General features: G+C 39.4%; 1 protein-coding gene and 1 long non-coding RNA gene across 2 annotated transcripts; one reads left to right on the forward strand and one right to left on the reverse strand.

Annotated features, from left to right (window-relative positions):
• Window positions 1-21,945: 21,945 nt before the first annotated feature.
• On the reverse strand, window positions 21,946-30,273 carry LOC108641948. Its single transcript, XR_001922347.1, has 3 exons — window positions 30,187-30,273; window positions 29,744-29,994; window positions 21,946-22,079 (listed from the first exon to the last, which is right to left on the reverse strand). It is a non-coding gene; the product is annotated as an uncharacterized LOC108641948 (long non-coding RNA).
• Window positions 30,274-30,340: 67 nt separating this feature from the next.
• Window positions 30,341-57,066, forward strand: PTAR1 (protein prenyltransferase alpha subunit repeat containing 1). The gene is made up of 7 exons (XM_018086062.1): window positions 30,341-30,450; window positions 37,585-37,754; window positions 44,023-44,089; window positions 48,809-48,913; window positions 52,653-52,866; window positions 55,120-55,421; window positions 55,976-57,066. The coding sequence occupies exons 1-7, from the start codon at window positions 30,365-30,367 to the stop codon at window positions 56,322-56,324; spliced, it is 1,293 nt and encodes a 430-aa protein (XP_017941551.1). The 5' UTR covers window positions 30,341-30,364; the 3' UTR covers window positions 56,325-57,066.
• Window positions 57,067-72,089: the final 15,023 nt, after the last annotated feature.

Consider the following 72,089-nt stretch of genomic DNA (forward strand, 5'->3'; position numbering starts at 1 on the left):
ATTTGCTGAGAGTTGATGATTGATTTTAAGGGGCACCTGAGTTTATTAATGGAAATTGCAGCCAGTCTAGTGCTGATTCACATGCTGAGATTCAGCAAAGGGAACCATGCTGTGCCCGAGCTTGGTAAGATCAGTTGTTGCTGAGGGTTGTCATACAGAGCCACGACAGCAGACCTGTTTTATATGTGAAATTCAGTACTACTGTACTTCCAGATAAGAATTTAGTTAGTGGCTGAACTGAGCAATCTTAAAAAAAAATAAAATTTAACAATTCTGCAATATGCAGGCAACTCATAGGGAAAAGACCAAGAGGCCAATCTCAGAAAAGTTAATGCTGGGCATGAAGTCATGTCTCAGTAAAGCTGACTCTGATAGTGGCAACAAAAAGACTCCAGGATACCTCTCTTACATTAGAAGTATGAGGATACTTTTTATTACAATTCTATGGTAAGTTTTTCAGGCCTTGTTTAATTCCCTTTAAAGGAAAGCCAGCTGCTTGAAGGAAGAGGGGTCTTGCTGCATATCATTATTTCATGAAGAAGAGTAAAAGAAATAGTAAAGAATTACTCTCGCATGTAAAGTTACTAAACAAGTTAAATCTCAGTGATCTGCTGCTTTGTTTATAAAAACTCTGTTGGCAGCAGCAAACTGCAACTTCTTCTTTAAAAAAAAAAGTTCAGGTGCCAGAAAAATAACTAGGACAAAATGCTCAGTTTTACAGCTAATGAATGTTTTATAACAGCTATCAGGTCTGGTTTCTGTAACTTTTTAAAAAACAGACAGTTAGCAGATTACTGGAAATGGTTGTGCCACCATCCCTTGAGAAATTTAAAAGACATATAGATGTGGCTCTTACGGATGTGGTTTTAGTCAAGGACCTGGAAGTGTCAAGCTAATAGTTGAATAAAGGTCTTTTCCAACCTAAATGATTCTATGATTCTATGATTCTGTGATTGGACTGTAAGGTACCTAAATTTTGGCTACCAGGCTGAGTATGGGCTTGCTGGCAAGCTATGCTGGCTCTGAAGGCCACTAGATATTTTAGCTGCAAACTCCATCTTTTCCAGTTAAGAGAAAGAGAGGATGAGACACTATGATTTCATAGTTGGTGTAAATGATCAGGTGGAAGAGTCTGAAGAGGATACCCGTGCTTGATCTAGACTAGGAAATGCAGCTCTACAAGAATCCCTTCTCCATCCTCATGCCACAGGCTGGTCAACCTTGTGGCAAAAAGCAAGCTCCACACATGCTGTGCTAGGTATGAAATGAACTCAGAGAAGAAGAAGGAAATATTAATATTCCATACTTTGGCCTTGGGGATTAGTATTCAAAGAGGTTTTGATTCCTGGACAAAAACATAGAATTACTTTAAGGTTCATGCATTTTACTGAATATTTCTGCTACTCAGGTGAGAACAATAATAAATGCTTCAATTATTGTGAGTGTTCAGTTATTGAAGGTTAGTTGTATCTAGATGAAAAAACCCAACACTTTCTGTTGTACATGAAGATACAAGTTCAAATAAATACATTCATTTCACCCATTACCAACTGCGTGGGTTTGATATCCACGCTAGTGAAGCATAATATTAAGGTTAGAGACTGGGAAGCAAGGATCCTCAGGGTAGGAGTAACACTAAAATCCTGCTCTACCCAGGGAGGCAGATGAAAGTGGGCTCAGGATGGAGTAAAAGGTTATCATACATTTTGAACTGGAGAGGTTTGTCATCTATTCTGCAGAAGGCTAGAATTAAGATTTGGTTTAGGGCTAGGGAAATCAAAGACCTCAGAGCTGAGATTGCTCAGCCCAAAGACCTGGGATGGCAGCTGTGTTGGGGCAAAGCTGTAACTCAGTGCATATCTGGAATTACAAAACCGTCTTATCCTTTGCAAGGATATCTGAGTTGTAAAGTTAGGGTCTGGGTTAGTTATCTGCGTGCCACATTGGAGCAGTGGGTAATTGATAAAAGGAAACTGTTCTTTCCAATATAGGCTACCTGTATTCTGCTATAAATTTTAGCTCTAAAAACAGTTTTCTTATGTTTGAACAATTATCCATCAAATGCCATTATCCTCCTTGATCATTACAGAATGAACAAGGTAAGAGAAGAATTTGTAAAAGCATTTGTAATAATCCAGAAATAACAAAATGCTGTGGACGGTAATTGGTACCAGATGCTACAGTATAGTTATAAAAGTAAATATAATTAGGCCTATTAGGAGCAAAATAGCATCACTGATCATTTTAAAATAAGTACCATTTACTGTCATGAACAAAAGCTATTGACAATTGCAAAACACTTTTTCTACGGATGGTGCCCTTTTTCCTTATTGGTTTTGTGCCTATATCTATCTATTTTTAAGATTTCTTTGAGATACCAGCTGCAGACGAAGCAAGGGAACGTCCAGCTGTTCAAAAGCATTTCATCATCCAAAGGACTGCATAATGAAAAAAATTAGAGTTGCCATGGTAAAATATTTTTTGTGTACAAATAAATGCCCTGAGACAATTTCTTCCTCAGATGATATTATTTTTGCAGAACTTGGAAAAAAACAGAGGAAAAAGGCAAATATGACAAGATGTGCAGAGATGGAAAATGGGGGAAAAAGGGAAGTGAGACAAGAAAAGGAAGATTTGTTCAGTTCTGTTTAAAACTATTAGTGTCTATTTTTTAGAATTGAGTAAAGTGGACCTGCATGTGCCTTATCTTGCTGTAAAGTAGCTTTCCGGGTACTTCTTCATTAGACTGGAAATAGTGTAATTAATCCCACTGGCAGGGGCAAAATTTCTGCCCAAAAAGTGCAGAGGAGGTTTGCCCTCTTGAAGAGAGGCCCCATGTCACAAGCCTGGGGCTTGTCAGCTGTGTCAGCAGCAGTTCCAGTTGCAACAGTAAGTGTATAAAATTTAAGAAAAAAAAAAAAACAACAACAACAAACAAACTGCAAACAACCCACCACCACAAAAACAAGAGAGCTGACATACATACAGCACTTTGGCCTGAAGAGGCTATGGCTGAAGTTTTACAAATTCATAACAAAGTGAAGAACACTCTTTATCTCACCACAACTGCAAAGGAAATCAGGACACTCACTCAACCACTCAACTACAGATTGCTGAGTACCACAAAAAGTACAGCTTCACTTTTGTAATCCTCCAAAGAGGCAGCTCCAGCTGCTCCTTGTTTTTCAGTTTAACACATAGCATAAATATATGGGTAATGAGATAAATATATATTTAAAGCTGTCAACAACCCAGGTGTTGACACAGGGTTCCCCCCAGCCTGTTCATGTTAAATGCCAGCATTTCAAGAGATTGCATGCAACAAAGAAAGATCTCTGTAATATATTGCTTACTTTGATTACAGGTCATAACTTGTTACCTACCTGATGAAAAACCTGAATGGCAACTCCACAGTGCTTCTGCATAGCCAATTGATCCTGATTTTCACCTTGTTTCACAGGGAAAACTGGCCTTTTGTTTCCATGTTACGCCAATTTGTTTTAATCTGTGAATTTTGTGACACTCAAGCAGTTGTTGAAAATCTTTAATGCAGCATTTATTGCAATGATATGAGAAAGGAAGTCACTGGGAGAAGAAAGGAAAGAGATAAATGTGGTGCTTGTTTGTTGTTTAGAATCATACATTTCATCCCTCAGCAAGAAGAAAGCATGCTAATAAGCTCAGATGTTTATATATTCAGTGCTGTTTAAACCTCTCCCAATCGGCACTTCTGATCCCAATTTTATAATCTCTGTTTTACCCTGTGGTTGACATGAGAAGAGTGAGGCTTCCCAAACTGAAACATTATTTAGCCCAAGTTAAGGGACATAAGGGACATAATAATGGACATAAGTATCTCAAACCTGGGATGTACAGAAAAATCCCTGCATATTCTGTTTTTCAGAAGCCAATTTTCACTGAAGAGATGGCATCACTTTTTTATTCCCAATTTGCTTTCTAACCAAAAAGCTTTGTCAGTCTGAAAATCTGCAAGGACAAAAAAAATATTTGTTCCTTAGGAATTATTAGGGACAACTGTTGGACAAAATGAATGCTTTCTGCTTGGAAGAAGGAATGACTGACTCACACTGATCATCTCTAAACAAGAAATGAGAGTCCACAAAAAAAAGTAAATGTAGAAACTTCAGAGGTTCTTCCTGTTTTTAAAGCTAGCAAACAGATGAGGCTATTTCTTCTAAAGTTTTTCACTTAGACAAAAAAAGAAAAGCCAAAATTACATCCCTTCTCATGGCTGTGTTTTTGCCCTGTCAGCTGGTTTGATCAGTGCCTGCAATCTGTGTATGCACCCTGGGCATCTCACACCAGGCCAAAACTGTCAGATGTGCAAATAGTGGTCTTTGCACCAAAAGCTGCACATTATGGTAAAGAAACAAATTTTTGTTGGCAACCGAAATTTGACACTGGGTACAAGGTTGTCACAACAATGTGCTGTCATGGACTGACTTACACAATACATATGTATCTCTTTAGTAGTGTTCTTATCTGGTAGAAGTATTCAGTTTTTTGCTCTAGCATTATGACAGGATGGGTTCAGTAACTAGGAAGGTGCAGATCCTCTATTTCTATCAGTTTCTAGACATTGGTTGTTAATTATTCTTCTGAGACATACTGTGAGTCTCGCTACACTTCATGCCTCATCCAGCAGTCACAAGAGTACCTTAACAACCTCTTTCTGTTGTTTGCCCAAGGCAAAAGCTCACAGACAGATTTATGGTTATGTTGTGCCAATTTCTGTAGCCAGCTTGGGAACAAAACAGAATAAGGGTTGAGGTACTCAGTTATGGGTGGGTCAACAAGAACTGGTTTTCTGCAGAACTCCAGAGTGGGCCTGTCACACAGATCTTACAACTGCCACCATGACATAGCAACAACTTCATCAGCTTCCTCAGACCGACTCTGAGCCACCTACTGCTCATCAGTGGTCCATCTTTCTCCAGGGGCGCTTACTTCTTTGTCCAGACCTAGACTTATGAAAAGGGAGAGTTGGGCTCTGTCAACACAGCAACCTTCATCTCCTAATAACCTTCCTATTGATCTCCTTTACACTTGGCTGACAGTCTGGAAATCATTACACACACATCCTCCCATCAACTGACAAGTTTTGAATAATAATATTAATTGTTGGTGTCCATCAGTCCAAGATATATGAAGCTTACTTTGTCACTTGGCTCACCCTTTGCAGAGCAGTGAAGCTGTGGGCTGAAAGGGTCATGGAAGTGCATGGGAGAGTAAACAGGAGCATGTACTGCTGCTATTTGTATGGCACTGTGCGCAACAGAAAAAAGAAAGCTGATGCTGCTATAATATTAAATAAAGCACCCTTTCGAATTTGTTAGTCAGCTGGAGTTCCTCCCTGTAATTTCTTTATTTGTTAAGTATGCTGGTTTAAAAGTAAATCCACGGAAGAAATTAATCCAGCTCAAGAGAGATTACAAATCATGAGTTAAAATTTACTGAAAAGACTACAATAATGCAATGATACAGAGAAAACTGGTTTTAACCCCCAAAGACAGATGCGTAACCCAGCACCCTGGGACACAAACAGAACAGTGTTCATTGGTCCCTGTGCTGAGCACCAAGTGGTCCAAAGTAAAAGGAAAGGAAAACTGTTGTTCTGGATGATGTTCACAGTTCTGTTGAAGCAATCATTGCAGTCTTGTCAAGAGTAGCAGTGGCAGTCCTGTTGGAGTTCTGGGCCTCCTCTGGATCCCATGAGTGGGACCAGAAGTCCCAAAACCTGAAGATTATATATGCTCAGGTTCAGGTGGGAATGTCCAGTATCTCCCTCAGGGAGTGGAGTTTCACAATGGGTGATTTAACTCTGTGAGTCATGGGATATTTTTGAAATCTTTGACAGTCTGGGTCATTGCAGCTGCCTATTATGCCAGTCCAGTATGGCCCATTAGCAGAGATGGCCCCTCAGGCTGGGTGTGAAGGTGCAATGCCTCCCCAGAGGGGAATTATCACAGCTGAGGTGGCTTTAACACCCAGCTTGTAGCCTGAGGTGTCAGGTGTGCCCTGGGCAGCTGCTACAAATGATCCATTATTAACAGTCCATCCGAAATGACACAGGGTGTAAAATACACAGTTTCGGGTTATACCCACATAGTGATATTCTGGTCCCAGTTCCTATAACTAGGACAGTAAGCTTTTCTAAATCCTATCATGAAGTTTGCTTTGGAATGTATTTTTATCACAAATGCATATCGCAGAGGTTGGCAGGCAGCTCTGAAAATCACCTAGTCCAAACTCCTGCTCAAGCAGTGTCAGCTACAGCAAGTTTACCAGGATGATTCTCCAGTTGGATTTTTAATATCTCCAAGAACTGAGACTCCAACATCTGCCTAAGAAACTTGCTTCACTAACTGTCCAAACATTAAAATGTTTTTTCTTCTGTTTAAATGGAATTTCTCACAGAATCATAGAATCAGCCAGGTTGGAAAGGACCTCTGAGATCATCAAGTCCGACCCTTGATCCAGTACCACCGCGGTTGGTGCCACATCCACTCTCATCTTAAAAACCTCCAAGGATGGAGAATCCACCACCACCCTGGGCAGCCCATTCCAATGCCTGATTACTCTCTCTGTAAAGAATTTCTTCCTAATATCTAACCTAAACTTGCCCTGACAGAGCTTAAGACCATGCCCTCTTGTCTTACTGATAGCTGCCTGGGAGAAGAGACCAACCCCCATCTGGCTACAACCTCCTTTCAGGGAGTTGGAGAGAGTGATGAGGTCTCCCCTGAGCCTCCTCTTCTCCAGGCTGAACAACCCCAGCTCCCTCAGCCTCTCCTCACAAGACTTGTGTTCCAGTCCCTTCACCAGCCTTGTTGCTCTTTCTCTGGACCTGCTCCAGCACCTCAATATCCTTCCCGAACTGAGGGGCCCAGAACTGGACCCAGTACTCCAGGTGTGGTCTCACCAGTGCTGAGTACAGGAGCAGAATCACTTCCCTGGTCCTGCTGGCCACACTGTTCCTGATCCAGGCCAGGATGCCATTGGCCTTCTTGGCCACTTGGGCACACTGCTGGCTCATGATCAGCTTCCTGTCAATCCAAATTCCCACGTCCCTTTCTGTCTGGCTGCTCTCCAGCCACTCTGTGCCCACCTTGTAGTGCTGCAGGGGGTTGTTGTGACCAAAGTGCAGGACCTGGCACTTGGCCTTGTTGAACCTCATTCCATTGGAATCAGCTCGGTCTGTCCAGGTCCCTCTGCAGAGCCCTCCTGCCTTCCAGCTGATCGACACTCTCCCCCAGCTCACTGTCTACTGCAAATTTCCTAATGGTGGACTCAATCCCCTCATCTAAATCATCAATAAAGATATTAAACAGAACTGAGCCCAACATGTTTCAGTTTGTGCTTGCTGCCCTTGTCCTGTCGCTGGGCACCACTAAAAGAGTCTGGCTTCATCTTCTTTATTCCCCTCAGCGGGTATTTGTACACATTGAACTCCACTGTCTCACGGTCACTGCAGCTGTAGTTGCTCCTAACATTCACATTTTCTGTGGAAGCATCAGGAACAACAGAGCTTCTTTGGCTTCTCAGTCACCCATGTTAGGAAATCATCATCAGAGCAGTCCAGAAGACTCCTGAATTACTTGTGCTCTACTGCATTAATTCTGCAGTAGATTCCAGGGTGGCTAAAGACCCCAAAGATATGAAAGCAAAGTTTCTTCCAGCGGTCTGAAGGCAACCTTATCTACTTCTTTTTCCTGAGCATGTGTTCTTTATAAGACATCTTTCTCAACACCACTCATTTGTGTCTACCATCACAAAGTAGTGCTCCATGCACTCCTGCTGCTCTCTTGTACGAAGGGGAGTTCCATCTCCTCACTTTCCCAGTCTGTCCTTCCTAATGACCCTGTTTCCATCCACCACAGCACTCCAGCCATGTGAGCTATTCCAGTTTATCACTGTGAGTACAGTGAGACTGTAACCCTGCAAATGCACAGGGATCTCTAATTCCTCCTGTTTGTGCTCCATTCTGCAATAGATAATTAAATGATAATTGGTGCTTGCAACTGAAATTATGAATTCCAAAAGAGAGGGTGAAAAAAATAATCTCATTTTAACCTCTATTTCATCCTCTTGTTTACAGTCCCTTGGGAATAAAAATACCATAACAAAGAGACAAGGAGTTGTGATTTTTCTTCCAGCTTAATCCAAAAGCCTGTGGAAGCACGAGGCATTAGACGGAAACAACAAAGAATAGAAGGGAATAATTGAGCACTACAGTCAATTATTTCCTTAATTTTGCCTAATAATTCCTTTTGTGGAAATCATTTCATTTCAGTTTTAAGTTACCTTAAAAGAATACATTATGTCTGACTTCTATTTTGGTGCCAGTCAGAAAAAGCAAGTAGAAAGGAAACTCCACGCTTGTTTATGAGACTGCTGTAAGCCCAGGGAGAACTGCAGGACCTGAAGAACTTATCCAAATACAGCAAGCTGAGGTGCCCCAAAGGGATGGTGAGATACAGACACTGACACTGGGTTGTGTCACAGACCCTTTCCCGTGTGGAGTAGAGAGTTAGTCACTTAGGGTAAAGGGATATGGTGTGTTGCTCTTGGGAGGTCAAGGAAACTGCAAACATTTGTGTCCATCAGGCATTTTTATGAGGCGTTTTGAACACCTGTGTGCTTTAACCATATATTGGTCAATGATGTCATAAGATTGCAAGGAACAGCCAGAGTGAAGGAAAACTTTTACAAAAACAGAGGAATATAAAGTAGGAGGATGGGCACAGAGATCTAACCTGCCCAGGACAGCAAAGGGGCCAGAAGAAGAAGGTGAGAATGGTTGCAAGAGCAAAGAAATCTGAGCATGTACTGCGTTTAATTTTCATTAGGTAGAATCACAGGTAGCAGCCTCATTTCCCCTTTTTATACCAATGGGCTCATTGTGATGTTTGCAAGAAGAGACTGGCTTTTGAATAAATATGAAAATCAGGATATTTCTGCTGTGATGGAAAATTTGCAGCTTGCAAGAGAAATTTGTGCCACAACAGTAGGAACTGTGAATAAAAGCAGATGGATAATAATCCTGGATAGCATTTTTCCTTCATACAACCAACAAAAGTTAAACTTTCTTAAATGACGAGAGAGGCCATTTAACAGTGCCAAGTTTTAAAAATAACAGACCCTGGTTATTTTTGTAGTTCAATAACTTGATGTTTACAACTGCTTAATATATGTAAGATTTGCAATCAACTCACCTGAGAATTCTTTTTATTTGCTATTGTGTTGCACTGTTGCCTTTTCTGCTACACTGTTAATTTTAAATTTTGTACCTCTATGCTTTTCACTTGAAAACATGTCTTATATATTTCATAATACCACATCAAATTTTTAAATGACAGTTAAAGATACCTATGTAATGTAAAATTCAATCTATAAAACAAAATGTGAGTTATTTGAGCTCTGTTTACTTGAAGACCCTCATGAGCCTAAATCATGGGTCATCTACCACCACCACCTGCGTCTCCTAGAACGCTTCCATCAACGCTGTCTCCGCACAATCCTAAACATCCACTGGTCAGATTATGTGGCCAATACATCTGTTCTAGAACAAGCAGCAGTCACAAGTATTGAGGCCATGTTGCTGAGAACACAGCTGTGCTGGGCAGGGCACGTCTCCAGGATGAAGGACCACCACCTCCCTTAGATCTTGCTTTATGGTGAACTTGCCACCGGCTGCCACAAGAAAGGAGCCCCAAAGAGAAAATACAAGGACTCCCTGAAACGACTCTGGTTCTCCTCCCTGGGGTACCAGTTCTGGTTCCATTTCCATCTGAGGGGCCATTTCCGACGGTTGAGGGTGGATAGGGAAGGGGAAACTCCAGCACCAGGGGTTTCTTCAGGTCCTGAGCCTGGAGGGGAGAGGTGCTCTCCCCTCCCCCCACCCACGAGGTCCCATGGCAGCCACAGAGACAGCACACAGGACGTGGAGAGGAGGCAAGAGAGAGAGTTTATTGATGAGTTGGTTACATATATAGGTTTAGGAGGATTCACAGGGTAACCAATTACAAGTCTCAAGGGGCTTACAGGAACACCAATTGCAGGAAGGGGTTAAAAACCAATAGGAAGGGGTTAACAAGGTCCAATGAGAAGTGTCTCAGGACACTTTTGCATGGGAGACAAGAGTCCTTCACAGAGGGTGTCGGGAAGAAGGAGCAGTGACTTTGCAGAAATACAAAAAGCAATTTTGAAACATGTTTAAACCATGTTTTCTCATATAATGCAGATTTACTGCCACAAACAACATCTCAGCCTTGGCCATATTGATCAACATAACTGGTCTACTCTGGCCTCCAACCGGGAGGCCTGGAGACACACCATCTATAACGCTGCTGATGCTTTTGAGAACACACGCAGGATCACCCTTGAGGAGAAAAGACAATGCAGAAAGAATCGTGTCTTGCAGAATATACCACCTAAGGAGTCTTTCTGCTGTGCATTTTGCAACTGGACGTGCCTGTCTCGTATTGGCCTTTTTAGCCACCAACGCGCTTGTAACAAACGTGGGTAGAGCCCTTCCCAAATCTTCGTTCACGAAGCCTAGCCACGAGATTACTTGAAGACCCTAGGAAAGAGGTATACACAGAATGAGAGTCATAGGCTGACTGAGGCTGAAAGGGACTTCTGTAAGTCAGTTGGTCCAACTGTCTTCTCAGCCAGGGCCACCTAGAGCCAGTTACCCAGGACTTTTTAATATCTTCAGGGTTGGAGATTCCAGAGCCTCTCTGGGCAATCTGTGCTAGTGCTCATTCACCGTTATAGTGAAAAAGTGTCTCCTGATGTTTCTGGGGAATTGCCTGTGTTTCAATTTGTGCCCATCGCCTCTGGCCTTGTCACCAGCACATCTGTAAAGAGTCTGGCTCCATCTGCTGTGTGCCTTCCCTTCGGGTATTTGTGCACATTAATAAGATCTGAACCTTTGCTTCTCCAGGGTGAACAGTCACAGCTCTCTCAGACTCTCCTCAGAGGAGAAATGCACTGGTTCCTTCATCATCTCTGCATCCCTTTCATAGACTCTCTCTGGTATGTCCATGTTTCCTGTGTACTGGGGAGCCCAGAACTGGACACAGCACTCCAGTGTGGCCTCAGCAGTGCAGAGCAGGAGCAGGATCACATCACATGCTGGCAGTGCTCCTCCTAATGCAGCCCAGGATGCTGTTGGTGCTTTTTTTTGCCACAAAGGCACTGGGTGGCTCATGGTGAACTTGGTGTCTACTAGGATCCCCAAGCCCTTTCTGTGAAGCTGCTTTCCAGCTGTGCAGCCTCCAGATTGTACAGGTGGTGTCTGGGTCTGTTCCTCCCCTGATGATGTTGCTTCTGTTTGTTGAGCTTCATGAGGCTAAACACCACAAAATACACCATGAGACAAAATATATTTTGTTAATTCCTGTTCAGAAGACCTCCCAAGGCAGTCAGAGTACTTTCACATACTGTTATCTCCTTGCTAAAGGTTACCTATTCAACCAGATGGGAATCATACAGCACATTCCTGCTGTGAATACAGGAATAGAAAATTTGACACATGGCCTGTTTTTGTATCAAGTTCTGAAGACACTGCATTTTCCTTTCCAAAAATGAGACATGTTCCATTCATGGCCTGATCATGCATTCTGATTTCCTATTATGCTAATACGAGAAAGTCTACTAAAGGAGAGACAGTGGTGATTATTCACCACAGCAGTAGGCATTGTAAAAAGTTTTGGTCATAATATGTGCAGAATCTGTAGAAATTGAGATAAAATCTCAGTACCCCAAAGTAAGGAGCAAGTTAAAATAAAAAGGAACCATGGTTAAAGGTATAATGCCATATAAAGATGCTGACAAGTCTGAGCTCAGCTGAAAAGATCACAGCCAACTTAGTACCTGGCATGGATGTGGCAGTAATAAAGTAAAATCATTATTAGAAGCTACAGTGCATATGCACAGTGAGTGTATTTCTACTGACACAATCTGTCTCATTTTGAAGAAGCCAGAAATTTGATGGAAAAGACATGTGAATATCTATGCCAGAAAGGTACGCCATGATCAACAAAGTCTTCCTACTTGGAATCCCCTGATTCTGTCCTGCCAGGAGGTTTTCATAATTGCTGCAGGCAGCTTCACAGAAAACATGAGTGTGAAAGCAGAAGCTATTCCTTTCTGCAGACATGTAGGGAAACATGGTACCCATCAGAAAGTAATAATGTTTTTGTATGAAAGACGTAATTCAGACAACATTGCAAAATTCTTCATTGAAATAATTTGTGCTTAAAAACTACCTGTGCTGGTTTTCCTTAAAAAGAGAAATTCCCAAATACCACAGAAGCAGAGAATTCTGTAAGCAGAAGTACTGAAAGCATCTGGTTTTAAAGATTTACTCATACAGTAAATGGGTTTTCAAGTGTTTTTATAAATGTAAATCACATATAGATCCTAATTCTGATCTCCACTATATTCACGAAAACCAGGAGAAAGCCTTCCCAAGCCAGTGGAGCTACATTTCAGAGGAGGTCCAATTTAAGATGAAAATACAAGTTTGATGCTGTTAAACAGCTGGTGACCATCAGACCTGTTGAAATCAGACCACAAACTCATTAAGGCAGGAATAGCTTCTATGTTTGTGGCTAGTGTCTTATTTCTTAATTGCAAGTGTTATTACAAAATGAGAGCAGAAAGGAAAGCTCTGATTTTTGCTAATTCAAAGCAGAACTAGAACGACATCAGTTTGTTAGGGCTGGACGCTGAATTTTGACATTTGTAAATAACAGAAACCCTATTACACTGTCAAGCACTAGAAAGTTAAATCACATTTGACTTTGCTATGGTCACACACTCTGTTCAGTACTAACATTTTACGCAACCTCTTGCTTTCAGACACAGAATTAGTAATTCATGTTCAACGAAGATTCAAAATGTCTTGATGAAAATAGAAAAGAAAAACATCAATGCTGGAAAAAAAAGTACTTCTGAAAATGTTGGCACAGGCAAAATTAAATATTCCACTTACTTCAGCCTGCCTCATAGTGATGTGTTTCCCTGTTTTTTTTGTCATATTCTCTAAATATTATCAACTAAGTCTTCCCATTGATAGTTCCTGTGTGCCAAAACAACAAATTGAATTTCGAAAAGAGTGTAGTAAAAGGCTAGAGAATAATACAATACTAATACTCAATTGATTTCTATAATAGACATAGGGAGGAACAAGTAAAAAGAGAAAAAAACTAGGATCAGACACTGCTTTCAATAAACTGCATTTAATGACTCACCTGTAAAGACCCTTCTCACTAAAGGAAGAAAAAGACTTTCTCTTTATATTAATGGCAATAAGTGAGGGTCTTCAGTCACCTACAGATGTTGCAACCTGAAAAGATATGTATCCTTGAAGACTCTTTTGGATATAATGAGAACATTTATTTTATTTTATTTTCTCCACTGTTATTTGGTGCTAGAAATAGAAAGGTAGTCTCAATAGCAGCAAAGAGCTTTAGTCAGCCACTAGAACACCCAAACATGTAATAAAGATAACAATTTTTTTCTCTGGCATCCAGTGGAGGTAATATTAAGAACTTGGGTCATGACCCCATGCAGTGCTACAGGATGGGGAAAGAGTGGCTGGAAAGCTGCCCAGCACGAAAAGGCCTGGGGGTGCCAGCTGAGAGCCAGATGGATATCGGCAGTGTGCCCAGGTGGCTAAGAAGGCCAAGGGTATCCTGTCTCATACAGCAATAGTGTGGCCAACAGAACCAGGGCAGTGACCATCCTCCTGTACTTGGTACTGGTGAGGCCACATCTTGAGTCCTGTGTCCAGTTCTGGGCCCCTAACCACAAGAAAGACCTTGAGGCACTGTGGTGTGTCCAGAGAAGGGCAACAGAGCTGCTAAAAGGTCTGGAGCATAAGTCTTATGAGGAGAGGCTGAGGGAGCTGGGGTTGTTTAGCCTGGAGAAAAGGAGGCTCAGGGAAACCTTATTACTCTCCAGAACTACCTCAAAAGTGCTGGAAGCAAAGTGGGTGTCAGTGTCTTCTCTGAGGTAATAAGCAATAGGAAGAGAGGAAATGGCCTCAAGTTGTACCAGGGAAGGTTTGGACTGGATATTACAAAAAAAATTCTTCAGCAATAGGGTCGCCAAGCACTGGAACAGGCTGCCCAGGGAAGTAGTGGAATCACCATCCTTGGAGGTATTTTAAAGATGCGCAGACATAGCGGTTGGGGACACAGTTTAGTGGTAGAGTTGGCAGTGCTAGGTTTACAGTTGGACTTAAGGCCCAACCTAAAAGGTGTTTTCCAACCTAAATGATTTTATGATTTTATGATTTATGATTCATATGATTCTAAAGAACAACAGAGGTCCTAATATAGGAACATGTCATTTTAAGAATGAGCAATATGGTTAGGAATTGTCTCCAAGAAAGATCCAAAGGACAATTAGGGAATAAATCCATGATGGTCATGAAAGGCATCTTGCCTCAGCTCATCTGGAACATCACAGCAGAGGATCAAGATTTCTGCTTTCAGAACAGAAACAAACCAGTACTTTTTAAAATTAATTACTGAATGAATAGGTTATTTTCTTTGCCTTACTGTGCTTTTCTTCCTAAATATGAGATTCAAATTTTCAAATATATTTTAAAACCCTCCATAACACTAGATCAGAAATTCCCCTTTCTCTTGGAACAGAATGTAGATTCATGTTCAGAATATCACCTCATTTGTAGGCAAGACAGCTACTAGTTCACTGGGATGCAAACTTAAACCCACTTCTTGTCCCTATACACACCATTTAAGTTTTCTCTGTGACTTAAAGGTGCAAATAACAGGCAATGGGTCAATTCCTAGTCTCATCCAATCGGATATAAAAGTCAGCAAACTCACATGAAATCAAGGCAGGCAGAATAACACACAAGAGAAGCCTGGTCTTTTAGGCAGGAGCACTAATCTGCCTGCAAAACAGCCTTGCACACTTTTTCTTTTGCCTTTCAACTGGTTTGTATACAGCTGTGACATCTATTTACCATTTCTGCCACTGCTTATCTTCAGGGCAAAGTTTTGTTGGTACAAAGAATCTCTGCCCTCTTCCACCTTCACCATTTCCAACTGTGGACTTCCAGCCACTCCACCACATTCAGCTGGTTCCTTGGCAAACTCCCCTTCCCCTTAGAAGTGACGTCCCAGAGACTAAGTTCTGATTTGCATTTGACAAGCATTCCTGTGTTAAAAGAAGTTGCAGGGTGTTCACAACTGAGGGCAATTTGCATTTGGAACCAATGACTACACAGCGTCAGACACAGATTTAACTTTTCTGTGGTAAAAGCCCTTGAAGCTAACCCCAGAACAATTATCAGCATTTGTAATGGTGATTTCTGACATGTCATTGGGGATTGCTTCATAATCAGAAAGAACAGAACCACAAAAGTAAAAGTTCTGCCAGAAAAGGAGTAGACTAAACTAGACAGATGGTTAATACTAACTGAAAAGACATCCAGATTTGTGATTTTCTTTTTTCTTAACAGCAGTATCAACAAACAAATCAAGAAAGTTCATAATATTTCTTCAATTAACTGTTCAAACACTTAGTCTCTTTGTATTCCTTAGGTGATCTGTCAGCACCATCAGGTTCATCTCCCAGACAGACAGGGCATGTGGGGATAGGTGGAGATCTCATCCTGTTCCAGAGACTTTTTAGTGGAAAATTGTGCACAAAACCCAAAGGCATAGTGTGCACCCTGGCATGCAGCATCACTGTAACATTGTGCTACTGATGCATTTTGCCTCTTCTAGCACAGGGCATGAGGGCATGCACCAACCTCCTGGCACTGTGCATGGTGAGAGAAATCATACATGGTGCAACGTGTGTTTGTGCTGCCTCTTTGTTAACATCCATGTATTGAAACACCCAGCCAGATCTGCACAAGTTTCCCCTGCCCCATCTCAGAGTACACCATGTACGAAGTACATACATGTGTGTCCTGAGTGATGAACCATAGGAGAAGGTCCTTCAGCAAGGCAGGCATTACAATAAACTGTCTACTTACTCCCACATACTCTCCAATGGTAAAGGAAATTATGTCAAACAAGTTCATCTATGTGTTTTTGTTTCTCCCATACTAGCCCACTCTGTAACTAGGTCCCCAAGTGGCTTTTTTTCTTCTTCATGCTCAAGTTTCCATGCAAAACGTAAAATTTGTGGCCACTAGGCTGTTATCTTCAAGGCTGGGAGCCATGTGTCTTTCTTCTTGGGTGGCTTCCACAGTAGGATACTATAATCAGGATCAATTATGGATTTATTTCTTAAAAAGAACAGCCACTTCTTATGGTTTACTCTGCCTTTTTGGATAGTAATTGAGACAATTCAGATTCCTGTGTCCCAAACAGAAGAGAAATTCTCTTAATAAATAGGAGAAGATTTAGCAGACAAGATTTATTGGAAATAATTCTTCCTGCATATAGTAGGTTACAACATAGGCCAAATATATCATTATAAAGTTACTACTAGGCCATGAGAAACTAGGGCAATTTCTGCAAAAATATTCTGTAACATTTGAAGCTAACACTTAACATTAGGCAAAAGAAGTACATAGATGAACCAAAGAAGGAAAACAGAGCAAACCCTAGCTTTTTCATACATGAAGTTTTATCTGTGCAACAAATGGAAATGCAGGCTCCTACAGCCCATACCAGAAGATGCAGCTTCATCAAACACTGCTTTGCTGGAGCCACACAGCCTTCCCTGTGAAACAGCCCCATGTGACCATCAAGTGCTGAGAGAGTGGAGCTAACAGTGGCCAGCATCAGCTGGGAAGGGGGGCATTCTGTGGGCCCATGGCCCAGGAGACAGAGGAGTTCCTCCTGTTGAGTTTCCTAAACAAAACCTGAATTATCAACATGCACAAAAAACCAGGTCCACGCTGAAGAGCCTTTGGCTGTAAGAACACCTCAACCGTGTAAAGGCAGACAGGCTACACTACTTCTTTTTTTTCTACTTAGGTGCAGATCTCATTGGCTCTGCTCTGTTTTACATGCCACTAAGGGTACAATGCCAGTGTAACTGCAGTTTGCCTTCCTGCAGCCCATGCTGCTGCACTGCAGCCCAGCCTGTGCCCACACAAAAGCCTGCAAAGCTCTCCGTGCATGGAGCAGCAGAAAATGGTGTCACCTAAGCCAGCATCTAGAGAGACCCATCAGGGTCCAGCGGAGCCAGCAGTCTTGGTACGCACTAGGAGAGAGATTCCAGCCCTACTACACTAATTGACACAGCTGTTTAGCATATCAGATATCCATGTTTTGAAAGTTTTATTTGTCATTATTGCCAGATCTCAAAGGAATTATTAACCTAGATGCGAGCAGTATCTGAGATGCCTGCAGCAAGGTTATGGTGACCCGTGTAAAAAGTTCTAAGTTCACATTCCTGTGGTCTAGGACTTCAGATTAGTCCTATTAGCAGATAATTTGTACATGTAGGAAGTGTTTATATATTTCTAATTACTTGAAGCTCCATCTAAAAAGACCATATCTACAAGACCTTGAAAAGGTCACGCACGACCAGTAAACCATCAAAACAATGAAAAGGCCTTTATAGACATATCACACTTCAGGCTGAAGAAATATGTTTAAGGCTTCCTACTTTGTTCCAGTTTCCCCAGCAAGCTAAAAACTATTCTTCAGTTGTTTTAGAAAGAGGTCATTGAAGTAACAACCACTTTCCTCCAACTCCTCTTGAACTAGGGGGAATAGAAATGAGGAAACAAAAGATATTTCACTACTGATATGATTTGGTCTGCACTTTTAGTACCGTGTAACAGAAATGTGACTTGATAACTCCAGTACATCCCTTTGAGAGAATGGGCTTCCTATTTTAAAGCACAATTCTTTCTAGAGTAAAAACTAAGAGGATAGGGATTTGCTATACCCAAGATTCCCATTGCAAAAACTCTCTTCACAAAGAAAACATGTTTTGCTATCTACTTAGCTCATACACCTTCATGGGTGCTCTGTTTTGTGTGCCATTGCCACAAGTATTTCATTTGCAGTTATTGCTGAAACGTGAAACATAAACAGTCCAGTGGAACAGAACAGAGTGGGGAGAATGGTCACAGATGGCTTTGAGGCCTTACCTCTGTCTACATATCTTCTGGAAGAGCTGCTCCTGCATGGGCTGTCAGCGTAACCAGGGCTCAGGAATGTACAGGGATGAAAGTCCCTCTCTGCTGGTTGCAAAGAGTAAGGAACAGAGTACAAGACACAACAACAGTCTGAAACATGTTTCATGTCATCTTAGCTATATTTAGATTGGTTAAAATGCTATTACTATCTCCTAGTTTAATAGCAATTGTTCCATCTGCTCATGTTCATCAGCATAAGAGAGCAAAATAAATATCAAGACAGATTAGGAGTACTTGTTCCTACAGTTTAAATAAGTAACCTGTCATATTTTCGGGGGGCAGGGGGTGTAGTGAGAACTATAGCTAGGATGTTGTGGAAAAGGCTCTCAGTCACATGGTGTGATTCTTGGGGCTGTCCTGTGCAGGGCCATGAGTTGGACTTCGATGATCCTAGTGGGTTCCTTCTAACTCAGGAATCTTCTATAATTAATTCTATGAGTATTTACTTGTAACATTTTTTTCCACTCTTCTAACTTGAAAAAAAATAGTAAAATACATAACATATAGGCCTAAAATGAGAATTTGACCCTGCTTCTTAAATCAAACTTTTCCTTCACATGAGAATAAATTGGATAAAATAGTCATTTCTCAACAGTTTTCATCACTTGTGTATAGGAAGAGAGAGTTAAATTTTAGTTAACGCTTCCAATTTTAGCAATCCACTTCCTTTTTGCATTTACTTGACCTCTTTTAAAAGTTATCCTCCTCTGTTAAACACCTCCAACTTCAATAACTATGCTCTTTGGACTTTTTCTGCGCTGAAGCACAAAAATTCTTTGATTTCATTCTGGAGTCACTGAAAATTTACAGACAATGGTAAGCTTTCTCTCATGTTTTTGCCTTTAAATCTCTGCAAGTTTGGTGCAGGGGAAGAAGGAGGAAAGCAGAAAGAGTGAGCAAGGTCAGCAGAAGTACTGAAAATTTAAAATAGTGACAGTAGTAAATTTTACGGTTTTGGGGGGTTTTTTGTGTCCAAATGATAGTTAAAATTAATTTTCCTTTTGCAATTTCTCCATCATCAAAATAAAAAATCAAGTCACGATCATTATTTTTCTCACAGCAATAGCCAAAATCAACACCATCACTCTATTCTGAGGTGCATGGGAAAGCAGTATCTTGGAGAAAGAAACAAACATCATGAGAACAATGTGTACTGTAGTGGGTTGACCCTGGCCGGATGCCAGGTACCCACTAAAGCCACTCTCTCACTCTCCCTCTGCAACTGGACAGAGGAGAGAAAAAAAACAGCTAAGGATTCATGAGTTGAGATAACAGCTGGGAGAGATCAGTTACTGATTACCTTCATAGGCAAAACAGGCTCAAAGTGGGGATAGTACTTAAATTTATTACTAACAGGATAAGAGTCAAATAGTGAGAAATACCTATTGTATGCTAAGTTATTATACTAGTTTTTACCATAAGTGATTTATTGCCGTTAATAAAACTGAAAGATCAATAAACTAATATTCTGGCAAGAATATACAGAAGTGATTTAGCTCTAAACACATGAAACAGCAATTAAACCTACAATGTAACAATGGCAGGAAATCTGCAACTGGCCCTTTACCGACAATCTAGAGGAAGACTAAAATAATTATATCCTAATCCTATGCAATATTCCCTCAAAAGTTGCACTCTATTTTTACCTCTCAATCTGATTTTCAATGAAGACATACAAAAAAGACGAGCCTGTTAAACAAAATTCACACTTCTGCTGAAACTAAACATACCAAATGAGTGAAGACACATTTACTTTATGATCTTTTACAGTCTTTCCCAAACTTCTGCTGATTTTCCTGTTTCACAGATGCTAATTATGAGTTTCTTTTGCTCCTAGAGGAATAACAGTCTTCACTTCTCTCCCTCATGACACTCCATGTTCCAGAAATTTTCTTTGTGTTTAATCTTTTTCACTGAAATCTGTCTAGCTGATGAATACAATTAGCAACCTAGTTTCGCCATCTAAACCTACAGTCACATAAAGAAGGAATGCCTATCCCAGAAGTAGCACAATCATCAACAGGCCTAAACAGATGCTGAAAGCACATCCCAAGTACCATTTTAAATTATTTTAGTCAGGAATTTGTTACTTCTTTATTAGATTTCATGTGTCTGAAAACTTTTTTTTAACACCCTAATATATTAAGTAATCCTCTACAAGTTAACTTCTACTCTTCTAAATCTCCTATCAGTAAAATTATTTCAAGAAAGTACTCACATGTTGAAAAGTATGTGTATTTTTTCTGCTAAATTACCTGGTCTAACTAGTATACCTTGTCTCCTATCTGTCCCTACATCACCACAGCTAAAAACAATATTATCATTAAAAGAGCAATCTGCCTCTTAAATATACTATTTTTGCAGTTATGACACTCTTCAGATATGAGTTCCTGAAATTAATATAAAAGATTTTTAAAAGCACTTTTCATGACTTAAAACTGATCCTGTTGAAGACTTAGGGTTTAGTCTGGGACAGGGCAACTCTGGTTCTGTGTTTACACTGGGAAATGAGAGGCTGGAGAGAAGTGCTGTGGAAAGGGACTTGGGACTCCCAGTTAATGGCAAATTGTATACGAGTCAGCAGTGCCCTGGCAGCCAGGAAGGCCAGTCATGACCTGCGGGGCATCAGGCAAAGCATTATCAGCCAGTCAAGGGAGGGAACTGTCCCGCTCTGCTCTGCACTGGGGCAGTCTCACCTTGAATATTGTGTGCAGTTTTGGGCACTGGAATATACGAGAGATATAAAGCTATCATAGAGTGTCCAGAGGAGGGCAATGAGGATGGTGAAGGGCCTTGAGAAGAAGCCATATGAGGAACAGCTGAGGTCACTTGGTGTGTTCAACCTGGAGATGAGGAGGCTGAGGGGAGATCTCATTGCAGTCTACAACTTCCTCATGAGGGGAAGAGGAGGGGCAGGCACTGATCTTCCTCTTTGGTGACCAGTGACAGGACCTGAGGGAATGGCCTGAAGTTGTGTCAGGGGAGGTTTAGGCTGGATATCAGGAAAGGGTTTTTCATCCAGAGAGTGGTTGAGCACTGGAACAGGTTCCCCAGAGAAGTGGTCACAGCATGAAGCCTGACAGAGTTCAAGAAGTGTTTGGACAATGATCTCAGGCACATGGTGTGATTCTTGGGGTGTCCTGTGCAGGGCTGGGAGTTGGATGCTACGATCCTGAGGGGTTCCTTCCAACTCAGCATCTTCTATAATTCTATGACTTATTGGAAAGCCGTTGATTTTAAGGGAAGAAATACAGTGTCAGAACTAAAACCCTCCAGATACCTTGGTCTTTTGACCTAACTCCTATTGAAATTGAACGCCTAGGCAAGATTTAGGCAGGTAGTAACTTTCAGGTCTACCTGGTTAGTTACATTCTTTTTCTCCTGCTGCTCTACATTGCTGCTGAGCAAAAAATATGTAAGATCTGTCCCTCATTCATCTTTTTATAAGAGAATATTTTGCAAGAACAGAACCATCAGTTGTCTCTCCTGGTGTGTTTGTTTTGTCACAATGAATGGTAGTTCTGGTACTAGGATGCTCCAATAGGATTAGGAGTATCTTAAGTGCCTGTCATGAACTTGACATACACAATAGGCATGATGTAGACTCACTTTTACACTTAAAACACTTTATCTTTTTTTATACTGTTTGCAAAGCAGACTAAGACCAGCCTAAAACCTGACAAAATTATTGGAGAAACAGGATAAAGCCCTGAAAATACAGTCTTTACGAAGTGAGTCTAATGCAAATGCAACACAAGAAGAGCCATTTCTGAAAATAAGAAAGGTTTATTACATCAGCCTCCAAAACAGCCTCTGCAAAATCTAAAATCTGAGTCCAGATGTGGCTTTGCTTCCATGCCCAACACAACTCTTGTTTTCTGTTTTCTCCAATTTCTGGATTCACCTTCAAATAAAAAGGAAAAAAGGAACATATAATTCTTACCTGTAGGCAAGAGTTTATTTTCCAGGTAGGCCCATAGCAACTACACGACAGTTAACATTCTTTGGTTTCCTGAGATGGTAATTTCTTCTTAAGAAGCACCTAGAGGTATACAACAATTCAATATCTCTCCATGTTAACTTACCAAGACTTAGTTTCTTCTACAACTAGAGGGAACTATTATTCTGCAACTACTATAGAGCAATAGTTGCAAACTTGTTGTAAATACTTTATTTAGACTCCAGGTATTTGTCAACAGAAGCTATTTACACACCTCTTGTTGATATATGAAAATTACTGGATAGTTCAAACACTATCAGTTTTGCTCATTTACAGAAACAGCAAAAGAAGTATGCAAGTAAGTAAGGATGCAGTGAAGGGTGTTCCATCTATTATTATGTGGGTTGTTGGTTCTTTTTCCTCAGTAACAAACTGTTTTAGTAACAGAGCTAGCTCTAAGACACAGTAAATACCATGTGAAAGATATATGCCATGCACAGATTTACTAAATATGACTACTGCTGTGACTAATTAAACTATAAGAAATACCAAACAAATTAATACAAATAAGGTGTTTAAAATTAAATGTTACTCTGGGTTTTTCTAGGTTCATAAACAATAGAAGAAAATAAGTAATACATGGAGTATTTTTGATGGTAACTGGACAGACAAAATACAGGAGGAGGAAAGACTAAAAGTCTTTCACTTGAAGTGTTATGCTGCTTTTGTGGAAACTTAATCCAATTAAGGTTTCATGTTCAGAACAGCTCCAGTGGTTTGGCACAATCATATTTAAAGTTCTCACTTAAGTGCATTGCTGCATGGTGGCTTCATATACAAAGTACTGCAAAGTACTGAAAGAAAAAGAAGAAAAGAAGACTCAGACTGCTTTTACATCTTCAGATATAAAAATAATAAGGTTAGGTTCTACCTTATTCAATGGCAGAATCATTTACCTTCCTTCAGGTTTCAAATACAGGGAAAGAAATAAAATAAGGTTTATATGAAATAAACATATATAAAAATATTTATATGAAAATCCCCCAATAAAACCTACAATTTGTAACTCAAGAGTGGTCAGTTTTAGGAATGGGGGCTTTGGTTACTTTAGTTCCATAGAATTGAGCTTAAGCCATCTGCATATTAAAAACTAAAAGCACTGAGAAAATACCCTCCTAAAATGTCCTGAAAAGATTCTATTTGCTGGTTGCAAGACAAAAAAGATTTTACTGTTTATCGCCTTGACTCAACACTTAGGAATCTCCATTTAGTTCTGAGATGAGACAGTGGAAAAAAAAAAAAAAGGCAAAATTATCTGGCTTTGGTAACACAGCTGGTTCCACGATGTTATACTGACTACAGCTCTAAAAAAAAAAAAAAAAAAAAAAAAAGAAAGAAAGAAGCAAAAAACCAAAGCAAACACTGAGAGATTAAAAGAAGCAAAAGCAAGAAGACTACGTAATTTCCAAAAAAATGCATTTTGAAAATTCTTTCCTAATAAGCCAAGAATTGTGGCTGTCTGGAGCTGGAGAAACATAACAAGACGTGTTCTTGCCAGCTTTTACAGCTGGATGGGGTAATGTATACTCCAGACTCAGGGGTATGCATTTAGGTAATGGTCCATTTAGGTAACAGTGACAAGTTTTGTATTTTTTACAGTTTTCTGAAGTTTTTTAATAATCATGACAAGTTTGACCACCTTCTCATCAAAAAGAACCTGAAACTTTGACAGCAGTCAAATAAGAACAAATTTTATGTTTGCAGATCATTATAGAAATATAAATCATTATATCTCTGTTGGCCTCAATGAAATTACTTGCAAGGCATTTGAAGACACTCTACCATATCAATAAGTCCTAATAGTTTTAAGACATAGTTGTCAATACTGTCATCAGATATATATTCCTCAGATTTAACTTGATGGTCTAAATATAGTTGTCAAAGGAATCTTAAACCTGCCTTTGTTAATCTCTTTACCTCTAACATGTATTTACCACTCTCCCTTTAATCAGAACAAACTGCTTTATCCAATAGTATGCAACAGCCTGCACGTTTTCAGCCCTATTAGCCCTTTTTTAAGTCCTGTATTTTAAGTGTATTTCCAAAAGATGCCCGAAAACTGTTCTCCAACGTTCGTCTTCTGAAAAATGCTCAAACCGGAGGACAAACGGGACACAGTTCTTAATTCACTCAAGGTTCCAGCTGCCCAGGGATCCACTGGTCACTCATGTCTTCATTCACACAGGAACAATGTAATCACACTCATTACAGCATGTGCTTCCCTACATAAAGTATCTCTGAACAATACTTGTACATACTAGGCCTGATTTTAATTTCTGTTTCCCAGTCAAAAAGACAACGTAGTTGATGAGCTGTGTGGAAACAGGCTGTCCATGCAAAATTTACCACAAACACTCAGCTAAAGTCCTAAGGGACTGTGGGTCCTACACTGTTCTTTTTCTATAGCTCAATGTCAGATTTATTATCCACTTCTACTTACTTGGAAATCAATCACTACACATAATTGATTCAACAGAATTAAGCTAAGATTTCTATGCTTGTGAAAAAGAAGGTGGTGATGAATCTGTTTCACTGTCTATAGACTTTTGGGATGCACACTTTGTACTACAACAAAATCTCCCCTCTAACTCATATTAGGATGGTGATAAACTATGAATTTATTTTTTGAGAGTAGTCTGTATATCCTAATTTATCAGAGGCAAATTAGCAGGACAATCTCTTGGAAGGTGGTGTGCATTTTTAGAAACAAAATATAGTGTTCTTTGGAAGAGAAATCATATTTGGATGCAATGTCAAGATAAATTTAAGCAATTATACTAACTAGATATTTTTGTCTAGATTTCTTTAAGTATGTATTACTCAGGGGTGACACAGGGGTGGGAAGGACAGAAAGAGTAAGAACAAAGTAAAATGTGACAGGTAAGACACCAATATGGCATCAGGCATAATTGTTCAGTGTAGGCACCTGATCTATGCAAAAACGGAGTTCAACACAAAATCCTACCAAAATTGAGTAAGTTGACGTATGTGTTTTAGAGTGAGAACCATCTAAATGACTCATTTGGCAAGAGATGTATACATATTAAATAAAAGGCCAGTACCTTACAGTGGTACCTTAAACCATACATTACCTACATCAGTGATACCACAAAGCTACAGATCTGCATAAAATCAGTCTTGTGGGTGAATAGCACTGATACAAACAGTGCCTCTGCACTGCAGAGCAGGCTATACCCCATTATGGTACAATGCTTAAAATGGTATTTCTGGATTTGGGGAGTAGAACAAAACACCAGAAAATAATCCTAAAGTATAACTAATTACTTCTCAGGAGTTTAGATACATGCATATTTTCCATCAAAAGTTAAAAGGATCCAGCATGTAAAACGTCCCAAAATAAGTTAGAAATCCTTGGTTTCCTACCAGGAGTTAAACAGTCTTCATCATTTAGTGTTCTTTATTTCAAAGTCATTATAGTGCTAGCAGGCTTACAGACAGTAACATTTATTTTTCTTATGGTTATATTTTATTTTTTATAGGTATATTTTTATACTGTCACAGTATTTTTATACTGTCACAGTAGTATATATTACGTGTTCTTTTACATCTAGAGTAGCAGAAGATTTTGCCACTATGTGTATATAGTCATATGCTGTGCAATCAATATATTTGTAAATAGCATGTTGACAGGTCTTCACCTAAATGACAATGGTTTCAAGGCAAAGAAAAAAAATAAACCACACTTCTATTTCTAAAATGCAACAGAGAGTACTACTAAGTCGTCTCTGCCAAGAGTTGCACCAGAACATCTGATTGCTGACATCCAGTTGTGAAGTTTGGGTAAGGTCAGGTATATCTGCACCAAAAGATCAAAGAAGGACAGAAAAAAGGAGTAAAATACATACAAAGGCTCTCCCTCTGCAAGCTACATTACGTCCTCTAGCATATGACTTTTTATTTAAACAGCCTTTCTTCATTTTATCTGTGCTTTTTGAGCATAAGTATCTAAGTTTGGAAGTCAACATCTTTTTACTGCTTTTTTCCCAGTCCTGGAAGGGAAACTTAACCTACTAACAACCAAGCACAGAATAAAAAGCAGTTCTGACCTACACTGGCTGAAGTTTGTTACAATCTTCCCAAACTTTTTCTTCTGCTATGGATATCTTACACCATACAGATGTGTAGTGTTCTTTAACTGACATAATAAAAATTAAAATAATGAATATTTTAAAGTGATCTGGATGACAGCCTGAGAAAATGGCTTGGAGTCTAAAACACATTCTGTCAGTCTCCTGAAAATCAATCACTATTAGTCTGAGATTCTAGATTTACTGCATTCCATCTGGTATGAACAAATGTTTAAATAGTACACAATTAATGACAGAAAACTGATATGAATTAAACCGTTTTACAGGAATTTGTTAGAGGTTGACATTATTTCCTACATTCAAGGAAGGTTGTTGCTGAAGTCTTAATAATATGTATCTGTCACAAAATATTGCTTCTCCTGCCTTCCACAGCCAAAAAGGGTACAAAAATCAGCAAAATAAATTAAGAAGTGCCACCTTCAGCATGCATTATCTCACTTATTATTTAAGTATTTATTTGTTTTTCAGCAATCCCTCTTCCCAACTGATATATACAGAAAACTTTTAGCTTAAAATAGATTAAATTTTAATTTGTATCATATAGTGTCATACATATTTTCAGGCCGTATACCATTCTCATCCACATCAGGTCCCCTCCATAAGTACGTCTTTATGTCATTGGTTAAAGGCCTGGGTTGATCATGGGAAAATTCTAAATATGAAGTCCTTCAAACATTTTATTGAAGCAGCTCTTTCAGTTCATCACACATTCATAATTTCTGCAAGAAATTATAATTTCAGAGGTCCAGTTCAGAGTTCTGTGACACACATAGAGATAAATGCTCATTATGCTACCAGTGTGCCCTTGTGGCAAAACAAAAGGTGCCAGCACATCCTGGGCTGCATTAGGAGGAAAGTTGCCAAAGGTGGAGGGATGTGATCCTGTTCCTGCTCTGCACTGCTGAGACCACACTGGAGTGCTGCAGGTTTAGGCTGAAGGTTTTCAGCTTTAGGATATTTTTAGACTTTCTGGAAGTGGTTAAAAAATCTCCTCCAACAACTGTCAGGCCTCTGAAATTGGTGTGTCCCCCCCCCACGCGGCTGCCGTTCCTTCAGCACCCCAAAAATCGAGTGGGGTTTGGTTTTCTGGGATTAAAGAGTTCAAAGCAGCTTTTCTGAGCTGCCCCAACCCATGGAGGTTCTAAGGTGCTTTTGGAAAGCCCCAGGAACGGGGGTTTAGCCCCCTTTGCTGCTGGGGGGAGTCCCCAGAATTCCTGGGAATGGGGCTCCCCAGTACACAGGAAACATGGACATACCAGAGAGAGCCTACGAAAGGGATGCAGAGATGATGAAGGAACCAGTGCATTTCTCCTCTGAGGAGAGTCTGAGAGGGCTGTGACTGTTCACCCTGGAGAAGTAAAGGTTCAGATCTTATTAATGTGTACAAACACCCAAAGGGAAGGCACACAGCAGATGGAGCCAGACTCTTTACAGATGTGCTGGTGACAAGGCCAGAGGCGATGGGCACAAATTGAAACACAGGCAATTCCCTAGAAACATCAGGAGACACTTTTTCACTATGAGGGTGAATGAGCACTTGCAGGGATTTTTTTCCCACTGGACGGTTCTACAATGTGCAGCAGTACCACAACAGCCCCTAAAATGCATACCACAGCCCATCCCTTTGTCATTCCTTGCACCTTTCTCACTTTCTCACATTAGTGTGGCTGCTGTGAGCTCACTGTTTCTGGGTCAACCCTCCACAACCACGTGAGGCTTTTTTACACAGGGTCCTTTTCCTTCCTGACAACTCAGCTCAATAATATGCACCAAATTCAACTGTTACCTCAAGTAAAGACCACCAGGGAACAGGGGTGGACTCAGGCCCACTCAGTATGGGATCCATCACTGCTAACTAATTATTCCCAAACAAACATACAGTTCACATCAGTGGCAGTCCACAGGGCACGTGTGGTGGTGGGGTGAGCCGGGACCCCTCCCAAGCTTCTGGGAGTCTCAACAAAGCAATCACCGAGTGCCGAAGGCAACAGAAGCAGCAGAGGATGGAAATGGTGGAAAACTGTGGTCTCCCTTCACCCCACCAAAGAAGTAGGGCAGAAGTGGAATAAATTCCACGCCCCCCCCCCTCCAGTCTAAAAGGCTCATTGCCTAATGCTCCCCACCCCCCACCTGGGCCGACCCCTCCATCGTGGCTACAGGGAGATGGGGTTTCCCTTAATCATTCCAGCGAGTGTGCGTTTCAATAGGACAGTCAATAGGACAGTCATCAAGGCCCGAGCTAGACAAACAATCAAACCTGACGCTTATCTTATTCTAGCAAAGACTGTTGGTGGGGAAAATTCACCAAAAAAAAAATAGTAGTATGAAACTATATCAATCCATTAGTAAACAAGCCTACAATCAAAGCTACTTGGTGCAAAAAAAATATGCAATAAGTGATTTTAATATTAGGAAAGGCCCTGAGCAGTATGCTTTTATGTCTCCGTGGTTTTTTAGGAGTAGAATTCAAACATCAATCCGTATTGTAAATCCACAGGCAGTATTCTAGACAGCATTCTCATCAAGAGGAGTCAGCCATGGCATTTTCTTGGCACAGCCACAGAGAGGGAATACATCTACCCATCTGCAGCCGGAGTTGCAATCCAAGGTGGGTCACGTCCCTAAAAGCACGAGGGATAAGGTGCTATTTCGCCCCCTACTGTCCTGGGGCAGGCTCTGGAATCGGTACCAGTGGCGACCCTGTAATCGCCCCTGTCTTCACGTCCAAGCATTTCCCAGCAGCTACAGTTTCATTATTAAAAAGGTGTCTAATAGAACTGTACCAGTGTTTGACCCTTAATTTACTCATCTTAGGAGATCCACAAGGTAACTCAGAAGAAAAAAACCCAGAGAGAGTCTCAGGATGCTATTGTCTTCAAATCTGCAGCCCAGTCAACTACAGTTTCTTGGAGAAAGATTCCTATGTGAATCTTTTCTTTGCCATAACTGCATTTTCTTTCTCTCCATACTATATTCTATGAGTAAAGAGCTCTGCTTGGCCAGCATAGTTCAGAATTCTGCAATTACATGGTTTGACATGTAGGAGCACCAAGAGATCCTCAGATTATCTACAGAAATTAGTGTTGTAACAAAATCCCCAGACCAGAATAATGAAAAAATAAGAAAATCACGGGAATTGGGAAAGCAGGAAATCCTGGCTCTTAGTTCCAGGGTATGTGCTCTACATAACTTTCAACCAGAGGAATATGAGCCTAAACAGAACAAAAACAAAGCACTTTGTGAAAACAAGAATAAGGTATGTATGTAGAAAAATATACCAATTTATAGGTTAAAAGGGCATTCATAAAGACCTAAAATTATTTTCTCAGGGAACATGCATACAGAAAAAAACCTAAGAAAGCACTGTAACCTTTCAACAGTCACTGAAATATAACAAAATTTAACTAACAGAAATACAAGAGGCAACATGAAACACAGTTTTAAGGCTGGTTTACTTACAAATCCAGCAAAAAACCGCAAACTTCAGCAGGTAAGAACACATTCAGTGTTTCTCTAAGGGACATCCATCTTTCTGTTTTTTTATACTTATGATGACATATGACTGAGCACTTTTCTCCAGTCTTTTTTTTTTTTTTCCTGAAGGAGAACATACAGAAGGGTCCACCAGGCCTTCTCGGGGGAGGGGGGTGGAGGTAACAAGGAAGCAGATTGATGATGATGATAATGATGATGATGATGACACTGCAAGCCTTCAAATAAGAGACAATTCAGTCATGCACAGTTAATGCCTTGTGAAACAACTTGTTTCGGAATAACGTATTAATTTCTAAACGGCAATCAAACGCAAGAGTTAGGATGCAGAACTACAATCGCCTCTCCGCATTCAGCCGTGAAGATAAGCGCTCCCATCTCTCTTCGGAGTCAGGGAAGGCTATACACACCTGCTCATCGTTCAGAGATACGTGGTTTAGCGCCTAGCGCGACTGTCAAAACAAGAGAAGCCGCAGCCGACAGTGACGCGCACACTGCCGGCCCCCGGCCCTGCCCGCGTCCCGCCCGCGCTCCCCGCAGTTCGCGCTGCCCCGGAAGCGCTCGCCGGCCGCCGGGGCCTGCGGGAACATGGCCGAGTCGCCGGAGGAGGTGGCGGTGCTGGTGCAGCGGGTCGTGAAGGACATTCGCAACGCGTTCCAGCGCAACCCGCACATGTGAGTGCGGCCGGGGCCGGGCCGGGCGGGAGGAAGGGAGGGAGCGCTGCCCGCCCTCCGCCCGTGCTCGCCCCGCGGCCGCGGGCGGGCGGGGTGCGGGTCCCGCGGGGCCGGGTGCTGGGCCGGGCCGGTTGCCCTGGCCCAAGGTCACGCCGTGAGTGGCCGCGGGGACCAGCTGGGTTTTCGAGCTGCGTGGCAAACCTGTGCCTGTCGGGGCAGGGCGCGGTGCCCCCGCGTGTCCGTGCGCTGCAGCCGCCCTCAGCTTCCCCGGTAGCGCCGCGGACCTGCCGGGAGCCTGGGCCCCTGAGCGCCGCGGCCGCTGGGGATCCGCAGCCTGGCGGGAGAACCGATGTCGAGTCACGGACACCAGCGGGGCCTCCGGAATCTGGAAGCGATGAGTATATTTTCAAAGAAAAGTTCTGAAGTGAACTTTCCTCGCGCTTGACTTTTGTTGGTGTTGAACTCATCGCAGCGTCGGGGTGGGGCTGAGCTTTGCGGGCGGGTGGGTCAGCCCTGCCGAGCCCCGCGGGACGCACCGAGGTCTGTGTGTGCCTGGGGTAGAGCATCGGCGCCGGTGGGAACAAAGCTCGGGCTTGAAGCCCACTGAATTGCACCCTTACACAAACAGTGCAGTGTGTGAATGCCACCCTCAAATCTGTATCTGTTGATAGAGATGCCAGTGTGTTGTTTTGAAGGAGACAGAATGACCGTGAAAATACAAACTGCAGTTATGGCTGCCTTGTGAGAATCAGATTTATCCAACAATCTGTGGGGCAGATGGTCTGTGTTTTATTTTCGGTTTCACTGTTGACCAGCTTAGACACCCTGTTTGAAGTACCTCCCTTATTTCTTTTTCCTTCACAGCCATTGTTTTAAGACACCAGTGGTTTAGGGAAGCATCTTTCTATCTATTTATGCAAGCTCCATGTTGGTTATGGCAAATGAGGTACCACATAATGAATAACACTTTCATAACTTGTGTCGGTTGGGAACACTGCAGTCTCTGAGGTGGTGGCCTATTAATCTGTTCCAGACAATGGTAGGCTAAGCAATTATGTAGGAAATTTTATGGCACTTGATTTATCCCTTTGCTTAAAAGAGAGAATTAGAATAAATACCCTCATGTTTCTGTAAATGTAGTAAGCAGCTTGGGTGGGTGTTCAGGTTTTAAAATGCAGCATATGGATGCTGTTTAAAAAAAGACTGTGTTTTGCCTTCAGCTTCATTTTTAGCATGTGAGGCATAATGTGCTGTAAACAGTCGATATTTATGAATGAATGTTCTGATTCTTCTAAGTTCCCACTCCTTCACCAGAATTGTTTATTGGTAGCAAACTGAGTTTTTGAAGGATATGCTGCTGTTGCAGTTTTCTGTCATAAATATAATCTCAGAGATGAAAGCACACTGCAAGAGTTGTGTGCAGTGAGACTGATGCACTGTGTCATGCTTCAGGTGAGAAAGCACAAGCTACTGCAAGTTTATCCCCCAAAGCAGAAAAAGTGGCAATTCTGTCTGCTAGACTTCTTGACTGGTTGACACTACTTGAAGTGGGACCATGCAGGCCAGTGTAGGCTGTGGGCCCTTTGCTATGCTGCCTCTCTGCCTCTGGAGCACCAAGGTTCACATAGTTCACAGAATAGTCAGAGTGGAAAGGGACCCAGAGGGATCATCGAGTCCAGCTCTGAAGTGAATGGCGCATACAGGGATCAAACACATAACCTTGGTGTTATTAGCACCATGCTCTAACCAGCTGAGCTAATCTAACTTGCAGCTCTGCTATCTGGATGTTTTCATGTATCTGCACCTTGTCCTCCTGCTGGTGGCCAATGCAGTTATAACCAGCTGCAGTCCCTAAAAGAAGGTATCCTCTTGAATTCAGCATGTCACAGATCCAGGCTTGAATTCGTTTATGTGGGATCTGCCTGGCTTCACTGAAAATAAGGAATCTGCCACAGGCATAACGTTCCTATTCACTTGTCATACTTTTGTCCCCTACTCACCTCTTTTCCTGTATTTATTGACCCTTGTTTTTGACTGTTTGTGCACCTTCCCACTTCACATCTCTCAGAATGGATGTGTTGTTTTGGCAGGTTCGTAGTTTTGTAAGCTTTAAAATAGGATCAGCACTGAAAAGTTCTGAAAATACAGTTTTAGACTAAGTAGAATTTAGGATTTATGTTTCTCTCTTTTTTTTTTTTGCTCTAAATGAAATTTGCAACAAGACTGTATACCTTTTTAAGATGAGCTTACTTCTAAGTAAATATACAGCGCAAAATTATTTTTGCCTTTTCTTTCTGATAGCTCCATTTTCCTTAGTTAGATAACTGTGTCAGCATGCTAGTTTTCAATATTCTAAGGCGTCTTTTGAATTTACTGTGAGGTATTTTTACCCAGTTTTCCAACCACAGGTCTTGGCAAAGTCTTGTATGTGAGCTATTCCACTGGAACTGAACAGATCACCAACAGTGAACAGATCAATACATACTTTTTCTTTGAACTTTGCTGTTCTTTTACATGTAAAGTGAAGCAGAAATAGATGTGCTTGTCAAAAAAGTTCATGGATTTGTTGGACATAACTGGAAAAATGAACTGTTAGATGGTAGCCCAGCATTTGTGTACAAAATCTGAGGATACTATTTATGCTTTGCCAAGAATTGTTTATGTCACTGTAGATCAGATATTTTTTTCTGTCTCAATTCTTGTCATTCTTAATGTTCTAAAAATACCACACTTCGTTCTGTTAAGTTTGAAGGCTCTGAGTCAAGGATCCTCTTGATAAGATTACAAATTTCTCTGCAGGGGATTCAGAAAATAACATACTCTGTGAAGTCTATATGTAGTGGAGTATGACATTTGTCTCGCCAATGTAATTTTCATTATTTGATACTTTTGTGCAGCACTGATACTTCCAAATATGCCATAAAAAGTAAAAATAATTTGCTTATAGTACTTGGTGAGAGGGGTTATCAGTGCAGAACTTTGTTACTGCCGCAGAAGTTTCCAATCAAGTGGAGATTAATGTGAGAGCAAACAAAAGGAAATTCCTAAACAGTAAAAGTGTCATATTTATAGCTTCTTTAGAAGTAAATATGGGCTAGAAGTAGTTTGGATTTCAGTAATGTATTACTGTTCTTTTCTTTATGAAAGATTTTGGTAGTGCCATGAAAATAATCCCTAATCACAACATGCAAGTTACTCTATTATTTGAAATTGTAAAAGAGAATCGAGTGTATATGATACACTGCACAATAAAAAGAAGAAATTTCAACTCTTGGATTTAGGTCCCCTCTTCCCTACCTCTGAGATGCTGTAAACGCATTATCCACATAGCAATTTCATGAGTCTTATTTTAATGTGAAAATATACACCTGTGACCATACTCTGGATTGTCTTCCAGTATTAAAGTTCTTATAATTGCAGAAATATTCAACTACTTGAGTCTGGTTTTTATGGCCAGTAGAACCGCAGTTGCATCATGTCCGCTGATTGTACCTCATTTAGATCTCCCAGCCATTATTTAACACCCTTTGTCTAACTCTGTGGTGAGAGGTTGTGTTATTTTAAAGATGATCCTCCAGAAAAGAAATTAGAGAAAGTCCCTTCACATGGGGTCTCTAAAGCTGAACACCCATCATGGTATCATCACACGAAATACCTCCTTCCCTAGTGGTACTGTGGTGTTATAGTTTTGTGAAAGGGGGAAGCTTTTTGTATCATCATGGCTTTAAAAGTTGAAAGTAGGTTGGCTAGGGTTTCTTTTGGGGAGGGCCACTGAATGACTGAGTCAACAGACAAGGACTATTAAAACAGGTCCTGCAATGGCTTGTCAGTACTGTTGTGCCATGTCTAAGGTCTGGATTGTGCCACTACAGATGTCATTTTGCACATCTCTGATCTTAGCTAAGGTTTAAGAAGCACTGTAGTGGCTGCAGACTTCATGACAACTCACCCAAAATCTTCCACTGAGTTCTGACTGCTTCCACAGTGTATTTTAGGAATGTGCTCTTATGTGTATCTTGAGATAATGCATGAAATTTTTGGAATGTGACTGTGGTCCTTGCTTTGAGGAAAATAAATGTGAAAGCACCGAATAAGTCCCAAACTTCAAGAAATAATATCAGAAAACTGGGAAATCTAGGGAGAGAAATTGAACCTTACTTTAGATGATGCGTCTGACAGTACAAATACCAATGAACAGCAGCCTTCAACTGGTGTCATCTTCAGTATTGTGAGCAGATTGCACCTGTCACTTCATCTAAATGCATGCATCCTCCATCCTGCAAAGAGTTTGGGTGGTCCTGTCATAGGAACAGGCACAACTTCTGTCATGTGGCCAGGGGCAGTTTACATGGTCAGTGGCTTCATTTTGCAAGCACTAATTCAGCAGTGTCTGCATGTGAGTCCTATTGCAGAATCTTTCCTCGGGTACATGATTGGAGCAGAGGCTGCAGGTATTTTTGAATAGGGTCTCCTGGGCTGGCAGACCTGCCCTGTGACTTAGTCCTTCCATACACCTGACGGACCTTCAGGAGCATAAATAGATGGTGGCTTGAATGAATTGTTTTGTGTGTGAGATAGGCACTCCACCTTATATAAATACATTTTACTGGTATTTTGCATTGTGAATTCTTTTGCTTCTCAGGAACTAAATGCAATTTGAGGAAAGATATTAAGCTATTAATGAGCATCCAGAGCAGGCCAGCGAAGCCTTGAGGGGAGGCCTTATGAGGAGCGGCTGAGGTCACTTGGTGTGTTCAGCCTGGAGAAGAGGAGACTGAGGGGAGACCTCATTGCAGTCTACAACTTCCTTGTGAAGGGAAGAGGAGGGGCAGGCCCTGATCTCTTCTGTATGATGACCAGTGACAGGACCTTAGGGAATGGCCTGAAGTTGTGTCAGGGAAGGTTTAGGTTGGATATTAGGGAAAGGTTCTTCACACAGAGGATGGCTGGACAGTGGAACAGACTCCCCGGAGAAGTGGTCACAGCACCAAGCCTGACAGAGCTCAAGAGGTGTTTGGACAACACTCTCAGGCACATGGTGTGACTCTTGGGAACGGTCCTGTGCAGGGCTAAGGGTTGGACTCGATGATCCTTGTGGGTTCCTTCCAATCTGGCATATTCTGTGATTCTGAACCACACGATCATCAAAAACAATAACACAGTGTTGGAGACAAGATTCCTACCAAATGACAGATCCTGGTTTGCATCCTAGCAAAAACTGAGTAGTTACCAGATAAACCGTTGTTTGTATTGCACTGTGTCTTAGTGAATTTCGCTATGCAGTGGAGAAGTCCTCTTGTGGTTTTGACTGCCTGAGTGCACACTGGAGTTGGGGTGTTCCCAGCTGACTTGTCAGCTTTGTGCAAACTGTACCTGTCAGACATTTTGGCGTGTTCAAAGCAGTGTTGTGAAACAGCTCACCTGAGTCAGACTTTTTGTATTTCGTAGAAAGTGAAGGTGTGAATGGATGCTTTGGGGTTTTTTCTCTCCTTGCTGTTTACTGTTTTTCTCTTCTGCTTTGGTGTTCTGTTTGTATGTTACAGCTGGTAAATTCTTAAGGTAATTCACAGAGTTAATGAACAAAGCTGTGGGTGACTGTATTGTCATTTTATTTGGGTACTTTTGGGTCCTTATATGCAAGGCCAGGTAGTTTGGCTGGCTGGGTTTAACATTCGTAAAAGAAAAGACTCAGTAGTAAGTACAAATTTCAGGTTATTGAGATACCGTGTTGAAATAAGTAGATTGGAATGTCATTTTAGGTTTAATCTGACTAGCTTCATGAAGAACTTAACTTGTGTTAAATGGAGTAGCACAGATTAGGATATTGGTTTGATACCCATTGCTTGTTGGTGATGGGGTAGGAGAATGGTTTTTTCCTTCCCTCTGTCCTCAGATGACCAGGGAGGGTTAAGGGAGCTGGATGTGTGTTTGGAAACAGAACCACATGATTTGCAAGTGTCTTACCTTAAGTTCACCTTACTTGTGTTCTTTATGGCTTCTAATGTTGTGATGTATGGAAGATTAAATCTGTTTTCTGAATAAGCAAATAAATTCTTAAACGAGCACATTGTGTCACTGTGATTACTTTGTTAGTAATCCAGTAAGGACACAGAACTAAATCAGTACACTCAAAATGCCCAGTGACAAAATTCATTTAAGATAATTGAGTTGAGGTTGAGGGGTTGACACTTGAAGTGTATCTACAGATCTTTTATTGAGAAGACTTGAGGCGGGGAATTCACTTTTTATCTGAGATCACAAGAAATCTTCTTCGTCCTGCCTGAGATCTGAGGATTTCCCTCTCTAGCAACAAATTTTTCCACTGAACAGGAGTTGGTGGAGAAATTATGCATAATGCAAAATATAAAATAATGTTGCTTTCTGTCCAAACAAGTGTGAATGCTTGACAACCTGTGGGTTTTTTTAAGAAGCTGTTAAAACTGCTATTCCAATATCGTTACATGCTAGAGAAACCTGAGGAAAAAATAAAATATGGTATGGCACATTGAAACTAAACAGCTGAGTCTCTTCTGCTCTGTTTGCTGGCACAAGTTCTGTGTTTGTCACTGTTTTTTTAAAGGCTAAGGTCCCTCATACAGAGTTGCCGTTTTACTCAGACTAGTCTCTGTGTCTCAAATCTTCCCCCTGTTGATCATGCTGCCTCGCACAGGACAATGAAAAATGGGACATGAGGAAGCGAGCATGTGACAGTCTATGTGATTTTCTTCTGTGTGATCTTTTCGTTTAGAGCACCCGATTATGCTGCTGCGGGGCACACGTGGGTAGCTTTGGATCGGTGAAGTGCCTGTACAAGTTAGCATGTTTTGTTTCCCTTGCAGTAGCATTGTTACAGCTCCATTGCCTGTTTATTAAAAAAACAGGGGTAGTTGTGTTAATTCAGCTGAGTTAAACTGCTTAGGTGATAATCTAAAAATATAGAAAAAAAAGGGGCCTTCCTCATTTAGGATCTTTGGGAAAATGGAATTAAACTTTTCACATTACAGATTTCAGCAAAAACAAGGAAAAAAGATGATGGACTGATTGGGTGGGAAGCATTGCCAGCATGCTCCATTGAGAAAAAGAATTGTTATCTACTGGAAATAAGTTTAATTATGTTTCTTTCTGTTTTTTAAGAGATGAAATTGGATTAATACCCTGCCCTGAAGCCAGGTATAACCGGAGCCCTATTGTCCTGGTAGAAAACAAGCTTGGTGTGGAGAGCTGGTGTGTCAAGTTTCTTTTGCCATATGTCCACAATAAACTTCTCCTCTACAAACAAAGAAAACAGTGGCTGAACAAAGATGGTAAGTTACCCAGTTGGAGAATTGTATATTATGTGGTTCTTAGTGCACGTTTTTTATGTATCATAGAATCATGTAATTTGGAAAAGACCCTTACGGTTATCAGGTCCGGCCATAAACCTAACACTGCTAAGTGCACCACTAAACCATGTTCCTGAGTGTTTACATATCTTCTAAAATACCTCCTGGGATGATGACTCCACCACTTCCTTAGCCAGCCTGTTCCAGTGTTTGACAACACTTTCAGTGAAGAAATTTTTCCTCATATCCAACCTAAACCTCTCCTGGTGCAGCCTGAGACCATTTTCTCTTGTCTTGTCTCTAGTTACCTGGGAGAAGAGGCTGACCCCTACCTGGCTACAACATCCTTTTATGTAGTTTTATAGAAGTGATAAGGTTCCCCCGAGCCTCCTTTTCTTCAGGCTAAACTCCTCCAGCTCCCTCAGCTCTTCTTTATAAGACTTGGGCTACAGACCCTTCACCAGCTCCAGCTGCCTTCTCTGGACTCGCTCCAGCACCTCAGTGTGTCAGTGAGTACAAGGAGACGGTCTCTACCGCAGTCCTGTTGGACACGCCGTTGTGATCCAAGCCAGGATGCCATTGTTCGTCTTGGCCACTCGGCCATGCTGCTGGCTCGTGTTCGGCCAGTTCTGAGCCAACACCCCCATGTCCTTTTCCACCAAGCAGCTTTCCAGCCACTGTTCCCCAATCCTACAGCGTTGCATGGGGTTATAGTGACCCTGGGACAGGACCCCTTAGAACCTCATACAGTTTCCCTCAGCCCATGTCCAACCTGTCCAGATCCCTCTGCAGAACCTCCTTACCCTCCAGCAGATCAACAGTCCCACTCAACTTGGTGTAATCTGCGGACAGACTGAGAGTACACTCAATTCCCTTTTCCAGGTCACTTACCCTTCATAATGCCAGTTCAACCTGTTATGGAAGAAATTATTATTTCTGAGGAGAAGAGCAGGCTTTGGGTAGTGCGTTTTGCCAACTTGAACAAGTTGAGTTGAAAATATAAATCCTTTCTCTCTTACCCAAGCTGGAAAGGTTAGAGAGAGACAACTTACTTCAGTAAGTTATTTATGGAAGTGATGTTAATTGATACAAAAGGAATTTTCTCCTGCTTTCCTGGCTCAGAAGGAAAACTGGTGATACATGTATCTGAAATAAGAAACAAGTGCAGTGTGTTTCAGGTATTGGGGTACCAGAAATCATTAGTCCATATGTCTTGGTAATTGTAAAGTTTTATTTCCTTTCTCATCTCTTTGTTTTGGTTTGGTTTTTAGTTTATTATGACTTGCATGAAAGATTCTTTAGTATATGTTGTTTAAAAAATTCAAAATAAAGATTTATAAATAGCTGTGACACAGGAAAGATTTGACTGCTTAGTAAGTGTCCAGTTTGGAGTAAGAATGAAAAAGAGTAACTAGTTTATGAAATGAAAGTTTTGTATGTTGTTGCAGTCTCTTCTAAATAGCAATTGGAATAAAGAATGTTCTTATGCTAAGCTTATCTCAGTGTCTTATTTCTGATGTTTATTCTTTTTAAGACTTCTTTCTGATATCTTCTACCTGCTATGGTATTTTTCACATTTTTGTTTCTCAGAGGGGTATCTGTTCTGTTGAAGGGCACCCTGTGACCTCTTTAAAAGTTCAGATCTTTAACATGCAGCTGGGTTTCAGTTTGGGGCTGTTATCGTATGTTATTTTTTTTCTGTTTGCATGTAATTAATCTATCCGTAAGGCACTGGCTGTGTCCATTGTGTGCTAAAATGTGTGGGATTGTCTTCCCCTGTTGAAGCATACGAAACAGCCCCTATTCACTGGGTTGTATTGATTGCAGCTATAGCAAAGGCAATCTCCCAGGTTGCTTTATGAAGTAGTGAGTTAAAGAATTATGTTTAAGTAGTGGGATAGTAGCAGATATTTGATGCAAACTGGCATTTAGTCATCATGTAGGTAATGTGTTGTACTGTCTCAAACAGATAGGCTTTGAGAGTAGGCCTGTGTAGATCAGAAAAAATGTGTGGTCAGTAACATCCCTCTCTTGATATAACTGGCATTTGCTTTTCTCTAGTATTTTGTTACTGTACTCTGTTTCACTTTACGTGGATGAAGCCAGCTGTGCACTTATCCTCATTAAACTGTAGTGTAAGGGGCAGTCAGATGGTGTAGTTGAGTTTACATAAATGTGCACCTGAGTTTCTTTTGCATTTGGGGATGATACAGAGAGAGAAGATTGAGGTCTTTAGTGAACCTTTGAATGAATGAATGAATGAATGAAAGGCAGTGAATATTGCCTACTTTTTTTTACCTGAAGGTGGGGGTCTAGATTTATGAAGCACTTCAATTCCTTCTTACAAACTGGATATATAATGCAAGCATTTTGAAGAGTAACATTAAATGGCAGAGAAGGTTAATAATGTAAGTATTGTAAATTTAATAAAAAGGGCTTTAATATAGGGAATATAATTAATGTTGAGTCTGGGACATAGCCAGATACAAACTTGAGCATTTAAAGAGTTGAACCTACTAGCACAGCCAGTTTTAGCAACACCAGTGGTTGTCATTGCAGCGTTTTTTACAGGTCTGAGACAGGAGTTTGTGATGTGTATTGTGATCATGCTGCAGATCTCCTGGGGGGATACTTCATTTTTGGTCTCAATTAATTGTTATGGTAAAGTCTACCCTTTGAAGTTTTCACACAGACAGAAACTTGTTTCAAGCCAAACTGCACATGCTGAGATTTGTGTCACATTTTTGGGTGTCCGATGACCCCTGATAGCTGTTATCTAAAGGGCAGCTGGATGCTGGTGTGTTGCCACCCTGCTGCAGTCACACCAGTGCAGGCACTGTGTTATCGTGGCACTGTTGCACCTGCTGGTTCTGCCAGGATGGTGGGTGCACCGACTGCTTGAGGAGTGTCTCTGCTTCCCTCCCTGATGAAACCTTGCAGAACCCTTCCTCTCAAAATGCAGATCATAAAACTGTGTGGATGAATACTGCAGTAGCATGAATTTTAGATTGCTGCCTGTATTTTGCAACTTTTGGGTTTGTTTTGAAAATGAAACACCATTCTCCTTTGTCTCTTCTGTTAAAAAAGTCAGTTTCAAATGTGTGAGGTAATCCACAGCATTTTCATGTCTGCTGAGGTTTTGTGTCACCAATGTAAAACATGATCAAGGCCCTCATGTTAATAACATGTTTGTAAAGAAGTTTAATATGTTTTACCATAATTGAGTTTCACATTTGGTAGGAAGTTTTAGCAGAAACTGAACTGCAGTGGTGAAGGGAAAAAGGTGGAAGTTTTTCCCAGGTGGCCTTGGAGAATTACCTCTGAAGTGTCATAAGCAGGTATACTCTATCAAGAGATGTTACTTTTTTCTCTGTTTGAAGTATCAGGAATTTTGCTCCAGTTTCCTTTTTTTAGACAAAAGTGCATGCTTGGAATTTGGCAGGTAGTTGTTTTCTTTTGAATCTAGTGAAGGGATAGATTTATTTGTTACTGCTTTAAAACTCAGTTGTATATTCTGTTGATGCTTGTAATAAACAGTGATTGTGATTGTAGTCTCTTGTTACCTCTTCTGTTTTGTTCAAATCACTGTAAACCATTTAAAATAGAACAGAGGATAAAAACAGGGTGCTGATTCAAGTGTCTGCTTTCAGATGTGGTGTCTGATATTTTCTCTGGCCGGATCCTGGAAAAAGGAAGTGCTTCATAGTCGTTCACTGATAGGTTACTGTCAGAGATGTGTAATTTAGTTACAGTTTCTTTTGGATGCTTGGAATCCACAACCATGACTGCTCTCTTACTACTGTTTCAGTGTAGAGAACCTAATTTTGCAATATGTTTTTATCCTTTCTCTGATATTTTTAAAATTTATGCAGGCACAGTATTTGTATTATCTCATGATAGTCTTCTGAAATTACTGCAAACTACTTCCAGAATATCTAAAAACCTGGATACAGCCATATTTAAAAAAGCCGTATTTTTTTATTTCTCCTTTTTCAGCTGGGGAGACTTTAATATACAAAAGGACGTGTTCATTGTGAGCACCTGCAATGCTGTACTTTGCCTAAAATATATCCAGTGGAAAGTACTTTTAAATTGTAAATAAAAGATGATGGGGTTTTTTACCAACACAGAGGGAAATAGCTGGCAACTACTGACATTATGTGCCGGGTTTGTCATAAGGCTTTTCAATGAAAAGTGGCTCAGAAGTTACTAAATTGTGTCATTTGACATCTCTGGCTCAGAATTCACACTTCATGAATCTTTATTTGTTACTGTTTACAGAAAGCATCAAAGAACACTGGCATGAAAGTACTGAGTATTACTTTGAGATTTTCCTTTTGTCTGCATCTTTTCTTTGATAATGTTCAGTGAACCTCTGTAATGGGACAATGGATAAAACAGTAGACAGCTTCTGTTTAAGTTGAAGGTAAAACTGAAATAGTAGTCAGCAAAACACATGATAGATGTTTAATTTTACATATGTGAGGAATCCTGGTTATTTGACTTGGGATATTCAGCTGCATGAAATTAAATAAGTGTTGAAATACTTTGCTGGTTCAGGGATTGGGTAAATCAAAGGAAAATATTTGTACTTCAGGCAGCAAATGAGGAAGCTTTGTGCGTATAAGAAATTCACTCCTTGGCAACAAAGAGGGGTATAAAAGAAAATCTTTCATTAAAGGAAAAAAATAATCTTAACTAAAACCCATGAAGATAGAAAATTAAGTTAGTTCCTTGAGACAATTTTCAAAATACCACAGCTTAGTGCAAAATCAACAATATGCTAAAGAATTCTACACCACACCCCACATCAACCCCCTTCATTATATGATGGTTTAGCATGTTCCTTGTAAGGGAGAACACCATGGGAAACACAAAATTACTTTGTCAGACATAAATGATCAATCAGTCATACAGTTATACACAAAGTTATTCCACTTTTTGACTCTCTTCAGTATTAACTTTTGTTTCAAAGATACGTGAAGCCATGTCCCTCTTCGTTTGCATTAATGTGTGTTCCATTACTGTTGCGTTTCATCACTGACTTTTTCACATTTCATTTTACAGTCACATTAACTGCGTTGACCAGAGACCTGGTTCCATGAGATACCATTTTTTTTTCCTTCAAGTAATGAAGTGCCTCTTATTTGCTGGAAGTCACCTGAAGTACAATGAATTTAGTATGTTAAATGCAGGAGAGAATGTAGCCAAACGTTATGGACAGTAAAAGCTTGGATAGTCACATTCAGTTTAGAACTTCTTGGTCAGTTGCAGAATTACTGTGTAAATGTAAGACTTGTGATTTCAGGACAGGTTGACTGATGTGATGCTGTACCTTCAGAGAGTAGAGGTTGATGACAGTCCTTGGTATCTCAAGCTTAAGTGGAGATGCCTCATGAATCCCCACTGATTCCCTGATGGGACCCAAAACTGCTGGAATGGTGCAGTGGAGTGCAAAGGGAAAGGAAGGACTAGGTTACAATGAAATTATTTTTCCATCCTAAACAACTGTATACCTCAGTCTTTTTTTATGACATTGTTAAAAATAAGTGTAATATATAAATCTACAGTAACCAGTGCTTAAATGCAGGATGGAAAACATGGTTTATTTTTTTGTTTGGATTTTTTTAGTGGATTAGTCTTAAAACCTTAGTCTGAAGCACTTCATAATGTATTTAAAGTTTTTCTTTGAAGTTTCAAACTTTTTCTGTGCAGTTTAATAGTAGAGTAATTTTGTAATCCTGATTCATGGTTATGGTGTTTAATTTTTCTAGCTGCAGATTTTTTATAGTGTGTGTATTCTTTGTAATAGTGTGGTATATGGCAGTCATCTGCAGCTCAGACTTGTACTGAAATAGTAAGGTATATTTTTAGTTGTACTATCATATTTAAATTCTTTGGATTTTCTGCGAAGAATTCTCTTTTTCTGATATATACAGTGTGTGTGCAATTTAAATTGCTGAATACACAAGGATTCTGTATAATGTTTTTTTCCCTTGCTGAGGGCATACTCAGTTCATTATTTTAAATAATAAAAAGGGAGGATATGGCAGGTTTTGCTCCCTCTTAAATTAAGCAATCATTTCTTCTGGAATGAGACAGCAATATTTTACAGAGATGGTCATACGTAGGTACAGCAGCCTGTGACAGAGAGTCTTAGAGGAATGACAGGGATTAAAGGAAGTGCAGAGGGAACACTGCTGTGTGTGAATCATTACTAATCGTGGTGCCTCTTGTTCTATCGTTTTAGAGCTGATAGATATCACGTGTACCTTGCTGCTGCTGAACCCCGACTTCACCACTGCCTGGAATGTGAGGTATGTTGCACTCAGGGAATGACAGTCATCTGTAAGCTTTGTTTTAAGTGGTAATTAGTGACACAGCAAGAGCTTGTCTGCTAAAGTGTTCTGAAGGAATGTTAAGAGTTTCTTCTATCCTGTATGTTGCAGATAGTTTGGGACTACTTTTTTTTTTTTTTGGTAGTGCAGACCAGAGATTACACTGCTGCATGTGAAGACACGTGTCACATGTTTGCCCCACATTTTCAGAGTCTGTAAGTCCCCTTGAACTTCCACTCTTCTTTCCTTCTATCAGTTAATGAGGGACATTTCTAACCTTTAGATGGGCATATCCTTTTTGCTGAATCACACAGTGCCCAACTGATGTCTGTTGTGTGTCGTCACTGTTTTATTTTACTCCTGTCCTGAGTCCTTTTGCGATTCTGGTTCAGTTTGGTGCCATTACCAGTGCAGTCTGTCAGAGCTGAATAGAGCTCAGTAGATACACTGCAAGAGGAGGGGAGCGGGTATCTGCCCTCTATTTCAGACACATTTCCCCTGCTTCCCACTCCTTTCTTGTACCTGCTGGGTTTAGTATAACTTCACCCTAGGTCATGCTGCAGAACTTATCCAGGAGTCATTATACAGAAGAAGCAGGAATTTACCTCCTTGCTCTTCAGGAAGTGCAGAAACAGCAGTTCTTTACAACCCTGTAATTTTATGATTTTTCTGTAAATCTCAGAGTTGGTGGAATGTTCTCTTTCTGCTGCCTAGGTAAGACTGGAGACAGTCTTAAAGGTATAGTTTCAGAACTATAGAAGGACTGACAGAAAATTATGATAGTCTCTAGGAGGGCTCTCAGAAATACAGGACTTCTGTACTTAAGGTGCATTACTGTAGTAGGTGCATTAACAAAATGACCTAGAAAGATAATGGCTGCATTTAGCTGTCAGCCCCAGCTATGGTGAATTGAACTTTTTCTTTTTTCTTTCTTCTTTCTTCTTTCACTGTTGATGTAGTTCTGAAGGATTTTGCTGTGATCTATATCTTTCTAGCCTCTCAGGTCTAAGAAAGAGGGGTGAATGTGATAGCAAAGGGCTTTCTGTCATGACGATGTATAGCTTGAGTAGCTTTCAAGTGATAAAATGGTATTAGGAGCATGTATAAGTACTAGAGCTACTACAGTAATGTAATCTTATGGTGCTTATAACTGAGTTCAAGTTTTTGGTTTAGGTTTTGTGGAAATTTTTTTTATTGCATGTGCATTCATCCTTATCAGTCTGGCTTTTGTTCTGCCTGACAGCTGAAAGAATTAGCTTTTAGGTGCATGAGAGGAGCAGTTCAAAGTTGTGTATGTAATTAAAAGTAGTAAATGTAATTAAAAATGTTAATGGGTTGTTTTCTCCTTTATGATGTTTGCAGTTTACTAAAATAAATTACTACAGAAGGTGACATTGCTCCCCAAACTCTGGACCACTCGCCTAGCTGACACTCTGTGTTTGAAGGTCTGTTTAGCATCCAGGGAGAGGCTGTTATATAAACCAGGCAGTATCTGTGGAGTTATCAGTGAGCCTGCTCTAGCCAAGGAACTGCTTTGCTGAATCTGACCCTGCATTGTTTCAGACTGGTGCTGGGAGTTTGCTCTTTTGAAGGGCAGGCACTTTTGTTATGTGGACATACCATTTCAGCTTCTCTGTGAAATTCCTGCTTCAGCAAATTACAAGTCAAGCTAGCCAGATGTGTAACATATGCAGTCACAGAGTGGACAGACTCTGTTCTGCACGGTTGCTGGAGATAAATCCTTATCCTGATCTAGTATGAGCTGAGAACTGATTGTGTCAAATTTGCACTCTGCTTGCAGAACATGATGGATCTGTTGTGGGATGATTGGTTTCATCTTGCTCAGGGGATGTTTGTCCTACCAAATTCATTCAGCCAAGTCAGAAGACTGAAGTGGCATTGTAGAGGGCAAATGAGCATTTCAGCTCAGCTGGCAATCACAGAAAGTTGTATCTGGTTAATGAAGCACAGGAGAACGTAGAACTTTAAACATGCTACCTGCTAGGAAGGAATAGATTGTATACTTTGACTTTAAAGCTATTCTAAACAATTGTGCTACTACGTACACAACATAGGCTTGTGTTTTATTTATTTATTTTAATTAGAAGTGGGAAGCTGCAGAAAGGCAAGTAGAGACTTAACCTAAACTATGAGAACTGAGCAAGGCTAGTTGTATGGTGTAGGAAAACATGATAAAGAATAGGAGCATGTCACTTCTTAGTGCTGAGAGGAAAACCCCTTTTATACTGGATGGGCTACAAGACATCTCCAGTTTTTAATCATAGTTTCAATTATTTTGTGTTTTTAGAAGTTGAAAAATCTTTCAAGTTAAAATGACCAAAATTTTTATGTAAGTGATTGTAAAGGAATTGTCATAAGTGCTTTTGTTCTTGCTGTTATACTTCCTGGCATGTACAATTGTTCAAAGTCAAAAGATATTAGGTAACAAGATGCTCTGAGAAGTCAGTGTTTTTACTATTAGATATCAATAGCTTCAAAGGTGTCACATAAGGCAAGTTAAAAATTCAGAATATCTTTTGTGGAAGCTACAGTCCGTAACACTGAAAAATTATCTGTGATCCATGTGGCAAGAAAATGAGCTAGAAATTACATACCCCAAGTTGGATGTCAGCTGAAAAAGCCCTGAAGAGGGGATATGTAGGAGTGTATGATGCTTGTGATTGCAGTCCTTGTGAATGGGAGAATCTCTCATATGAAAATCTTTGTAGCTAAAACCAGCTTTTCTACCACAGCAGTGAAAGTGAATCTTGTCTGTACTGTTCCTCAACTTTGCAAAAGAGGAAATTTACCTTAAAAGTATGTAAGTGTGAGCCTGTTTATTTACAGTTAATGCTTTAAAATAGGAAGAGCAATTTCTTCACTGAGAGTTTCGGTTTGGGAAGGTAGGTGGCCTGGCAATCTAAATCTGTGTTAAATATGCACATGCATTTAAGTGTCAGACCAATCTAAACTGAATTTTCATTGTCTGTCTGGTGATTTTTACCAAAATGTCACCTTTGGCATTGCAATAGCGGGGCAATTGTTCCACCTGCTCCAGTGTTGACATTCCCTGAATCTTTCTCTTGCCTGCTTTCCAAAAGTCAGTGGCACTGGCATGGAACAGTGTGGTCAGTCTGCCACTTCTGGCTGGTATACCTGGAACACCAGCTAAGAGCATCCAATCTAAAGCATGCTGGAACTTGGTTTAGATAAAAATGAATGTCCCATTAGCTATGTTTCTGATCTCTGCAGGCAATTCTCTACTGACTTCACTAGCCATCAGAAGCAAAACTTAGTTAAGGATTTATACATTTCACCACTTTTCTTCAATTGTAAATAATATTTGCTCACTGCTAGAGTTGCAACCATTAGCTTCTGACCCTGGGTATACGGTTCAATTAAAGCAACACAAAACCAAAGTACCAGATGGAGTCAGTTTCTTACTGAAAACTACCAAAACAGACAGAAAAGGACATAAGTACTCACAGGAAAGAAATATGTCAACTTGTTTGTGAGACTCAGGCCATAACTTTAGGACCACATTATATATTCTGTGTCAGACTGTAGAGAAGTTTTACCTTCTTACTTGTTAGCAGATATTTTCTTTTCCCCTGGGTTTTTTTGGTCAGAAAGTTGATCATCTGCTCCTTACTTACTAATGCTCCTCTTGCTGAACCTGGTGTTGTGCTTAATGTTATGATGAATCATAAATTTTAAAATAAAACCAAACCACAACCCAAGCCCATGCCAAAATTGCTTCTGCTTCTTTCACTCTCAGAGTTATAATTATAATTTCTGTAGGTTTGGGGAAATGTATGCTTTCTTTCTGCAGATGGTAACTTTGTAACTTACTGTATCTTTACTTCAAAGCTGCTGCCCACTAGGTTGGAGAATAGGATATGAAGACTATTGTCCTTGGAGGAACCAGTGATGGGGTGATGCCTACAAACATGGTCAGGACAGGCAATAAGAGTTGTAAAGCTAGAAGGAAGAGGGTGAGGGGCAGGGAATTCTGTGCAAAGAAGAAGGATTCTGTGAGAAGGCCAAGTACGGACTTTCATTTTACTCTGTCTGTGATGGAGGTGCTCTGGGAAGGGTTGTGTTGGATGAACATTAAGTTTTGTCGGGGCAAATTATTTTCTTTTTTTTTTCTTTAAACCAAAAGTTGTTTTACGCTGAAGTAAACGTAGTAATTTCAACCTTTTTTTAAGTTTGAAAAACATTCTACGCACAAAGAATAGTTTCCCCTTCTTTTTAAATTTAGGGAACCTTGATACTGCATCTTGGGCAGTATTTATAAACTGAAAGTAAGTATTGGAGAGTGCTGTGTGTAATGGTATTTTTAGATGTACATAATGATCTTAGGGCTTAATTTCAAGAGGGAATGTTTATTCATATATGTAACCCTATTGGCTGTTGACTCAGTAATTTCTGGGTAGATTTGAGAACGTTGTATATATTCAGATTAAGATAAGGTTCTTTGATCTGGATTTATTTTATTGGGCCTGATGAATAGTGTGCATGTATGTATAGCACAGTGGAATGGGTGAATCCACCAAAGGGTTTTTAAACTCTTGTAGTTTGACAGTGAAGTTCAGTTCTGATACAAAGGGAATGCCTTGCAATTTGTTACTGGAATTTGTGTTATGTTTCCAGGTTACTACTTTTATTCATACAGATTTATTTTATCTTTTGTAGGAAAGAATTAATACTGTCTGGCACTTTAAATCCACTTAAAGATTTGCATCTTGGAAAACTGGCGTTAACCAAGTTTCCAAAGAGTCCAGAAACATGGATTCATAGGTTTGTTTCCCCTGCCTTTTATTGACTCCTTAAAACCATTTTTCCCAGGGTTTTTTCGTTTCCTGTTCTTGGGTTAAGAAGAACCATAGGTGAAGGAAGACAATTAACAATATAGCAGAATCTTTGATACAGTCATTGTGGAATACTATGCTTTGGCTTTTGAAGCTACCTGCCTATATTTTACTCTTAGAACTGGAATCATATACACCTTTTTGCTGCATACTTTTTTAATAAACTTGAGGGGTGGGATAGGTTTTCCTAAAGGTTTGTCATGTCTTGCAGCACCTAAAATTCTCAGCCTGAAAATTCCGATGCCATCAAATAGTAAGTATTTGAGCACTGTAGGTTTCTCCCTCTTTCCCTCCACCTTACTACTATATCGTGGTCTACAGGCATTCCAGAAAGAGAAGAATCTGTAAAAGCTAATCTTTATAACCAAAGCTGACTTCTTTCCCATTTCAGTACCGGTCTTTTTGGTTTGTTGAATTTATTTTTATCATTTCTAGTGTAAGCAAGGTCATTAAGTCACCACTACTAAATATTATAATAATAGATCACATGTTTGGAAAACATAGCACCAGAATTACACAAATGCACAAAGCTAATTATCTCAGTTCATAACTTAGCATTCATAAAATGCCTGTAGCATAGCCAAGTGAAGTACAGATCCACCGCTCAACTTTGTTTAAAAACAAAATAAATCTTCATATATGTGTGATCTTTATTCATTCTGCCAATAAAAGGATAACTCATCCTTTTGTAGACATCTTAAAGAGAACTGAAGGTAGCATGTTAGGAAGCAGTTTGCAATGTGGGTGTTTAACATGTCCAGCATTAGGACAACTGTAAAGTTGATACCGCATTAGGAGACTCATACTCTATAAAAAACCTAAATAAAACTTCCATCTTACTGACTACATGAGAATTTTTGGAAGGGGAATTTGTTGGTTAGCTCTTCTTTGTGAGTGCATGAGCTTAAAATTCTTGAAGTTAATTAGAATGTAATACATGGAATGTTCCTGGGTGTTTCTTTCTTAGTAATATTGACATAGCAGCAACAACAATCAATTTCTGTGGCACTGATTTTTAATTTTGTCGTTCAGTTACTCTTCATCATCTTCATGCTACTGACTCACACTGCTTGATGGCTGTGAAGCAAAAATATGTAGTTATAATGGGAAAAAGACTTGCAGTTTGTCATAGTTTAACCTTTTATACATGGTAGCTAACACTGGAAAAACATGCTTTTTTTGCATGTAAATAGTTCTGAATCTGGTGTAGTTCATAACTTTATGAAGAACAATAAGTTTTTATGAAATTAGTCAGAATGTTAGGTTCTTTATACTTATTTACCTCTTAGAAATAGTAAAAAATTCTGTCTATAACTTCCGTGCAATCTTGAATTATGAGTATTTTAATTCTTATGTGCCTACATCAGAAAAGTATATTCGAGTATGATTGTACAAATATTTAGCTTGGATTTGGATATGCTGGCCATGATTGATACATGTTGGAAAATAAGATGTGCAAAAATTTTTTTTTCTGCATCGGCATAATGATTATTCTTGGGTTTTCTGTTCCCCCATGGTACCAAATCTCAAGACAGCAGTGCAAGAAAAATAGAATGGGGCTATTAATAAAATTCAGTAACACATATTGAAATTGTTTTTTCTTATACACTGCAAGTACACTCACTAAACACATAAACGTACCATTTGTTCATTTTGCCAGATGACCTTCTGCTATACGTTTTCAGGTGTTCAGATAGATCTTGTACATATACAGTCAGTATATCTATTGATTGTGCAGCAGTCACTTAACAATCCTTCATTCATTTGTGATAATCCCAGGAACCATAATAGTAATAGGAACATGCAAAAGTGACAGTGACTTCAAATTAATTAGTGGCAATTTCTCTTAAAAACTTTAAAAATAATACCATGATATTCAGCAGTTTGCAAAAATGCATTTTAAATCTTCTGAAGTTGTGATTGCCTTGTCTAGCAAGTAGCTCAAATTTCAATATATATTTTTTTTTAAGGTTGCAGCCACAGAGACCATGAAGTCTGTATTTTTTCACTCTCTCCTGTATATATAATTTATCAGAATTCCTTATCTTATAAAGCATCCTCATTTTAAGAAACTGAAATAATTTGTCTTTTTATTGTTTTACTCAGAAGTCAATGTTAATGAAATGATAGACATTTTTTGTTAAAGGAATGATTCTGCTCATTTAGTTTTTATGCCTAATCAATATTCCAGTTTCCATTTCTTGCAAATCTGTGGATTGAAGTGAAAAAATCCTAAAGGTGATGTTTGGATCAAAGACGTTTGTAAAAATCAAAAGTTAAGTCTTCAAAATTACTACATTTCATAAAATACAGTTATACAACAGTCAAAGAGGATGGGTTTGTTTGGCTGTACATCTTTGGTTAAAACAAATGTTATATAGGAAGAAAGTGTTCATACACTGCTTTTGATTTCTGCTGACAAACACAGTTTAAAAATGTATTCTTATAAATTATGTTTAATATTGTCTTCCAGTATTTTAAGTCTTTTTTTTTTTTAATAATCAGCAGAAAAAAATACAGTGCAAATAAAAAAAAACAGCAAACAAGTATTTTATAAATGTTTTCAAATGAGAAAGAAAGCATATGGATTACCAGTTTTATTTTTTTAAATAAAAAATTGACTTGTCTACTTTTTATATATATATATATATATATATGTATATACACAATTTTGTTATGACTGGCAAAATAGAATTCTCTGTTTAAAAACATGAATTTATTATTTTTATTTTAGTTATTGATTTCTTTTAACCAGGAGTGACAATTTTCTGAAAGTTGCTATTAATTGATCTTGGAACTGCTGTTAGCCAGTACAAAACAGAAATACCTCTGTGTAGCAGACAACAGGATGTCTGGCTTTCCAGAGCATTCCACTTGGGGCCATTGGAATTCTGTTGGCATGTGCTGTTCTGTGGAAATTTACACGTCTGTGATCTGGTTTTGTAGGACCCTTTTGTGTAGGGGCTGCAGAGGCATGGCTTATGCAGCATTGAGGTTGCCTGTAAAAATATTACTAAAATACTACTAAATGTCAGTCTAGAGTAAATAAAAAAAAATAAATCTAGACTTTTGTGTTTGTCTCAGTCACGTGAAATCAAATATGTGTAATTCATCAATAAAAAAATTTGTTTTGCTTATACCTATAGCCCTTCAATCTGTAAGCATTTTGCACTGTGTCACTTCTGGTGGTGTACAGAAACTAATTTGACTTGCTGTGTGCAGTACTGTCAGATGTAAAAAATATTGACAAAGCAGAGTTAATTTTTTGTTGAGTGACTTTTTTCTATCTCGTGATGGATACTTCATGTTAGTGCTATACAAGACTTTGAAAGAGGAGCTCATGAGAAATCCCATGTGCACAGTGTGCATTTTTTTGTAAATTTGCCGTTTCCTTCTGGTTTTTTTCTGTATGCTGTAAGTAGCCATGACAACTTAAGAGTGAACAAACTGATACAGCTGGAGTTAAATTATGTTGGGGTGTGATCATAATGTCATAGGTTTCAGTATGGGAAGCATTGAGATGGTTATGTTTACTGCTTATTCTTATCTGACTAGAGTGTAGTTCAGATAATTGAGGTATTGGAAGATTTGATTTATATAAATGAAAAACCTTTTTTTTCCTCTTAAAATTGCTCTCTCACCTTTAACACTTTACATCATTTAACCAGACGATGGGTGCTGCAACAACTAATTCAGGAAAACTCCTTGCCAAGTCTCGCTACTAAAGGAAACCTGGGAGCAGCACCTGTGGAGAGAATTCACCGACTAGTGCAGGAGGAAATGAATGTCTGCTCTGAAGCTGCTGGGAGATATCCAAGCAACTACAATGCCTGGTCCCATCGCATCTGGGTTCTACAGCATTTGGCAAAGCTGACTGTCAAGGTATAACACAATAGTGAATAAAGTCTTGAATTTTCTTGTCAAAAAAAACCCCAACAAACTGTTTTGCTAAGCAGAAGATAGAAATATGTTAATAAGACACAAAGTAATTTTTCTTGTAGACATCCCCAGTAAGGCCTTGGCTGTTTTTTAGATGACTGGGCCTGCAAAGGTACTTGTCTTTTGTGCAAGTGGATACTGCCATATTTATCTGGTTATCCTTAAAATCTTTCTTCCCCAGATGCAGTTCCTTTTCATTTCCCCAGTGCCCCAGACCAGGGAGGAAGTTTGGAGCTGCAGTTTATGGTTGGATAAGCACTTTAAAACAAGTAAGCATAGGGTCAGGGAGGGTGTAGGAGGGAGTGCAGACCCAGAGGTTACGACAGAGGTCACTGAGCACATATGTCCTATTCTGGAGGAGGATGCCAGTTCCATGGTACTCAGCTCACCTCTGAAGGTAGAAGACAGCCCTTTGTGAGAGGCTATCAAGAGTGGAGAGGGAGGAGTTTTCATACAGTTTGCTTCTCAGAACAATGACAAACGGCTTGTGCTATTCAGTGTGGAAATGGAGAAATCTGGCTTGGTACGAAAGAACCTCTGTTGGAATTCAGACGTTAGCTTGCTTTTTTGTTTACTTCCAGTGTTTGAAGCATCTTCCACTGTTACTCTGAGGTTCCTACATGAGAGGCTTTGGTTTTCTGTAGATCTAAAGAGGTTTTAACGGCAATCTTCTGTATTGCTTTTTTTTAAAGAGGTTTTCTAGTTCAGGTAAGGAGTGATCCTTGAATCATTTTGTTCCCTTTGTACAGGGAGTTAAAATGCAATTTAGTAATTAAGATGTTCCCCTGTAACTTTGCAGCTTATATATATGTCAGATAATTGAATTGGATTATTCCAAGATCTAGGTTGGACATGATGTGCATAGTATCAATTCCTGCTGAGTAAAGGCTGGTCTGATTTTTCTGAGCCTCATGTTATTCTTCGACAATTTCAAAGTTCAGAAGTTTAAAACAGTAAGCTTAATTCTGCTGAAAATGGAGAAGCTGATCTTATGGTTTAAAGTGCAGAACTGGAGATGGAGAGGTTTAGTCCCCTTAAGAATTGCATGTGTGGGCTGTTATTTAATACTGCACTTTAGTTTGCTGATCTGTCAAAGGAAGGCAATGCTGATATCTCTTGTCAAGATATAAAAAAACCACCTTGAGTATCTCAGGTAGAAGGCACTGTTTACACTGTTTGTATTTGCTCTGATTTCTTTTAGAACAAATGCACCACAAAAAGGTGTGTAACTAACCTTGTGTGTTTCCGTGGTTTTCTTTGTGGGAAGCTCTGTCTTTTGTGCTGCAGGAGAAAAAAGAAAGACTTCTCCCTATGAAAGTTCCTTTGCATCAGCTGGTCCTGTTAAGTGATACGGAAGCTTAGGAGAAAAGATGAAAAGCAAGAGTATACCAGTAGATTCTATTCAAAGTCTTTAAAAGTAAATGCAAAGGGTAATTTTGATGTCTTTGGAGAGTTTAAACTTTGTAGGAGGAACAATGTAAGGAAAGAAGTTAAGCCCTGTAACGAAATGAAACCACCAGCTCTAATAGAGAAAATAAAGTAAAAGAAGCTTTGTCTGGTAGCCAACTTGCCTGTCTCTCCAGAAATTAATTTTGAAGGTTTAAAAGCATTCAGACTTAAGGGAAAATTCTTTATTCCAGAAGTGTTATAAACAGAGCTACAATCAGCAGTATTGTTTACCAGAGTTATTGTGAAACCCTTTTTAGGGGTTCATCAATTACCAAGTCAAGCAACCTGATTATGGACAAATAGTTTTGTATTCCACAGGCTCTAGGACTTGAAACATAATGTTATTGATTGACATTCTTTCCTGGAAAATGAAGGCGTAAATTAATTTTAGTTTTTTTTTTTTCTTTTTAAGTAACTCACCCACCCTCTGACATCCACAATGCCCTAGGCAAAAAGTAAAATTTTTTTAACTAACATCAGTTATTTATTACTAGTATCAGTAGTTTGGTGTACCACCTCTGCCTTCTCTATTTATTCCTAACCATTCTGAAATTCTTAAACCACTGCTTATTTCTTATTTTAAGTAGTTTGGGGTTTTTTCCACATCAGCCTGTGGTTAGGTTTCTGAGAAACCTGTCTTTTCAGAGTTTGAAAGAAGTATCGATTTCTTTTCTGCAGGGATGCAGAAGCATTGGTGGCAAGTTCCTTCTTTATACTGGTTGTAAATGTCCCTGCTTTTTGTTTCAGGTTCTCCTTGATGAACTTTCATCCACTAAATATTGGGTATCCATGCATGTCTCAGACCATAGTGGATTTCATTATCGCCAGTTCTTACTCAATTCCTTGATAGGCAGAACTGTGGCTGACAGTAACGGACTGGTAAATGAACAAAACCCCAACCTTCAGAAGGAGGAGGAGAGTGCAGGGACAGAAGCTGCTTGTGCAGAGGAGCAAAGCGTGGATCTCCCCCGCCGTTTAGAGGAAGAGATGGAGCTCTGCACTGAACTGATTGATAATTACCCAGGGCATGAAACCTTGTGGTGTCATAGGTAAGAGGACTTGGTCAAAAGAGTTTCCTTCTGATTTGTGGATTGTTCTTTGCTTGATATTTCCAAACAAATTGTTGTTCTGATTTTTAAAAGTACCACTCAACAAAAATTTTTAAGCTACCATGTCTTAAGCCTTTGGAAAATATTCAAGAGCATAATCAGAACTATTGCATGGAAAAATTGATTAGGCTTAGGTATCTTGCTGATTTAAGTTCTGCTTGTCCCTGTATTTTGTGCAAGAGACACAAGATATTGTTAGGAGCATCCTCACACTTTAAATGTTTAAAGGACAAAAGATGAGCAAAAGGTAGACAGAAGATAGAGTGGCTGCAGAAAACCTGTGCTTTACTAGGTGGGTGCAGGTTCCTGACTAGGTAAGAGCAGATTTACCTAAGTGACACTGAGCCCTTTTCGTGAGCAGTGACAGCAGATTATGTCTGTGGGGGAATCTGGTGGGATGGCAAATGAATTGAAACAGTTCAGCAGCAACAGCAGGTTATTTTCAGTGCATGACTTTTTTCCTTTCTTCTTTCTTCTTTCCTTTTCCTTTGAAGAAGGTGTGTGTTCTACCTTCAACAGCACCTAAGCAACAAATTTCCTCTTCTGAGTGCAGTGGTATCATCTGCGGACAGCAGTGATGAGACTCTGAATAATTCCCACCACAGTCCTGCAACAAGTCACATGGCTCAAGCTATGGATGTTGATGGTTTGAATGAATCCAGCAGCAAACAAGGTTATACACAAGAAACAAAACGCCTGAAACGTGCTCCTTTGCAGGACTCTCTTGGTCCAGAAATGGAATACCAGTTCATTGATAAAGTATTATCAACTTGTAGGGATGTGGACCAAGCCAGGTTTGCTACTGCTTATAGGAAATGGTTAGTTAAATTTTTAAGTCAGTGAAGGAAGTGTTTAAAGCTTTCAGGGTTCTTTTCTTAGTGCAATATTCTCTTTTCAGACACAAATGCATGTCTTGGTTGCAAGTGTTAGCCAACCCTGTGTTTCTCTCTCTTTTGATGGTCAGTCCTAAAGTTCAAATTCAGAGTAGAAGTCTGTCACTTTATTAGAAACTGGCATACCTTTTTATTTACCAAATGCAGTTTGTTCCTTAGTCTTTTTAAGAAATCACTCTGTCAGCTTCCTACCATGACATTTTCTTACTTTTTACTTCTGTGTTAACTCTGAATCATTAGACTTTTTTAAAAAACAAAAGAGGTAAAAGAAGAAAAGTCTGAAATGCTTGTGAAACGGTGTTTGAAAAAAGGATGGGAGAATCTGTCAGTAACAGCTAAACCTGTTTCCAGGGTGTTTGTCTTTACTATGTGGTATCATGCTAACACCTTATTGGATCCAAACTGTATTCGGTGAGTGCTATTATTTTTGTATTAGCAACCTTTGGTAGAACACCAGACTGAAGTGTTTCTTTCTCAAGGCTCCAGTAACAATATTGGAGCCATCATGCCTTTTACTGTTTTAACTGGGGTTTTGTTTGCTTGTTAGTTGTCACGTTAGCTTGATAGGGAAGTCTATGAAGTTGAAATCCTGACACAAGAAAACGTGACAGAAAATAGTTCAAGCACATCTTCGCACACTTAGAGCTGTATTTGGAAATACTTTTCTTAAAATAGACTACCTTCTTTCCTTACTTGGTGTTTATTTATTTTATCTCAACAATCCAGAATTAATCACACTCGATAACATTTCTGAATGTATTATGTTCACTACAGAATCTCAGCCTCCTCAATCACACTTTGCTGATTGTACTTAACCAAGACTGTACAAGGCCAATATTTGATGGAGTAAAAACTAAATCTTCTGACTGGTTGTTGAGACTATACAGTTAAAAAAAAAGAAGGTGATGGCAGGAGGGAGCTATCTCTTCCCTTTTGTTCTTTGAGCTTCAGTCTTTGGGGTTTTTTTATCTTCTTTACTCTTCCTTAAGAGCTCTTCTCCAGCCATACATCTCTGTTAACATAACTGTAAATTTGAAGGGAATTTGAAATTAAATATAGTTGTGTATTCTGTCATTTCCTGAGAACTTGTCTGCATAAGGGATTTTTTACACTAGTAGAATTGTACTGATCTAGAGACCTGGGGGAAACATTCTACCGGTGTAGAAGTGTGTTCGATGACAACATGGCCTCTTTTAAAATCAGTCTATTCACTGAGGGGATTCAATTTTCAAGTTAGTGTCCTCATCAGAATTGTATATATCTCCTGGCCAAAATGCCTCTTGACCATGATGAAGTTTCAAGACGCTGTTTCTGTTGCACAGAGAGAGAAACAATGAGGGAGGAAAAACACAGGTAGCCTGCTCAAAAGGTATCATTTCAAATGAAAAAAAAGGCACTTGAAATACGGAATTTCAGCACTTCTAAATAGTTTGATGAATGGGGTCTACTCTTGCATTTCAGAATGAAAACAGACCATCTGTAGTCTTTGAGAGTATGTTTGTGGCGCATTTCAGGTGCAGAACAGCTAACAAAGACATTTCTATATGTATACACTGGTACTGTTCTGTTTACAGTACCTAGATAAGATTGATCTAGGCTTGAGCATCTCCATGTTGAAGTTTTGTCTCAGAGGGCATCCACACCTGCCTCTCCGTAGCTAGGGATGTTTGGTCATTTGTTTTGAAGTGCTCTGGGATGCTGTCTTGGTTGATGGTTGTAGTTGCAGAAGAACATAGTTGTTGTCTGAAGGAGGTGTGGGAATGGCTTGAGAGGATAATTTTGTCATAAGATGTTGCCTCTGTGATCACTAATAAATGGATAGGTTCAGGTACAAATGGAGTCTGAACTTAAAGAACTTAACTTGAGCAAGAACTTTTACCCATCTCAGAGGACCTGATATTCCTTGAGTATGGATGATATATTATGTATGGTAGCATATGTCAGCTTGATTAACAATATCCCATTAATTAACAGTATCCCATTAATGACTAGTGCGCACCCGGAAAGTGTGAAATCAAGTATTAAGGATCACATTCTTGGTCCTGGGCTACTTAGTAACGTAGTTGTGTGTTGTTTGCCTTGGCAAAAATTACCTATTTGTGAGAAATATATTAGTGATAGGAGCAGCCTCAGAAGTGGGAACATGATAAGAAATATTTCTTGAACTATGGAAAGGAAGAGATGCTCTCTTCTTGCACTGAAATGATTGAGATTGAGGCTTTTAGAGGAAAATAATATTAGAATCTGACTTGAAACCTATTATATACTTCTTCCATACTGTAATCTGGAGTCTTAGTTAGCTTTATTAGAGCTGTACTGTGGAAGTTCTATGCTACTGAATTTGACAATCTTTCCACCATAAACATTTAAACAGATGCTCTCATAATACATGTGTAAGTGATGCATACTCATAGGAAGACGAGACTTGGTCCTATGTAACTGCACAGAGTTGCATTGAATTTTAATACTTGGAAAATGTTCTGAATACTCTGATTAGAGATGGTGCTGATATTTTTATTACTTTTGCAAAACACTGATGGCTGTAGTATAGCTCTTAAGAGTGGATTTTCAAAGTCTGCACCTGATGGAAATACTCCCCCACACTTTTTTTTTTTTTAAATCCAGTAGGAATAGCTACATTTAGAAATGTTTGCAGACCAGGCTCTGCCACACAGAAAACTGAACAGTAACAGTGAAATTGAAACAAATCATGTTTTTTTGCTTTGAAAGAAATGCAAACAATAAGATGTTAAATTCAAGCTTTAATTTTTTTATGGTAGCAATATAAATTATATGAAAGAAGAAAATAATATCTAAATTCTTCAAGCTGTCAATGTCCTGAAGCCTCATACATGAAATGATTGAAGAGGTACTTGTAACAAGTTGCATTAAGCTCAGAACTGATCTTTGCCGCATACCTGTCTGGCCATTCGGCAGTATTGCAGAGTCCCATTTGGGCGCTGCTTGAAAAAAAAGAGAAGTAGCTTCAGTCTGTTGGTAGTTAACACATATAAAGGTTACTGAATACGCTTTCTTTAAGTAAGGTGTATCAGCTGTTTTGTGTTTTGGAGATCAGAAACTAAAAATGTAGTCAGTGAACATTCTTGGGGAGAAAATGTCCAACAGAAGCAGCAGAATACAAGGCTTTTACTCTCTGAAGTTCCCTCAAATATAAAACCAAACTTTGCACATCTGTAAACATCTTCATGTAATGTTCAGCATCTTTCCTGATTTTGTCATATGCTGTAGTATGTGTCATTTGAATTGATGCAGGCTGTTTTTGCTCACTGGATTAGTCTTTGTAGAAATTTGTACTAGAAACAAAGGGGTTTGAGGAACAAATGTAATTTAAAACTACAGAGATTGGAATAGAAGGAGTTGCATTTTTAAGGGATCGAATTCTGAGCTGCTAAATACATTGACTGTTATTTCAATGACATTTAGTTTGTCTTGTGTGTTACAGTCACTGGAGAAACATGTGCAGCATTAAAGATAACTACAATAACAAACCTGTATGACTTTATTGGAACGCATTGCTATAGCTGCACTGATTAATATTTGTTAATCTACTCATGTCTGCATATTTGTGTTTTATTGACTTCTTATATATTTATACAACAAAGTTCATGTGTCATTTAAATAGGGGATAAGCTAAATTGTCGGTTTATACTATTTGAATAATTACCTTATATGTACTTTGCTTTAGGACAAATTAACAAAGTGTAATATAGATAGAAAGCTTAGATTTTTGTCTTACAATCAAAATTTCTGGCATTTCCAATTTTGTGTTAGTGCTGCTTAATTAGAATGTATAGCTAGACTTTATGGATGGGGGTGAGGTTTTTTTCCTAAATAGATAATTAATGAATTTTTAAAACAGTACTGTATGATATTGATGGATAGAAACAAAGAGTTTTGGAAGGGTTTGTCTGCATAGCCAGACTCAACAAGCATACTCTTTCAGAATAACATATAATACAATGAACAAAATGTGACTACCAGAGAATAATTTAAGTTGTGAGTCTTCAGAGATTTAATGATTTAATTTTTGGACAAGGTTTTTTGCTTAGTTGTATTTTACCTTCTGTGAGGAAAGAATGCTGTTTGGTTTTTTTTTTTTCAATCTAGTAGGACATGAACCATTGCACTTACAGTGTGGGGAAAAACACCCACAACTGCTGAATTGTATCTTGTAGGGCAGTTTTGGAAAAAGCAGTGAAGTGAAACGTAGATGTGACTTCTAAATGCATCTTTCTCTTATACTCATTTGGTGGAGTATTTACAATTAGATCTTACTGTTTTATCAGTGTCAGATACAGAGGAAAGGGTGTAACTCACCTATTCTCAAATGCACTTAGCATTCAAAGTAGTTTCAAAGGAAGTTCAGTGTCCCTGTCTAAGATAATTTTCCTTCTATTTTTCCCCATATGCTCAGAGGTATGTTTTCTTCTCAACTTCTTCTCTGTTCTTCCAAGCAGCAAAGAAGAATGTAGCAAAGCATTGGTGAGGTGGCCTAATTTTGTGTTTATATAACTCTGACTACCTCCCAAGAAGTACTTTGACTGATGTCCTTAAGTGGAGTTCATCAGGCTCAGTTTTTTCAGAACCTCATGCTAGGCCTCTATTCTCTTTCAGATGTGAAAAGCAAGAGCTTTTTGAAGCCATCTAGTTTCCCAGGGTGAGTTTGAAGGAGAAAAGATAAAAAGATCATATACTTAAAGTTGGAAAACCTAGAATTAGCATAACTTTTCATTAGTCTTTTCCTCTGAAGAAGCAAAATATTGCTAAAAAATGGAGGAAATATGTGCTTCCAGGGAATTCATTGTATTACTCTTTCAAATTACAGACCTGACACTTCCTAGTGGCTTTTTCTTAGTGTGTAATGTTACTTCTCAGGGCATAGTCTATTGTAGTGAATTAGAGTACATTTTTACTATTTATAATTATTGATTTAAAAAAAAAAAAGAAAAGACAGCTAAACATGTAATAACTGCCTTTTATTTTATTTTTTTTTTTGTCTAGCATAGTTTTTTATATCTACCCAGTGATTTGCAGTAGAGCTTACCGTTTTGTCTGCATTACATTGTTATTCTCTATCTTAAATTGCTGTTGCAGGCTTGCAGGAAGCTCCTGACAGCTGCAGGATGTCCTCTCTGAGTTCTCTAGTACTATTCAGTAGAATAGTCAGTATCTCAAAGGGGTATGTTGTAATGGTGGAGAAGTGTTTAACAGTATCTGTGTTGATTCACCATACATCTTAGATTTAATATTTTTAAATCTTTTGTTAGGACTATGAATGCTAGAACTGCAAAAGCTTTTTTAATAGCTGCCAGACTCTTATGTACAGCAGAATTATTCTGACAAGCAGAACTCTTAGCTGAAGTCTAGTTTATTAAACATCTTTATCTGCACCATCTGGAACGTGCTGTAAATCCTATTGTATAAACAGAGGTGGGAAGACCCCACAGTGAGGTGCCTGTTTTGTTCACAGGACATTTTCTGAACAGAATATAATTATGATGAAACAAAAAGCTTTTCTTGGATGAGGTACACCTGTATGTTCATTGTGAATAAAGTTATGAAATTGGTACATCATTAATGCATTAAGATTTTCTGAATGCTGCGTATAATGAGTAGATAAAGGGACTGGACTTTTTTCTTAACAGAGTATTTATTACCTGTTATTTAAAAAAGTAATGTAAACGATACAAGGTACCAGATTTTGGTTTTAGAAGGCAAAATATATTTATACCTACTGTGTTTTTTCCCTTTTGTAGCAGTTTTTCTTTTTTGAAATGGATGCATTTAAAACTGGGTAGTCATCTTGAAAAGTGCGCTTGGGAATGTCCTCTTTACTTTCATATAATCGAAATAATAGATGTCTTAAGTAGTTGTAAGTAGTATTAAGATCCAAGGTAGTGACAGCACTACAGTGTTCAAGTGAGCCATTAAACACTAATTTTGTAATACTGTCATGTTCATCGAATTACTATTCTATTTAGGGAAATGCTTATTTTATCAAGATATGTGCAAAAAATATTTAACTCTCACAGCTTTCTTATTAAGGGGATATACAGCTAGTTTTAAACATAATATTTTGCAATATATTTTCTATGAAAAATTCTCAGATGCACAGTTGTGACCATTGTAAATCTTATGTAGGTTTCCAAGATAAACTAGAGAAATGGTAAATTTTGTAGCAGAAAGAATAAAATTATGACAGGACTGTCAGACACTGGAAAGTACTCTGCTAAATGACCAGTGTTCTACAGGATAGTGAATGTAAAGCATTAAGTTTGTTTTTCACTGGTCTTACTTTGTCACAGGATGAATTCCTGTCAGATGGGGATTGTTTTCTTTCTTTTGTAATCAGTAAAGAGCTTATTTGTGAATAAATTATCTATATTTAGTCTCCCACACAGTAAGTGTGCATGTATGTGTGAATGAATGGATGGCGGAACTGTATTTATGTCCTGTGAAAACTGCAAAAATCTCCCACGTTTGGCTATTTTTATATAGCACTGGTGATCTGCAACCAGACTCTTCCGTGAAGGATCCAAGTCTGAATCTAGCAGGATCAGTGCCAGTGCCAGGCTGTTTGCTGAAAGCAATGAGATCTCTTGCTTCCCCTCTCTGTCTTACTCCGCCTAATTTTCATGATACTTGGGCAAATGTGTGCACACACCAAACAAATCATTACTGGTGGTGTAGGAAGTGTTTGAGACTGTGAAAGAGTTTGTAAGGTCTTGCAAGCTAGGACAACTGGGCAGTGCTCAGCCTGGGGGGATATCTTCCAGGAGTCCTCCAGAAAGGAAACGAATAGGCATGTTTTGGATGAAGTGCTTTAGCATCACAGGAGGCTGAGAAAACTATGTCAGACACAAACTAGCAACTTGAATTGGTATTTGAATACAAACAACAACTGGTCTTTTTGGTACTTAATATTTTCGCATGTTCTTTTTATAAAAATAAATCACATAAAAAAATTTCTGGAATTACTCTTCATTTTGAATGCCTTCTGATTTCAAATTACTGGATTTGAGAGCTTTCCTTAAAGGGATCGATTTTATTGGAAAATGCTAGCACCTTTCCTCTCTCCTCCTAGACAATGTGATTCATTCTAAAATGAGCACCTAAAATCATAGAGCACTACTGAAGGTATTGCTTGTCATCCTAAATGCAAAGTTTAAAAATGCAAGGACATGTTTACTTATACACTTTTTTTTTCCCTCTTACTAGCTGCTAGGTAGAGGGAGTATGTAAGGAAGCCCTGAATCGATAAGGACAATCTTTTACTTAATTTGGATGTTCATTAAATCAGAAAGCTTAAAGCAAGTAATAAACCCTCCAGTTTATTTTACAGGATCTGGTTATAAGTTTGTTTTTAATCTGGATGCTTTATTTTTTTGCCTGTTAGTGTGAGTGATGAGACTCTCACTGACTTCATTGACATAGGATCAGGCCATGCTGTGGAGGGGGTATTAACCACTATCTGATAGCCATGACATATTTAATGTGATCAATTTTAAGTGACTTCTTTGTCTTTAATGAATTGTCATATTAATGGCTTCAGTGAAGAAAAGAACAGTTAGGGTAGTGTATGCTCATCAGCACTGTGAAAAAGAAGCTGTTAAGGATGTGGAATGTTTTAGTTTTAAAAGGGTAGCTAGAGAAAAATGAAGGGTACTACAGGGTATCAGTAGCTGAGAAAGCTTCCTTGTCCTCTCTCTTTTTTTTCCCCCCTCTATTTTTATCTCCCTTCTCTCCCACCTCTACCCCCCCAACCATTCCCCCTCTTCTCTCCCCTGCCCCTGTGCTTTTTTAAATCTTTTCTAGGGATAGAAGGTTTCATACAATATGCCTGTGTGCGAACCAAGGTAACACTTTAGTTTTGGAAATACTGCGTATCAATAGCGTGCAGATAGATACCCGAGGTTTATGCAAGATATTTAGGGATGGCTGGTAATCTCTTAAGTGGCATGTGATGATTGATGCAATATTGAAGGGGGAAAGTCTTAATAAATAGTGATGGCCTAAGCATTGCTGTTCTCCAGGCATGCTGTCTACATTTATGATCAACTGTAAACTGCACATTTGTCACCCTTTCATCTCACAAATGCTTATAACTAGGTAACAACAAATTTACCTTTTAAAATATATCTACATAATGTTGATTTGAGATGTTCTAAAATTATTCATTGTTAACTAGTACTAGATAATTCTCACCACACCTTTAGTCCATCTTCAGTGGAACCTAGCCAAGTATAAATGGTTATAAATCTAGTTTTGCTGTGAAGGGAAGTTGAAATTCCACCATATAAAACATGCATTTTCCTCATGTTTATTTAGAAACATAGAAGGGCATCCTAGCACTACTTTCCTGTTGTGCACACTGAGTTTTACATTGTTTATCTCAAATATTTTGTATTGCATGTTAATTAACTTTTTTCATATCCTAATAGTACAAAATTAATTACAAAATAATAAAAGGCACCCTTACAGTTCTAACTATTCTATGCAGATGTCTTCCAAAATTTACAGGTACAATTTTAGTGGTGGTGGTTAGTAAATAGATTTTTTTCACTTATTTATTGGCAGACTTGTTTTTATATGTATTAGTGACAAAATGGACTAAGCACCGCTGTAAGTTATTGTATTTCTGTAGAAAATGGAAAATAGTGTAAGATTGTTTTTGTTAAATGTTGGCAGTTTATAAATAAACTTGTCATCTCCTAAAACCCCTGTTTTCTGACAACGTATTTGACTCTAGTTTCTTTGTTTTCCAACTGATATCCTTTGTAATTATTGTTAATCACTTTTCAGTGATAAGCTGCCTTTAGCTTGAACTGCATCTTCTTTTGTGAATTAGATGATGACAACAGACTTACTATGGTTCTTATGAACATCGACAGTTAAGCCGTTTTAAATGTTTTTTTAATGTTTTTTTAGCTCTTTGTTCAAGCTTAGCTTCTAAAAGGATTGAGGTGAACAGCAGCTCTTCTGGGTAAGAAGTTTCTAGTTGGCACTAGACAGCTGACCGTACTGTGCAGAGTCGCAGAACTTGGACAGATGGTTGATGCTTATGTTTCTGTAACTTTTTTAAGGTTCAGCATGAAATTCTGTGACGTGCCTTTTTTAAAATCTGGAATCAAGTGGAGTAGCTTACTCCAGTTTTTCCAAGTTCCATACAAGTTTTGTGTAGACATAATTGAAGGGAAGACAGATTTCACAGATCTTAAAAGCCGGTAATTGCCCTCTTATGTTAAAAAAATGTATTTTGTTTGATTATATTAAAGATAGATGTAGTATGGAAGCACGGTACTTTGATTCCAGTTGACTGCCTTTAGAACATAAATTTTGCTGTATAAATTTTGTGAGACTACCTGAAGAAGAATCCTCAGGTAAACCATAATCAGAACTGAGTGAAAAGATACTTGAGGTATGCTCATTATTTTTGTAAGCTTTCTAATTATGCAAATACTTATGCATTAACAACTGGATCCATAGCATTGATATTTTAGATCTACAGTTAAACTTCTGAAGTAGTATACTACTTTATGTATAGTTCTATGATTTTATGAAAAGTTGTTAAATTTCTGTCAAAACTGACTTACACATTAAGATCTCTTTTATGGACTTGAGTTAATGCTGCAGTAAATTTGCTTCCAGTCCTTGTATATCAGGGCAATCAGTAGCTCTATAAAGAGCTTTCATTCCAGGCTGTTATCCAAATAATTCTGAGATTCATTTAAATAATGTATTAAGTTAATAAATATTAATAGAATATTGAACTATCAGAGTGTGTGATTGGGGTTGGGTTTTTATTATTTAAGCAGTGGGATATTTTGGTGTATTGGGATATTTTAGTATAACATCATATGTAAAAACTCTTTAAGTTAAGTTAGAGAGTTTTCTATTTTATATCTTTTACAGAGTGTGACTAGAGTTGTAAGTCCCATAGTTCTCAAGTTCACTTAAAGTGTTTCTTGTCTTGTCATCTTGGTATCTTGTTCAGATATACATGCAAAGAAGTGAAAAATATCTCTGCGTGGTCATTATCTTCTACTTGCACTATGTAATAATTATTTGCTCTCTGATATAGTCCTACAAGTTCTCTAGTTCCAATAAATCTAAATCTTCCCCAGCTACTAATAAGCAAATGAACATCTAGAACTTCTTTGCTGGCTGCCGGAAGGCATTGGTGGTATTGTCTGGTTTTCCAGAAGCCTGGAGTATCTGGTTGTTAACTCTGCAGTCTGCTTGAGGTTGCTGTGCGTCTGAAAAGCTAGCTGCGAATTCACTACTTCTTTTGTAAAAATGCTTGAAGCACCTTTGAGAACTTCTTTTCTGCAGTATCTGGTAAAGATGTAAAATAAGAAAAGTTAAAATGTTATGTCAAGAAGTATTGGTAGGGAGAGGTAAGTTCATGAGGCACAGTGTGGAAAAAAAAGCAAGACAGAAGCAGTTTGTTTGGCTGAGTCTTCCTACTTCCTACCTGCATGAGCTATGTCTGACATGCAGACGTGTTGACAAACTAGGAAAGCAGTTTCTAGGGGAAGATGGCAGTCTTTGGAGAGCAAGCGTTTTTCAAATTTTGAAGTAGAGTGTTCAGAAGAGAAGTGGGAAGTTTTCTATTTGATGTGAGACAGTTTGGGGTTTTTTATCTTTAATATATTCTCAACTGACATACCTTGTAGTATCAGGGGCTTGAGGTTTTTTGGTGGGTGGGGGTTTTTTTGTTTGGTAGTGGGTTTCTTTGGTTTTTTTGATTGATTGGTTTTGTTTTTTTTGCCAAAGCACCCCTTCTTGGTGTCTTAACACTGAAAAGATAAAGGGGATAACAAAGACTTTTAGCTAAAAGCTTACAGATTCAAACACATACAGGCGTGAAGCAAAGTCAAACAATAAGGTATCCCAGTCTATAGTGTCACTTCAGGTTAGCATGTCTGTGTATTCATGTTTAGCTGTGTGGGAGACAACTGTTTTTACCCAGGGAGATTTAGCAGCACTGCAAACGTCAGTGGAACCATGAAAATTTAGTACCCAACGTGGCTTCACTACTGAAGTAGTCACTTCACTACTGAAGTAGTCACTTCACTACTGAAGTAGTCGCTTCACTACTGAAGTAGTTGCTTCACTACTGAAGGACAATACGGCTTTTTCTGACGAAAAGGGAAATGGGAATCTTCCACTCCATGCATAATTGGTATCTTTACAAGGTACTGTCTAACTGTGTTTTGTGAGGGACTGGCCCCTTTTGTACCCCCTGCTGTCTTACCACTGTCTACCACTACCTTCCCATCCCCACTCCTGCACATCCTTCACCAGTCTGCGCAGCTACACTGGCCCCCTTGTACATCCTGGACCCTCAGGTTTGCATCCTCATCAGTTGCAACTTTCCAGTTTGCCTGTGGTTTCTTAATAACCCATTCATTAGTGTGGCTGATGAGTTCTGGTTTTTGCCTTTGCCTCTGTTAGTTCATCTGTTGGGTTTATGTCTGAGTGTGCTCTTGTTTGTGCCTTCCCCTTTACTTGTTACACCTTTTGATATTGGAATACCAGATACCTGTAAGAGAGCAGAGACTCTCTCCTGTTACATACCCTTGCACAAACTGGTTTGCCTGCTTTCAGGAAGGCTGAAAACCTTGCTTCACTGTAGTTTTTTTATCCCGTGTCAGCTTTATTCTTTCACTTCTGAAGCCTTTTCACTTTCACTGGAAATGTAAAAGCTTTCAAAAGTCTTAAAGTTAATAGATTTATTGGTTCCTACAGTCCCATGAAGCACAGCCTATTCAGTTTGGTAGTGCTTGACTTGAATTAATACAGAAATTAAAGTTCGATTCCAGCTGCTCATGAGATTTGAGCAGTAGTTGCAGTTTTCCCTGTAAGATAGGGCAACTGCAAAAACAAAGGGAAAACTGAAACTACTGCTTGAATTGAGGAATCAGAGAGGCGAGTGGGTGGAAGAGGTTAGAAGTAGTTTCTTGTGGACCAGAATGAGGATGGAAAGCGAAATATAAATAGATAAATGAAATATAAATAGATAAATTCCCTTCCTGTCTTGAAAGGTTTCGGGTTTTCTCCATCGGCAATAGGTCTGCAACTGAGGAAGAGAACATACTAATGAACATATTAATGAAGTGAGTGCCACTGGGTTAAAAATAGGGATGCAGACTTAAGTGCGTATTGATACACAGCAGCTCAAAGCTGACTGTCATATTTAGGAACATGAAAATGACCTGGGAAAATGTCAGTTCTTTGCTGTCCCTGCTAGCAGAACTAACCACTGCAAACTTAGCAGCTTGGGGGTTAAACTATCAGATTGTCTGTAGGAAGTAGCACTGTAATAACCTGTTTGATGGCTCGACATTAAGGAAAGAGGAGAAGGTGCGTATCTCCATCCCTCTCTGATTAGAGGTTTCCATAAGGGAAGCAGACATATAAAGCATATTTTTCTTTAAATCTGGAGGGCAGAGGAGGGGGTGAAGAGAAGCCTACTGAATGTACACAGAAAGTAAGATTGACTCACCACCCCAAAGGAGAGTAATCACGTGGCTCAGGAGACCTGCTTCACCACTGCATGGAACGGGCAGATGGGCCTGCTTGTCAGCCTTTATCAAGCCTGATATGTCCCTTTTGTAAGGGCTAAAAGCTGCTTTATGCTTTTGGGAGTCTGACTATGTCAGTAAAGTTGTCTCTTCCTACATCTCCCTGTATGGTAACTGGTTTGCAAGATATTATCATACTTCTTTTTATCTCCATTTTTTTATTTTCTGAATCAGTAATATGATGGTTGGTTTGTTTGTTTTCTTTAGTGCCAAAGATTTGATAGGAAGAATAAGGATATATCCCCACTCAGGCCAAGAAGACAACTATGCTTGCAAATGATACATAAATTAACATTAACATACAGTTAATATGCCAAGCAGTATGCTGTGGCACAAAACAGGAGTGATTGTTTTTACATTTTGATGAATCTGCAGAAGGATGGGATTTTATCTGTGCTTTTGTATTTAACACCTGACTTCTGTGACTTTCATTTTGAAGAGTTTAAGTCATGGCATGTGTTGTGAAAGGGCTTGTTAATTTTACTAAAGCAGATGATTAATGGCCAAAGGTAATGGGAAAGGGAAAGGAAACAGCTCTTTGGCCTTCTAGCTACTGATCTTCAGAGTGCCATCATTCAATAATCAACACTGATCAACCTTGCTGTGGCTGGCATCTCTGTCCTCAGGGAATGCACAGTCTCTTTACTTCATATTAGAATGAATGGGATTTCAATATTGATATTTCATACATAGGATTTGATATTTTATTTTAATAATAAGTTTAATAGTGGGTTTAATAATAAGTTTAATAAGTTTGATAATAATTAATGAAGTTTAATAGTTGAAAACAAGTTAAAACAATAGTGGTAAATAATAAGTGATGATAACAACGGAAAGGAAAAAATCCCAAATAAGTGATACACAGTTCACCTGCTCACCACCTGCTGACTGATGCCAGACTCCCTTTCCTGAACCTAGATCGGCCCCCCTTCCAGGTAACTTCTCCAGTTTATATAGTGGGCATGACATTCTGTGGTGTGGAATATCCTGCTGGCCAGTTTGGATCAACTGTCCTGGCTATGCTCTTCCCATTTTTTTTCTGTACCTTCTCAGTGACAGAGCATGAGGCACAAAAAAATGCTATCAACAGTATTCTCATTCTGAATCCAAAGCACAGCACTGCACCAGCTACTGAGAAGAAATTAACTGTATCCCAGCTGAAACCAGGACATTCCCTCAGCCCCCTCACCAGCGTGGCAGTACAGGAAGCAGAAAAGGCCTTGGTACTGTGCGGACACTGCTGAGCAATAAGAAAAACACCCCTGTATTATCAAGTTCGGTTTTGGCACAAATCAAGCAAATCAAACACAGCCTCCAGTCACTAATTTACCAGATCTGTTGAAGCTCAGCAACTGCAGGATCGAGATGTCGAGATTTCCTGATGGGACACTTTAATTCTTTTTCCACAACTGTTTCATATGTTCTTTTGAAGTCCACAGAGAAGGCACTAGCAGATTTTACTTTACATTTTCAGTGGGAGAGCATGCCCAGAGTATTAGTGCCACTGTTCCTCTGAGAAGAATCAATGCAATCACTTGTTGTGATGATCTGTTTATAGACTAATTCGGGCACAGCAATTCTAGAGCAGAACTAGTTGCAAGTATAACCTCTCCAAACATGCATCATGCAGACACTGTCTCCTCTGCACAGACTGTTCCACTTTGCAGATTCTTTCCACTAAGCTGCAGCGCTGTATTCACAAACAGCCTGTGTAGAGCAGTGGGATGTTTCATCTCCCAGGCATTCCTGAATTTGCTCACAGCACACAAGGCAGAGTAAAACGATCCACAGTGAAGATGCATCCAGTCCACCTGGGAGAGCGGCAGCAGCACTGCCTGACCTGCTTGCTGCTTTACAAACTGTGTCTTGGATGCCGAAATGGAAGCATCCCAGCTCTGTCAAACTGAAGGGATTTTTATTCTATTTACAAAGCTTTTGTATCTGCAGAGGACCTTTCAGTTGTACAACCACAAACTGTACTCAGGTCACATCCTCTCTCCGTAAGCTCCTACGTCTGCAGGTACTGTGAATATTGTTATCTCCAGGCTCATCCGTTCGTCGTGATCTCCTCTCTGTGTGAGGTCGTTCTTTCTAACTAAAAACAAGCAGGAAAAATAGAATTTGCTACTAACCCCATCTCTGTGGACCTCTGAAAGCCCATGGCATTTGTCTATAAGCTCTATTGTACACCTGGCTAGAGCAATTCAAAGCAAATGAGTTTCACCAAAAGAAGACATTATGTGGGCCTGCTCTGTCCCATCAGGACTTTCAGGATCTGCAACTGACCTCTTGAGGTGTCAGGTGAATTTCAGTCTTTGAGCTCAGAGTAGAGCTGGACATCACATCTCCACCTCCCACAGTATCGCTAATACATTGTCTTATCTCTTACACAGTCTTTCCTTCTTCAAGGAAATTTGGCTTTAGGAAAAAAGAGAACAGGCAAGTCAGTGTCTCTACAGATTTTTGAGGTTTATTCAATATTGCAGATGTACACACTGAATTTTAGCTTCCACAAGTCCAGGCTCAAGCTAACACAAGTTCAGCACAATCCCAAAGCTCCTTTTCAAACCACAGTCCCCTTCTGATTCTGCCAGTCAGTGAAATCTTTCATATCTGATGTTTTGAGCTCCTTGTCCAATTGCGCAAGTGGGCTGGGCTGAATGGGGAATGGGGTAAATGCCCGTTTTGTTTTCAAAGCCAAAGCAAGAAATCTAAGCTCCTCTGGACCAGGGACAGTTCTGCCATTGGGGCTGAGCCAGAGGACCTCAGGGCTCTCTGTGGTGGCTTTGGCAGCTTGTCCATTTTGCCAAGAGACCCCCTGGGAGCTCCTGAGGAGGAGTTGGCACTGAGTGTGGTGATGGTGCCCAGAACCCACGGAGCAAGGAAGTAGGGATGAAGACTGTGGCTTGTTGGCCAGATTATGTGGCTCTGTTGGCTGTGACATCACAGAGGACGGGTCACAATGGGAGCCATCTCTAAGGACAACACCAGGCATCCCCACTGCAGTTGGACTTGGCGATTGGTGAGTGTGCATGCAGGGGAAAGTCTGGAAAGGATGGGAGACGGGACAGATTCCCAGGGGGCAATCCTGAGCTATAGCCAAACCC

The sequence above is a fragment of the Manacus vitellinus genome, unplaced genomic scaffold, assembly GCF_001715985.3.
Source record: "Manacus vitellinus isolate BGI_N305 unplaced genomic scaffold, ASM171598v3 scaffold_9_pilon, whole genome shotgun sequence".
Taxonomy (NCBI): domain Eukaryota; kingdom Metazoa; phylum Chordata; class Aves; order Passeriformes; family Pipridae; genus Manacus; species Manacus vitellinus.

Excerpts from the sequence above, each read along its gene's own strand:
- PTAR1 (XM_018086062.1), top strand. The coding sequence starts at position 30,365 with ATGGCCGAGTCGCCGGAGGAGGTGGCGGTGCTGGTGCAGCGGGTCGTG. Across the intron at positions 44,090-48,808 it reads ACCACTGCCTGGAATGTGAG|GAAAGAATTAATACTGTCTG; the intron begins GTATGTTGCACT and ends TATCTTTTGTAG. Across the intron at positions 48,914-52,652 it reads CCAGAAACATGGATTCATAG|ACGATGGGTGCTGCAACAAC; the intron begins GTTTGTTTCCCC and ends TCATTTAACCAG.